This window comes from Alosa pseudoharengus, unplaced genomic scaffold (assembly GCF_046254945.1).
Source record: "Alosa pseudoharengus isolate Yale_2024_CS ecotype anadromous, Long Island Sound unplaced genomic scaffold, YU_APseudo_1.1 YU_APseudo_1.1_scf_3, whole genome shotgun sequence".
Classification (NCBI taxonomy): Eukaryota; Metazoa; Chordata; class Actinopteri; order Clupeiformes; family Clupeidae; genus Alosa; species Alosa pseudoharengus.
In genome coordinates, this window is record NW_027468718.1 from 8,695,775 (window position 1) to 8,767,863 (window position 72,089).

The 72,089-nt window shown below is 40.7% G+C and overlaps 4 protein-coding genes and 2 long non-coding RNA genes across 9 annotated transcripts in view; 3 read left to right on the forward strand and 3 right to left on the reverse strand.

Moving 5' to 3' along the window:
• The window catches only part of LOC143100138 (uncharacterized), a 5,354-nt gene extending 4,715 nt beyond the window's left edge, over window positions 1-639 (forward strand). For both annotated transcript variants that reach the window (XM_076263085.1, XM_076263086.1), the window contains exon 4: window positions 1-639. This exon is cut by the window's left edge and continues 1,046 nt beyond it. The gene's annotated coding sequence lies outside the window, so the exon portion shown is untranslated.
• A 320-nt stretch (window positions 640-959) lies between these two features.
• On the reverse strand, window positions 960-3,533 carry LOC143100140 (cell surface glycoprotein CD200 receptor 1-like). 3 transcript variants are annotated; one of them, XM_076263089.1, is made up of 4 exons: window positions 3,250-3,533; window positions 2,083-2,226; window positions 1,337-1,624; window positions 960-1,098 (listed from the first exon to the last, which is right to left on the reverse strand). In XM_076263089.1, the coding sequence occupies exons 1-4, from the start codon at window positions 3,314-3,316 to the stop codon at window positions 983-985; spliced, it is 615 nt and encodes a 204-aa protein (XP_076119204.1). In that variant the 5' UTR covers window positions 3,317-3,533; the 3' UTR covers window positions 960-982. The 3 variants fall into 3 exon arrangements, with proteins under 3 accessions (XP_076119204.1, XP_076119203.1, XP_076119202.1); XM_076263088.1 differs by having other exon boundaries at window positions 960-1,095; window positions 2,083-2,415; XM_076263087.1 differs by having other exon boundaries at window positions 2,083-2,415.
• A 12,962-nt stretch (window positions 3,534-16,495) lies between these two features.
• Window positions 16,496-17,197, forward strand: LOC143100137 (uncharacterized). Its single transcript, XR_012981848.1, has 2 exons — window positions 16,496-17,027; window positions 17,115-17,197. It is a non-coding gene; the product is annotated as an uncharacterized LOC143100137 (long non-coding RNA).
• A 6,337-nt stretch (window positions 17,198-23,534) lies between these two features.
• On the reverse strand, window positions 23,535-24,981 carry LOC143099594 (uncharacterized). The gene is made up of 3 exons (XR_012981683.1): window positions 24,758-24,981; window positions 24,546-24,578; window positions 23,535-24,380 (listed from the first exon to the last, which is right to left on the reverse strand). It is a non-coding gene; the product is annotated as an uncharacterized LOC143099594 (long non-coding RNA).
• Window positions 24,982-33,691: 8,710 nt separating this feature from the next.
• On the reverse strand, window positions 33,692-48,339 carry LOC143100141 (cell surface glycoprotein CD200 receptor 4-like). The gene is made up of 6 exons (XM_076263090.1): window positions 47,766-48,339; window positions 45,055-45,087; window positions 39,499-39,810; window positions 36,054-36,447; window positions 35,829-35,892; window positions 33,692-35,583 (listed from the first exon to the last, which is right to left on the reverse strand). Exons 1-6 carry the CDS (start codon window positions 47,839-47,841, stop codon window positions 35,497-35,499), a joined length of 966 nt encoding a protein of 321 aa, XP_076119205.1. The 5' UTR covers window positions 47,842-48,339; the 3' UTR covers window positions 33,692-35,496.
• A 21,385-nt stretch (window positions 48,340-69,724) lies between these two features.
• cfap91 (cilia and flagella associated protein 91) overlaps window positions 69,725-72,089 on the forward strand; it is a 64,704-nt gene continuing 62,339 nt past the window's right edge. The window contains exons 1-4 of the mRNA XM_076263093.1: window positions 69,725-69,864; window positions 70,631-70,707; window positions 71,249-71,406; window positions 71,899-71,982. Coding sequence (XP_076119208.1) covers window positions 69,777-69,864; window positions 70,631-70,707; window positions 71,249-71,406; window positions 71,899-71,982 — 407 coding nt within the window. The 5' untranslated portion in view covers window positions 69,725-69,776. The remainder of the gene's footprint in view (window positions 69,865-70,630; window positions 70,708-71,248; window positions 71,407-71,898; window positions 71,983-72,089) is intronic.

The window sequence follows — 72,089 nt, forward strand, 5'->3', positions numbered from 1 at the left end:
ATGTAGGGTCTGGGGACTCACCGTTGGCAGTGCTCAGTCCGAGGGGTGGGATAAACAGTTGTCTTTCAAATTCCCTCTGCACGCAATAGGACAGCGCTACAACTCATTTGTCCCATGTGTTTTCCCACCAGCGGAGCTAGTTGGCTAGTTCAAACTTTTGCCAACTTAAAAAAAAGCTTAACTCGTGTCACGCTGTTCGCCAACAGCAACATCCATCTTCTTTGTTTTCAAGTAGGAGGGAATTCAAGCCGAACCGTTGCAACTCTGCCATCAATCATTATGTTAAGGCTGATTACGACTCTATACGCGATAGGCTGGAGCGTACGTGCAGCTATCACGTCTGGTGTAGCCAGTTCCATTGATGATAATTGAAGCGAATTGTTGCAACACAACGCGAACGGAACGCTTCAGTTACATGCCCGGTGTAGCCTCCTTGTTGATGAAGCTAATAAAAAAGCTGCATGGCCACATTCTCCATGTAAATCAAAACCATAGTGCTTTTTGATTACAAGGTTTACCATTTGATTCTGAGTTCATTTAGTCAGACTTATCACCAATTCTCATTCCTGAAATACCCCTAGTATAATATTCAAAGTTTATGGTAGTTAATTATTCAAATAAATAAACAGCGGATATATCACTTGTGATCTTTTTTTCCAACTTGAAATGACACGAAAAGACACACGCGCACACACACACACACATACTAATGATTAAAAAAATATGTCTCTTTAGTGCAAGTTCATAGTACACTGGGTTGTATGGATTAGGGGGTTGTATGGATTGTGTGTGTGTGTGTGTGTGTGTGTGTGTGTGTGTGTGTGTAGGTATATGATGAGCCCTTTTGTTTCTGTCCTGTTGTAAGGATTCTATAACATGGCGCTGAATGCATATCTTGTTCTGTTCTATACTACTATCTTGAGGAAAAAATAAACAATAAGAAAAACAATGTACACCTGTTGTTTGTTTACTTGTTTTATTATTAATTGTGTCTCTCAAGGCACATGTATATGCTGAGAAAAGTTACAATGACCAAACTAAGTACAAAAAAAAATGATATCATGATGACCTGCCATAATTCACCTGCCAATGAACCTGCTGAAGAAAACACATACCAATAAATACAGCATGTCCCTGTCTGTAATGTTACCTTTACATAATTAGTGTTATCTTTGAGATTATCAAGTATAATTTCCTTTGGTCATTTGCATGGTTCACTAAATCATTCATTGACAGTCATTTTCATATTACTCTGTAACATTAACCCACCCTATCATCATTCCTTCAATCAATCAATCAATCAATCAATCACAATAATCATTGGAAGTGCTCTCACCATCACGTATCTCTGTGAGATCCACGGCGGCAGTGCTTGCTCCTCGCGTCCAGAAGAGGTAACTGGCCACACAGGTGAGTTTATCCTTTGTTCCGTCATCAGGCACGCGCAGCCAGCTCTCCACGGTCACTGTTCCGTCAGCATTCTGAGTTGACCTCTCCGTGACCTCAGAGGATCCCCACATCTCCTCCCAGGACAATTTGGCCGCTGGTTTTCCCCCAGCAGCAGAACAGACAGCAAACCTCTGTCCACTGTCCTGCTCCAGTCTGGTGGAGAGGACAGGGGTGACTGTGGAGGCACAGGAAGGGAGAACTGTGATGAACCGCTCTTTGGGCTTATAGTTACGGATGGCAAATGGACTTAAAGTACTATAATGACCATAATATGCATAACCTGGACCTGGATATGTGTAACCCGGACCTGGATATGTGTAACCGCATCACCTTGAGTTAACAAGTCCAGGCTGATATCTCTCTAGCACAACTCTTAGGTGTCAGGAGGGAAGTTCACACAGTGTACATACAGCGCAGCTACAGACCAGCTGGCTACCGTTACATATGCAGGGTCCAATCAGCTTTTTAGGAGACATTAGAATATCAGTATAACTTGCAAGAGCACTCATTCTCACACATACATGTAACCTACAAGTCTGCTCCAAAAAATATTGAACATGTATGCCTATATACTGTATTTGAATGTTTGATGCATACCATGTTTTTCTGTTCACCAGAAGCTTCATTTCTCACCTGCTGCCCGCACTGTAATGTTGACTGTTTCAGCTCCACCTCTGAACACCCCTTCACAATTATATGTCCCTTCATCTTGGACTCCAAAGTGAGGAATGTGCAGGTAGGACTCCCCATTGGTGGTGTTGCGGAGCGTTTTCCCTCCTGTGCAGTTGTTGTGCGGAGGATTTTTGGTAGATTCACTTATCAGACAATAGACTCCACTGATGTTTATTTTCCAGATAAAATGGAGAGCATCAGACCATGTCCTATTGCTGCAACTTATGTTAGCGTCTTTGCCCTCTGCAAAATATTCAGTGCGTAGGGCTGGGGCCTGTGAATCATTTAGTTGTCCTAATGGAGTTACAGGAATATGAGACAAATTTAATCACTTACTATAAATACAAATACTATAGACAATAAAAACACATTGATGGTATGACATAACCTTTGGACATAATACATAAAACATAAAAGGCCTTTAGCCCCTTCCCTTCATTGTATTTCTTGTAAATTACGCTTTTAATCCATATGTTTTAAAATAACAATTCATCTGGGCATGATTAGTGGGCTTTTCCAAGTGCACCAGTGAGGCTACTGGATCAACATGCTACCACTACCTGTTGAACAATTAAATACAGCCATATAGCTGTAAATCTTATTATGGCAAACCAGTGGAGATTGTCTGATTGTTTTCTAGTAGATAGGCTGCTTGAGCAATGAGTAAATTAAGCTAGCCAGCCAACCATTATACTGCAAGTAAGTTAGTTACTTACCAATATGTAAATGAGGTATTATTATCTGTGGTTCAATTAACTTACCACATTAATACTAATCTACAAGGTCTCATGTGCATCAGTGCACTCAGGATGTTTACATGTATGCAACAGTTCACGTGTCTCAAATTACCTTAAAAAAGTCAATGAAGTAGGAAAATACACAGAGTAGCATTGTAACTAATTCCCAGCTCATGTAAGCATTTAAAGACTGTTGCCAATCTGTCTGTGAAAGTGGCAAATATGACACGAGTAAGAGTGGAGTTGGTAAAGGACCAACGTCTGTGATACAGCCGTTGGCACAAGGGTGGAGGCCAAGTGAAAGAGGTAACCGCAGCTGTGGGTATGTCCCTTACCAAATATTCCATAACACACAAAATTAGCACACAGAAAAAATCTTGTAATGTCAAACCTGCAGAGGAGCTCGACGAAGGACACAGCAAAGCCAAGAAAGGTAGTATAATCCTCCCCACCTCCATGTGTCAAATACTTCATACACGTTTACTGTGGTAGGTTTTTTTCTGTGGTACAGCCAGACGACCACTAGTGCAGTCACCCCTCTATTGCATGTTTACTGTGGCCTAACCTGAAGGTGGTCAAGACAAATCTGTCTACGTCTCTTGAATACACTTTAAAATATATAATATCCATCAGTTGAAAGACTACCTGAACTTGCTTAGCCGCAGTTTTCACCTAGACTTCCTGTGTGTGCTGGAAATTTGCTGTCAACAGGAACTTGTCGCCCCTACATTCAGCCAATGACATTTTGATAGCAGTCACGCTGGATGTGTGAAAAACACAAAATCAAAGACTCTTTCCTCCTACTGCAACACACAGACAATGAGTTGTGCAAGTGTGGCACTTTTAAGAACCAGTATAGTGTGGCAACATAGATTTATGTGACTGTAATACAGTTGTATAGTATATGTTTTTTTATACAGATGTAGCCTATACATTAACATATGTATTGTTGTATCTACACATTGTTTTTTTTTGCCGTTGTTGTTTTTGGAATAGTTTTATTAATTTCTGTGGGTCATCATGATTAGGTACCAGGAAGTACATCAAACAAGGGAGAAACAACAGTAATGAAAAAGAATCAGAGTTTCATCAGAATTTCATTTCTACTTTTACATATGTTTCCCTCAATACTTATTAATAGTTATTATTGATTACACCGACCCACCCCTACCAACCCACCTCTCTCTTCCCCCAACCCACCCTACCATCCACCCACCTCTCCCACCCCCACCCCTATTTTACCCACCCACCCCACACATTGCTGGTCCTCATTCAAGACAGGACCCATACACACACACACACACACACACACACACACACCCACACAACAAAAAAAGTATCTACACATTGTTAAGAATATACACTATGGCTAGAAGGTAGGGAAGCACCAAGGGTGGGGGAGGGGGAGGGGGGAGCATTTTTAATTGAGACATAGTAAGATTACTTTGACAATGTAAAGCACTATACATATTGCACATGAAAAAGGTTGTCATGTATGGATTCCCAAGAGTCCAATCTCTCAAATGGTGTATAATATTGCTATGCTATCGTGCATACAATTGATTTAGAATGTTGGGGGGAGGTTGGGGAAGGGGGTAGGTTTTTGAAATTTACGAAAATGGCTTAGCAAGAGTATGCTTTTATTCACTATTACTCTTTGCTTTTGTTTATGTAAAAAGCACATTAAATGACCTCTGTATGAAATGCGCTATATAAATAAACTTCACTTGAAAGTAGTATATCCTGTGGGGGGAGTTCCTCTCATGTCCAGTTCACTGCGATGTTTTGACTGAAACACTACATTTTAGTCAATCCTATTACCTTACCGAAAGAGATACACATGCCAGTTATGTATCCAACTGCTGTCTGCAGCTTATCTCCAAAACTCCAAAGCTGCTGTCAGATCATCTTATCAACTTACCTATTGTGTATCAACATTAGAACCCTGATCAACAACAATGTGATGTATTAATCACTTCTTCTCTATTGACAACAGTTAGTTCAGGAGTAGGCTATTCTAGCCCACTTGCTTGCGAGACTCAGTGGCTGCGCAGTGTGCACCAGCTTCCTTATTTGGGTTTTGGGTTGCCAGGTTTTATGACAAAAGGGTTAAAATGGAAAGTAAGTGATTGTGTAGCAGCCTGTGAAGGGTGTATTTCATACACAATCTAGCAATCTGGGAAATGTCAGACTAAGAGAAAAAAATGAATGGATCCGTGATTTTAATGGTCATGCAAATTACGAGAGTTTTCCAGGAAAAAAACAAAACAAAACGGGAGGGCGCCGGAAGATGACCTTGAAATAAAGAAACACGGGGAAAACGGGAGTGTTTCGACGCAATTGGATAACACTACGACCAATGTTTACTGACCTCCAACGTTGCAGCGCTGTCGTCATCAGTTTAGCTCGCCTCTGGCCCGCCTATAGATATGCCGATTTCATTGGTTCCCCGGGATGCAAGGGGTAAAAGTAACATGCATCATTGCTCATTGCCAGAGTGTCTCGCAAAGACAATTCCATTGTGCTATCGCGAGAACTCTGGATTTCCAGGATAATGAACTATACAGTACTGAAACATTATGTGAAATGACCGCTACCAGAGACACTAGGGAAATATCTATTGGCTTGTCATGCTGTTGGTAGCACCACACATAGGCTATACAGGGCTTAATGCAAGGACATTTTCTGTGCCTGAAGTATCAGACATCTTTGAAGATCTAATATTATATAGGCTAATTGCCTACTTTCAAATCCTGCCTCACGCCTGAATTCAGGCACAGTGTTTTAAACAGTTAGCCTTGATATCTAGCTTAGCTTGGATAGCTTTGATTTAAGCTTTAAGGCAGTTGGGCAAAAAAGTCTATAGTATTTTGCCACCGGCCATAAATCAAATTGTAAAGACAATGTCATTTTTAAAGGGACATTAAACCGTTCTTCTATAACGTTCTAACCGGTCACCATTTAGAGGAGAGGCCTTGGAACACTGGTACAATAATGTTTTTGCTCAGAACAAACCAAAATGAAAATCATTTTGTTTTCAGTCCCTGCTACAAGATATTGACAGTGCAATAACTTGTAATGAACAGAACACATTAAGGCATTCATAAAATATGATTATTGCATGATTAATATTCATGATACAGTTTATACTGTTGCGGGGCTACGTAAACAATTAATTTTGCAAATGCACCCTTCGCTGATCTGTATGTGTGTTCAGGCAATACGAGTAGAAATACAGGAATTGTGTTCCCTACTAGACCCAACATTGTAATATTACAATATTTACCTAAAAACTAACTAAAACAAAAAAATGTAAAAACTGCTTAATTTCTGCATCTGAACAATATCTGAAAGGTGAAGAAGGGTTTGCTCAATTTGTGGGTCTTACAGGGATAAAAACAAATCAGAGCACAAGAGAATGAGGGTGAAAAATTGTAGAATGTTTATTTGGGATAAATATAGAATACATTATATAAATGAGAGGCTCTAAACTAATCTAAACTATCTAAACACTGTGAGCAAAATAATATAAAAAGAGAGAAATCAAAGAAAAACGTTAGATTAATGTCACACGGCTCAAGCTTGAGAGGTGTCCATCTTCTCCTGGACCCAGTGGATTTGTGTGGTTGCTCTTGCAGAGGTGCATTGGCTGTGATGGCTCCATGGACGGCACTTGCAGGTGAGGGGAGTGTGATGATGAGACAAAACCAAAAATAAAATATCGAAAGGACACGGAAACTCATCGGCATGTCAGAGGGAGTGAGAGACAAGAAAAAGTCCCAGGTTATGGAATAATCTGTGGTTTTGATGCAGATTAACTCCTCTTACAAATTACTAGCTACTTAAAAACATCCTACGACACCTCCTAGCCTGCATGACAAGATACCTCCCTCTCATTACAGAGACAAGCTTCTTTACACAAAGATGAATACAGATGGTCTTACATCTTAAGAAAAACAAATATTGGATTCAATACACATAAGTATCATGTGTATCATGTATTCGGGTCTCAATCTTGTCATGCTGCCAGATCTGCAACCAATACCCTCATCCCTCCACCTAAATTTGCTGAGGTGCTTAGAGGCTGCTTTGGAAAGATGGTGCAACAAATTATCAAGTGTCTTTAACAATGCTTGTATATGCCAACTACAATCACAATTATCACAGTTAAGACAAAAAGTGGATAATTACTCAGTATGTTACCATACCAGACGCTGGTAGATCATGATGAAAAAGGTCATGATGCATAACTGCATCGGGCTACATTGGAATAGATTACAGCTAACACCAAGATGAACAAGATGGTGCAACAAATGAATGCCCTGATGATCAATGGAGATCAATGGAGGTCAAGCCAGTACCTTTCCGGAAATGTTGCTGCTGCAGCTGGCGTCTTTAGGGGAAAGTCCGTAGGAGTCGATTGCCGAGTGTGGAGTAACACGCTCAGGAAATGCACAATTTCGTTGCCGTTTAAAAAAAAAAAAAAAAAAAACATAGTCCAGTCCATACAACTTCATTTCAATTTCGAAAGAAATACTGGACTATGTTTTTTTTTTTTTAAAAACGGCGACGAAATTGTGAATTTCCAGAGCGTGTTACTCCACACTCGGCAATCGACTCCTACGGACTTTCCCCTAAAGACGCAACATTTCCGGAAAGGTACTGGCTTGATGAAATTCATTCTGGACTCTCTATCCGACCACATAAAGACCTCGGGATACTTCGGTTTGGCTTTAGGGACCCTCTACTCACTACCACGTAAGTGTAATGTTGTTTGGAACTGTAGAAGAGGTATAAAAATAGCGTTTTGTAGAGGCGAAATGACTTGCCCTGGTCATTTCCAGGCTAACGAGTTTTGACTAAAAACGGTAAAATCGAACTTTCTCAAAACACATCCGAATGACATGATTTTGATGTCAACTCAACGTATGTACTCCCAATCATCCGTAAATTGATCTAAAGTGCATTTTACTCCGGATAATTCCTTTAATCTATGAAGTGAATAGAGCTCAGTGTACAGTAGCTCATACATAATTAATGACCAAATATATACTGTTTGTGTCAAAAGGGACTTATTTGCACAAAACAGAAAGTGCTTCAATTTAAATGCATGATTTGAGTGTTACAAGATTTGCTATGTCTATTGCAGTGTACTGTATGTTTCTCAACCCTCTGGTTTTCCCTGAACTTCATAAACTTATTCTCTCACCTGCTGCCTGCACAATAATGATGACCTGTTCAAATCCACCTCTGAACGCCCTTTCACATTTATATGTCCCTTCATCTTGGACTCCAAAGTGAGGAATGTGCAGGTAGGACTCCCCATTGGTGGTGTTGCGGAGCGTTTTCCCTCCTGTGCAGTTGTTGTGCGGAGGATTTTTGGTAGATTCACTTATCAGACAATAGACTCCACTGATGTTTATTTTCCAGATAAAATGGAGAGCATCAGACCATGTCCTATTGTTGCAACTTATGTTAGCGTCTTTGCCCTCTGCAAAATATGCAGTCTGAGTTTGTATCACTGGGAAAAGAAAAATAAAGAAGGCTAAGAAGAAGAAAAAATTGTGCCCTTGTAAATCCCTGGAATTGCTCTTGCTTCTTTTAAAAAATAATAATAATAATAATAATTGCGACAATTTCCCTCACGGGATCAAAAGACTGCCCCTGAGCAAGTAGCTCCAACGGGACTTTCCCTGCAAAATATATTGATGATAATGATACTAGTAATTACACTACTACTACTACTACTATTAATAATAAAATTAAACAATAATATTATTGTGTCTTTGTAGTGCTGTTTGTTACTTGTTGAATGACCATTATAATAATGTGCTACATAAATACATGTACATTTGCTACTATTATTATTATTAGTAGTAGTAATATAGTGATGATTATATATAATATGAATACTAACTAGATGTACCGCAGAGCGGTACAAAATATAACCGCCGCCCAGTCCAGCACATTTTTTTCACAAAAATAAATCACGCTGAAAGGCATATATGATTCTAAATGTCTCACTAAATTGCATTATGCACACTCAATTCTCACTGGTATCTGCTAGACAACAAGTACCAAAACATGATTAGTTCATAGATTTCACATGTAAAATTCATTTTCTACAACCCCACCCCCATCTTGCCTGTTCATAATTCTGAGAAATTCTTGAATTGTGTGCATGTGTGCGTGTACATGTTTATGTTTATGTGTGTGGGTGTGTGTGTGGGTGTGTCTGCGTGCTTGTGTGTGTGCCTGCATATGTGCCAATGTTTGTGCATGTGCATGCATGTGTACATATGTCTACTGTGTGAGTATGTGTCATACGTATGATTACTGTGAATGTATGTGTGTGCGTGTGTATCTGTTTATGCACATGTGTGCATATGGAATGGGTTAACATGACCCCTGGAGGCAAACATACGCAAAAAATTGGTCATCCTAGGCCCTACGGTTCTCAAGATATTCACAGAAAACTCTGTTGGTGTACAGTCACTAAATGTACACATAAATTAATTTATTGTAAGGCCCCCCATGAACGAAAGTTCACGAAACTTGGCATGCATTCGGAGGGTGTCATAATGATCCTACACTTTCAATTTCGTGCAGTTTTGACCATGTCAGCCAGAGATATTGTGATGAAAACACCAAATGTTTTGCTTTTTAATTTTTAACTAGGTGGCGCTATACATGAAATAAGTGGTAATGGGATGGGTTGACATGGCCCATTAAGACCAACATACAAAAAAAAGGTGGTCCTCCTAGGCCCTACGGTTCTCGAGATATTCACAGAAAACTGTCTCCGGCCACCTATAGGCTAGTTGGTGTATAGTAACATAAATTAATTTATTGTGTGGCCCCCCATGAACGGAATTCCACGAAACTTGGCGTGCATTCAGAGGGTGTCATAATGATCCTACACTTCCAATTTCATGCAGTTTTGAGTATGTTAGGTCACAGATATTTGTGATTACAACACCTCATTTTTACTTTTTTGTGTTTAACTAGGTGGCGCTATACATGAAATGAGTGGTTATAGAATGGGTTGACATGGCCCCTTGAGATCAACATACAAAAAAAATGGTCCTCCTAAACCCTACGGTACTCGAGATATTCACAGAAAACTGTGGGGGGTCCAGTCCAGCGGGGGGGCTACAGATCAAAATGAAAAACGATGGTTCCATGCTATCCATATGGGGTTACATGCCCACCATGTTTCGTGTACTCCGGTCTTTCAGTGTCCCGGGAATCCTTGACGGAAATTTGGACATGCGAAAAAGAAAAAAAAAGAAGAAAAAAAAAATCTGACTAAACCTATATGACCGCCGCTTCGCTGCGCGGCGGTCATAATTAATGTGACAATCACATTATTAAAAATAGACTTGGAGCAATGATTTACTGAGGAACTATTTTTTTGTGGAGGATGCTTCAGGTAGTTCGCTGCCCCACCTGCCCATATGGACCGCACGCGCCTGTCCAGTATTTGCTTGTAACTTCAGCTTCAGCAAACGTTGGAACACACCCTCTAGGTCCCGCAGGTAGAATTTGGGAAGTAGACAACCACATCATCCAAAGAAATAAGCAAATATTTGTTGATCTCTGCCCCCAGACACAGTTGTGTTAACCGCTGGAAAGTAGCAAAGGCATTGCATAACCCAAAGGGCATCAGGTCAAACTCATACCCCAAAAGACTGTTAAAAGCAGTTTTCTCTGTGTTTCTTTGCTATCTTTTGTCTTTACCAAAGGCAATGGAGCTGTCTCCACTCTCCAAAATGTTTTGTGGCAAGCTGTGGAGCTCAGGGTGCAGGCTGAGTGGCACAGAGCCATTTTCAGGTGGGAGGTGCTGAGCCTAATGTCGAATGACCTCTGTCCGCCCAAAGTCTTCCTCATGCCTGGCAAACACTGTTCTCCATTGGTCCATCAGGGCTGTTGTTCTCTTTTGCTGGTCCGCAGTCAGTTCCTTACCTTGTATGGAGAAAATTGGAGACGGGTCAATTTGGGTAGTACAGGCACTCTCACTCGTGCTATATTGCTTAAGTATAGGCTACTAGGGACAAAGCCCATGTTCTGCATCAAAAACTTAGTAGGTTTTCCTAGCCTTGACGTTCACCTGCTTAATGTCATGAAGATATCATGAAGGATTGGATTCAACATTTTAAGAAAAGGCCCTTAGAACACAGAAGCCTGATAGCTGAAGAATATTTTTGTGAAGAAACCTATAAGTTAGTCATTCTCTAGTACTGCTGACACTATATTAACCTGGAGATGTCCCTCATCGCTGTTTACCATGATGAAAACTATGGCATTCATCAATGCAATGCAAGAGAAGGCAAGTTTAGTTTATAGTGCATTTCATATAAAGGGGTAATTAACCCTTAGAACCCGATTGACGCAAAGTGCGTCAAAAAACACACCCTTTCTTCTCTGTTACATTGCTCCGGAACGGTTCATCGCAGCAAGATGAAACCTTTATTGCACGACAGAGCAGAAGTGGGGCTTTCCAACGAGACTACACACTTGTCTGTACGATCAAGTATGAAAATTTAAAAAAATCATGAAATTAAATCAAATTGCATCATATTTACAGTCTATACTTCTCTGCATTCACCTGCACACACATTACTCTAGTTTGAATTACTCGCGAACCCGTGATCGCATCGATATGGCAAGCATATCAGATGAAAGAGGGGGCACAGGGCTATCCATTGGTACCATGTTTATCGATCCTTCTGGCTTATAAAATCAGACGAAGTGACTGCAAAATAATAACGTCATGTACACAAACCAACGCTGCACACTCATTACTCTCGTTTGAATTACTCGCGGACCCGTGATCGCATAGATATGCCACGCATGTCAGATGAAAGAGGAGACTCAGAGCTATCATTTGATACCAAGTACATCCTTCTGGGTTATAAAACAGACGAAGTGACAGCAAAATAATAACTTCATATAGCTGGACTTACCCCACGTTTTTGTCTGTTCTTGTGGCAAAGCATGTTTATAATCCAATGCTATCATGTGTTTCTCTATGGCAAAGCATGTTCATATTCCGGTTTTGAGATCCTAGCAAATTCCTGCATGGCATCCAATTCAAGGCTCACATTGCATCCCAATTTGTTCAACAAATAAACACCTTTTTTGCCTTTACTTTGTTCATGGCAATGCAGTAAAGAGTTGAGAATTATTATGACTGCATACACACAGGCACGCAGGCTAACACGCAACCTCGGGTCAAGTCAGGTCAGATCAGTTCGTGTCACAGATATGGAGCGCAGAAAGGTCATTTTTCATCACTAAATAAAAAATGCCATTTATTTCCGTAAATCACACAGCAAATATTTCTGTAAATTGCTCAGCCCCAGAGTATACCTCCAACATGGCAATTATATTGCCCGATTCAGGACAGTCTGCCCTACACACACATGAAATGCATGTAGAGCTGTGAGCTTGCAGTGGTGAGATACATGTCGAAATATAAGAATTTTTATAATACACTTTTTATATTTTAATTCTTTAAAAATCAAAATAAAATCAATGCTAGTATTAATACATGAAATGATGGCAGATCTGAATAGCCTAAACTCACCTGAAAAAAACAATATATAATATATGTGTGTGGCACTTACAATGACCAGAATAAATCCTTATGAATAAAGGTAGTGAAAATGCCCTAAAAACAGCTTAGGGTTCTAAGGGTTAATGTGCTTTACATAAACAAAAACCCAACAAATAATAGTAAATAAAAACATACATTGACAATAGTTAAAAAGTAAAGTACATATTTATTTTTTAGATTTTGTTTAAGTTGAAAGTTGAATAATTAAAACAGGAAGTGCATTTGCTCATAGAAAGCATCTGAGAACAATTTGGTCTTAAAGATGAACTGAACTGGAATTTGAAGTAAAGGTGATATAACAGATGTATTTTATTTCTTCTCATTGGTACAATGATTAAAATGGCTGAATTTATTAAAAGGGATAAAATTGTACGTTGAAAGTGGTGTTGTTGTTACACGGGCGCCGCCATGTTGGATTTCAACAATCGGCTACGTCACTGGCATGGTAAGCTACTCTGCACTAGCACTAGCAGCCATAGCAGATAATGAGTCTGAGGCTAGCTGACATGGCTGAGGAAACTAACATTAGGCCTAGCTGAGTTACATATTGGCCATAAGCCATTTATCATAGGCTAGCCTACATCACAAAATCTCATACAAAATGAAACCAAACTAGTGAAACAAAGGCGAACACTTTAACAGGGGAAATTAATTTGGCATGAATCATACTGAACGCTATTTTGTCAATGAGCAGAAACACACACGACATTCAAACTATTGATAAGATGTGCACTATGGAAACTGGTCTGTAACTTTGGACGAATAAATGCCATTGACTTGCCATATCCTGACTTAAAAAACCCTTTTCTTGCTTACTTTATCGCAAACTCGGTGGAACAGCTTGTAGTCTTTTTCAATTCATAGAAAGGCGAGCCCACAGTCTATGTGCCATGGAGCCTAAGTTTCAACTTCGGCTTCGTTCATTCAATGCAGTCACTGGTCGCAATTACAAAGTCTGGGAAGGTTCGTTCAATCGTTTAAAGTTTTAAGTGCAGTAGCCTATCTGTCTCCTTTGGAATAATATCTCAAAGTAGCCTCAGGTGAGGTCCAGTGTTAGATAGGCTACCATACGATCCAACCTAGGAAAGGGCTACCCAGCTAACACACAACTAAACAGCCACGTTGCCTATAAGTTGCCAGTTGGTCACGGCCAACTAACATTCTGGCAACCTTCCTGCAACGTGGCCACAACGTTGCCACTATGAAGTGGCCATTTGGTGACTTGAGCAACGTTGCCACAACGTGGCGCTAAGGTCATTTGGTAATGTTGCCGTTTGGTGGTGTAAATAACGTGGCCATAACGTGGCCCTATGGTCATTTGGTAACGTTGCCATTTGGTGACTTGAGCAACGTGGCCATAACGTGGCCCTATGGTAATTTGGTAACGTTGCCATTTGGTGGTGTAAATAACGTGGCCGCAACGTGGCGCTTTGGTCATTTGGTAACGTTGCCATTTGGTGACTTGAGCAATGTGGCCATAACGTGGCCCTACGGTCATTTGGTAACGTTGCCATTTGGTGGTGTAAATAACGTGGCCGCAAGGTGGCGCTATGGTCATTTGGTAACGTTGCCATTTGGTGACTTGAGCAACGTGGCCATAACGTGGCCCTATGGTCATTTGGCAACGTTGCCATTTAGTGGTCTAAATAACGTGGCCGCAACGTGGCGCTATGGTCATTTGGTAACGTTGCCATTTGGTGACTTGAGCAACGTGGCCATAACGTGGCCCTATGGTCATTTAGCAATGTTGCCGTTTCCCAACACCAATTGTTAGCTGAGGTTATATCAAATGCAATAATAATCAGAGATATTATTTATTTATTTATTTTTTAAGTCAAACTATCTTCAAGCCAGAAAAATTGACCACTGGTTTGTACTGTTTATTTACTACCTGATGACTCATCCCCACAAAAATAATGCTAAACTGAGATTAATGTTTACCATCCAGAACTACAATTTTCTAATTTCCACAAACTGAAAAATAGCAATCAAATATATTCAGATACTGAATTGATGAATCGTTTATTTTAAATGCATGTAGGGAACACATTAATAAATCACACTGACAATTCTTTCTATTAACATTTGAAGTAAAATTCATGTGTTTCATGAATTCAAGTGATGTGTACAAACAAACCACGTTGCAGGGTAGGCATTGGTCAACCAGGAGAGAGCATAAAGACCTTGGAGAGGCTGAGGTGGAGAGTAGCTAAACCACTGACTGCTAATCAGAATCCAATCCAAACTATGCTTTATATTAAGTTATAAGAAAATAACAGCAGTGCACATGACCCACAGGATAAGACTGATAACTGACAATCAACCTAAGTTTAATTTTAGTATTCAGTTACCAAGGCTGAAAAGAGGTTAAGCAATTTGAAATTGTGTGAGTAGGAGTGTTGGGTAATGATATAATCACAGGTGTTTTGTTTGGCTGTAACCTCGAGGTTCTGAGGCCGAGTGGCGAAGGTAACAACCCTGCGATCACAAATGCTGTGTTGATTCAATACATTAATTCTGCCGCCGACTAATTAACCTTAAAACACCAGATTATTCTATTGACCTGGGATATTCCCACTTTTGGGAATAGCTGTCTCCTGTCCAATAAGAAAACAAATAATTCCATAGAACCCAAATGTTGTATGAAATCATAGCATGAGAAAATAATTCTACATTACAACACCAGCTTAATTATAATTCAATTATTATTGTATTCACCAAATTATTTGATCAGCAAGTAGGCTAAGTGGTGCCAATCCAACATCAGTTCATATGTCAATTAAGTGTTGCAAGTTTTCTATCAAGCTGAAGTTGTCCTTAAGCCGTAGAGATGCTGGTTCTGCTGTCGCAACTGAGTCAGGGTTATCAATGTTGCCTCCGGTTGTCTCCAAAATGGTGGATCGATCCCTCTTCAGTTCGGTCCCTGGAAAAGAAAAAAAAGGTAAGAATGTCTTAATACTTTCTGTTCACACACTCACAGTTTAATAAAATATCAAGCGAAATGAAAAAGTGTGCATAGACAGCTATACAAGAACAATTGTGTCTAGCTAGCTGAGTTTGACTGCTCCAAAGTCCTTTTAGGCAAGTCCCTCCACTCGGCAGTCATATTGCAACGCTTTTTGGGTACTCATCGGGCATCCTATTCGGCAGAAATACGCATGCACAAGGCTTCACGACACCAGTGTGCTCCAGTGGCGAGTTCACAACACATGATTGGCATGATGTCTGCACAACACAGCACATAATTGGCTCAATGTAGTCACATCACACCACATGATTGGCTCAATGTATACACATGTCGACATTTTGGCGAAGAAGGGGTGGGATATGTGTAGACAACGCCATTGGCGTTACAAACTAACCCCATGCATTTCTATGGAGGATTTTTTGAGTGCTGTCTCCTCATTTGAAAGTCTCTGACTGATCTTGTTTTTATGCCTGTAACTCTACTCTACACCAGATGTGAGGAGTACCACCATGCTGCCCTCTGCAGCCTGTGCATTGGCAATGAGGAGACCAAACATTGTTAATACGAGCTTGCCTTTTAGATGTAACATTAGGTTGAGTCAATTGTCTATGCTTACCTAAATCTTATTTTGCTTTGACATTTTTATGTGCATGCACAAACAAAGTCGATGGAGAAGGGGTGAAGGTGTAACCCACCTAAGCATTGGTTACTAAACCCAAAATTAGTTGCCAATGTTAAATAAATAGGTACATAAATTGAATAAATAACAAAATAATTAACAATCCAGAAGGACATACGATTTTCTAGTCAACGGGAAATGCTTTTATTTTGACAAGCGTGTTGCTTGGATACCAGAATTCGTTTATTTTACGTTCTACTCGATAACGTTACACTTGAATAGACTTTGAATCAAAACCTTTTACTCCTTGACACCTTTCTATCGTGAATCATTTTTAATACCTCTTAAGTCGTTTTACTATTTCTACTTTGTCCTTAATCTTCCCTCGTTGTTTTCACGTCTTTATCCACTTCTTCTGAACGCCGGTGAGTAATTTATCTGCTAGCAAAGATTGTTAAGGCTAGCGAGTGATTAGCATCGCGTAGCAGCAATTGCATTAGAATGGGGCTAGCATGTAGCATGCTAGGATAACTTTGAGCTAATTGAATGATATAAAAAACCAATCGGAGATTTACGTTTACTGTACTGCTTTGTTACTGTACTTTACTGTACTGTAATGTTAGTGTTTTAATATTAATATGATATGTGAATGTTATTGAATATGACAAGTGTAATTAGTAGATGGTGTGCTATGATTTTATATGAAATATATGCAGTAACGGACTCCCCAGAGAAGACGTTAGTTTGGCATGTTTTAAGACACGAGCTAGTAGCCTGTGTGTGTGAGATGAAAGTGGAACCCTTTCTCTCATGGTTGGTGACCGAAAACGTTGGCTATGTTGTGCCTCTCTTAATTGAAATGTTGTTTTCTGTAGCCCACACTACTAAATTTGGAGGCAGCAACCTGAAGGGGAAGGAGAAGCTGCCACTGCTCGGAACCCGGAGTATGCAGCACAATAAAACGTAAGTAAAACTTCGGGACAGTCTGCACAAATTCAAAAAAAGTGCAGCTCTTACCTGAAAGCTAAAGGTTTTCTTCTTTGCTTGCAGGCCCGGCAGCAGCAGTAGGAGGAGGAGGAGGAGCAGCAGCAGCAGCAGCACATCAAGTCATCGGCAGGAACTCCCAAATTAAATGAATTTAAATAAATGGTGTAATCAAATGTGAAATGTCGCTCTGTTCTTCCTAAACCAAGTGAGTGGGCAAATGAGGACTGCATCTGCAGATCCGCCCAGAGCTGTTTTTTTTAACATCCTGACAACATTCTGGCGACCTCCAACATGGGTTTCAATGTTGCTATAAAGTTGCGGTTACGTGGCCATTAAGTTGCAGGAAGGTTGCCTGCATGTCGCCTATATGTCGCGGTAATGTTGTCAAATAACGTGGCGGCAACATCAAGGCGTCTTTCACTTTTCCGGTTGCCGCCACGTTGGAAATTAACGTGGCGGCAACGTAAACATTGGTTGGAAAATCACGTTGCGGCCACGTGATGGCCACGTTAGTGTGTTTGCTGGGTAGCAGCTAACACCTTGGAAACACTCTTATGTCAAACTCCACAAGCTAGCACTCCGACCATAGAGAGTAAACCATGACTCCGACGATATCACAGATCGATAATAATGCTTTTACTAGCTGGTAACTAAACCACAGCGGGTCTGTAAACAGAATCCAATGTCCCTTTCTACTCACCCTGAAGCCAGTTGTTCACCGTCTCAGGACAGATTGTTGATGCGAGGGAGTTTAACTCGCAGTACTGCTATCCAAGAGACTCGTGCAATATCAACATCCACAAGGTAAAAATCTGCAAACTCTCCACTAACGTTAGCCTAAAATAAACGGCAAACTCGTGTATCCTCCGTGTATCTGGGGTCAACTTGGGGTAACGAAGTTTTTAACAGTTTCAAGGGAGGGAGAGAGAGAGCCCGTGTGAGTTGCTGTTACTAGTGCCAGTAGTCCATACTGCGTTAGCCTACATTGACGTGACAATGCGTGTTATATAGCTTATTTGTATATGCACGTAGCCTTCGCATAGGCCTAATGTAGTGGTGGTGAGTGAGTATGCAGTTGTGTGGAGGATGTACAGTAGGCAATGTATGTGTGTGAGGGATGGAGGGAGACAGAGAGACAGCGTGCGTGTTGCTGTCTCAAGCGCCCCTCGTCCAGTTTTCTACATGACCTAGGCTAGGTCTACAGTAGCCTATGTTGTGCCGCACAAAATGTATCTATGTTGTACATTGCACAAAATGTATACCCCCCGAAATAAACACATACATAAATAAACACATTTTTCCCGTCACTTTGGCTTCCTTGAACATTTTCCCTACGTTTCGCCACTGCTTTGCAACAGATAGATTCCAGTGTCCATGCTCCGGCAGCGCCCACACAGTCATTTTCACCCAAATGATCCTACTGAAGGTTGAGCTGGAGCCTGAAACCCATCTAGTGGTAGTCAAGACACTACAGGCCTGTCCCTCACAGGCTCAAATTTGTAACCCATGCCATTAAAATTACAAATTTTCGTGTATACATAATATGCTGCAGCTGTTGCCTATAGAACTTCTCAGGTCCTACCATGCCAGTGACGTCATTGAACCTGGCAGCGTTCTAATACTAACAAACGCAATTTTGGTGTTGCTTAAAAAAGGCTACGTATTGATTTTTTTAAATTATTTTTTTAGTGTCATTTATTTTTAATTGTCATAATCAACACATTATCAATGTTGATTCTTTCAGTTCAGTTCATCTTTAAGTCTAGACTAAATTTTAAACTGGCTGGCTGCAGTTGGGCTTTTTTATGTCATCCGGAAGTTGGTTCGCTAAAAACTGCTTCACCATGTTTACAGTTTTTTTCAACTGCTTACACACTAAATCTTTGCTTGTCACACAATTTTCTAAACATGTCCTCTAAACATCATAACCCGACACCAAATCTGCAAAACCATACACTAATTCTCAGTGTTTGACTTAGTTTTCAATTGACTAAAACACATTTTGCAAAACACCACACACAATTTTCTACCTAACACACAAAAATCTAACAGGAAGTAACTTGATTTCGTTCTTCAAACACAACCCATCAAAATGCCACACTAAATCACCAGTGCTTCACTCTTTCTCTTCACATGTGCAAACACTCTTTACTTTACTGAACACCATCCAATCATTGCCTTAGTATAGGTCTATGAATAGATATACTCTCTATATAGGTATAGACCCTTTCAATCTGCTCCTAGAGGATTTCCGGTTGAAATATTCAGAACCAATGCAGATACTTTAAAAATAGAGAAAATACAGTAATCTGACTTTAGCTTACAGTAATGTTCTACAAAAAGTTGACTTTATGTAAAATTTGTCTTTTTACTCTATTTTTGTTTGTCCCCATGTTACAGTACCATTAGCTCAATACATTTTTCTGTGCCTCCAGAAATGAAAGACCGGGGTACACGAAACTTGGTGGGCATGTAACCCCACATGGATAGCATGGAACCATCGTTTTTCGTTTTGATCTGTAGCCCCCCCCGCTGGACTGGACCCCCCGAAAGCAGGGTAGGGCAGACACAGTTTTCTGTGAATATCTCGAGAACCGTAGGGTTTAGGAGGACCATCTTTTTTTTGTATGTTGACCTCAAGGAACCATGTCAACCCATTCCATAACCACTCATTTCATGTATAGCGCCACCTAGTTAAACACAAAAAAGTAAAAATGAGGTATTGTAATCGCATGTATCTGTGACCTAACATAGTCAAAACTGCACGAAATTGGAAGTGTAGGATCATTATGACACCCTCTGTATGCACGCCAAGTTTCGTGGAATTCCGTTCATGGGGGGCCACACAATAAATTAATTTATGTTACTATACACCAACTGGCCTGTAGGTGGCCGAAGACAGTTTTCTGTGAATATCTTGAGAACCGTAGGGCCTAGGAGGTCCACCTTTTTTATGTATGTTGGTCTTAACCCTCTAACCGCCCATGTCGCAATATTGCGACAAGCGTCATTACTGAATAAAACAGACGATAGACGCGAGTACAGTGTAAAATCTCATTTGTACTCTTGACCACTAGTTGGCAGACACCCAGAGCTTCGATTCAAGCTCAACCTTTTTTTTCAAAGTTTTCAGGAAGTTCGCGAAAACACGCAAGAAAGACACGAAGAAGACGTGCATTTCCCCCATAACGCGGAAGCGATGCGGGCCTTAGTTTTGCACAAATTGAAGCAGAAATACACCAAATGTTGAAAAAAAAATTCATGTGTGATGAAGTCTTGGGTCTGTTATTCATCCATTCTGATTCTGAAGGAGAATATCTGCCTTTTGGAGAATATGATCGATCGTCTATTGACTGATAGTCACGGTGCGTCTGTGAATGGAGGTATGTCTTTGCGACAGTGTCCACTAAGCATACCATGCTTATTTCGACCCTTTGCCCAACATAGCTGGAGGTGCCAGTGGCAATAGTGATGATAGTGTCCGTAATCGACGTGGTATAGACAGCAGGGGTTGTAAAAATAGGGCTCTGAAGAACTACAAAGTCACCCGCAATATGGAACTGATTTGACCAGGCTACTTTATTGTATAGTAGCATAGGGTTTGTGATTATAGTAATAGTTTACTATTGTTGGTTTACATGTGACTGTATTCCTGTTCATTTGTTATGTCGGTGAAATGAAAAAAAAAGAAAGTAAAACTGCTCAAATATGTTCAACATCTAGTATTTACTGAAATGTACATAATTCACGGTGGTTACCATCCAGTGACGTCATAATATGCAAATTAGATGAGTAAATTTACCCCCTTCATAAACTTCTGTTCATACTAAATGATTTTCACATTTACAGTAGGACTTTATCTCTGACCACTTGCAAGCCATGGCCTTTTGAAATTTTGATGTACAAATCCAATTTATTCTTTTTAAACCCTGGCGGCTAAAGGGTTAAGGGGCCATGTCAACCCATCCCATTACCACTTATTTCATGTATAGCGCCACCTAGTTAAAAATTAAAAAGCAAAAAATTAGGTGTTTTCATCACAATATCTCTGGCTGACAAGGTCAAAACTGCACGAAATTGAAAGTGTAGGATCATTATGACACCCTCCGAATGCATGCCAAGTTTCGTGTACTTTCGTTCATGGGGGGCCTTACAATAAAATAATTAATGTGTACATTTAGTGACGTACACCAACAAGGATTCCTGGGACACTGAAAGACCGGGATACACAAAACTTGGTGGGCATATACCCCCACATGGATAGCATGGAACCGTCGTTTTTCGTTTTGATCTGTAGCACCCCCGCTGGACTGGACCCCCCGAAATGAGGGTAGGGCAGACACAGTTCTCTGTGAATATCTTGAGAACCGTAGGGCCTAGGATGACCATTTTTTCCCGTATGTTTGCCTCCAGGGGTCATGTTAACCCATTTCATGTGCACACATGTGCACAAACAGATACACACACACACACACATACATTCACAGTAATCATACGTATGACACATACTCACACAGTAGACATATGTACGCTTGCATGCACAGGCACATACGCAGGCACGCACACACACACACACACACACCCACACACACACACACACACTCACACACACACACCCACACACATAACATGAACATAAAATTAATTTTACATGTGAAATCTATGAACTAATCATGTTTTGGTACTTGTTGTCTAGCAGATACCAAGAATTGAGTGTTGATAATGCAATTTAGTGAGACAGTTAGAATCATATAGGCCTTTCAGCGTGATTTCTTTTTGTGGAAAAAATGTGCTGGACTGGGCGGCGGTCATATTTTGTACCGCTCTGCGGTACATCTAGTTTTCTTCTCTCTCCAGGGCCTAAGTTTCACTGCAGGATTGCGGGTATTGCACATAATTTGTTCAAGTCCCGCAACTCTAGCCATCATTATGCGAGAAATTCCTCACACTTGTCTGATGACGTTAATCTAATCATGAAGTAGCGTGAATGCAGGGCTATTGACCAGATGGATCAACTACCAAGTTGAATTGAACATAGCCTCACGCAGACGCAGACACACACACACACACACACACAGAGATAGAGAGAACCACTTTGCGCTTATGCAAATAGGCTACGCAACCATGACAAACTTTTTATTATGCACTATGCGCAACTTTTATTCAACCATGAGACTTAAGGCTAATTACTCTCACATATTTCTTAAAGTGACAGGCACTCAATTACACCTACACATCACCAATATGAACTCTAGACCTACACACCACATTAAAGATATGCCCAAGTGTAATAGTTTAAAGATCAATATGAACTATTCAAATTAATATGTTTAGCTACTAGTATTTATGCAGATTAATACTACACATTATTAACTAAATACACTTTATATGAATTTAAAAATATATTAATGAATAGAAACATATGACACAAGCCATCATTTTCTGTGCGTGTTTGTGTGTGTGTGTGTGTGTGGAGAGAGTTAAGCAGAATAGGATGGCCACTGGTGTGAATGATCACACTACAGTATATTCAATATCACTGATGACGCCCCCCCCCCCCTCCCCCCCCCCCAAATTGTGTAAATCCCCCCTACATGAAAAACCTAAGGAGGGAATTCCCCCCATATTGAAAAATGAATGTTAAGCCCTGCTCTCTCTTCTAATTTTCTTGTTGAAAAAATGTGAAATGTATTTTGAATACTTTTTGCCAGCAAAGATGTATCAAACAATGTCAATAAAAATATCGGTATCGGCCAAAGTGACATTTTAAATATCGGTATCGGCCTAGAATTTCAATATCGGTGCATCACTAAAAATGGGGCATAACATTTATGCTCTCCCACACAGTTTGTCACTAGTTGTCAAATCAGTGTTACTGTAACTTCAACATGAGCTCTCCATCACCCTTCAACACTTTGCGACCTCACTTTGCTCAACGGAGACAAAAAATATTATTGCTTTATATTTACTGTATATTAATATGACTGGCTGGTAGGGCATTATTAATTCTTTATACACCTTTGACTATGAAGTAGATCTGGTAAAAAAGTTAAATCACTGATTCATTTCAATGCTCTGGAGACCTTTGGAAAACATAGTGTGTTGCCCTCTAATGTTTACCTCCGGTGGGGTAGATTGAGAAATATATATTTTTTCCTAACTCATGACTATTGCATGATTTCTATTCATGGTACAGTATGTTGCGGGGCTACATAAATAATATATTTTGCGAATGAACCCTTCGCTGATCTGAATGTGTTCAGATGATACGAGTAGAAATACAGGAATTGTGCTCCCTATCACACCCAACGTTGCAGTATTACAACGTTTACCTACTGTACAAACTAACTAAATTATTAAAAACTGCTTGATTTCTGCATCAGAGGCCTCCAATAACCTTTTCTGAAAGGTGAAGAATTATTTTGTTCATGTTATTTCTGGGATTACAGGGGTAAGCGCAAATCAGACCACATGAGAATAAGGTTGAGAACATTTAGAATGTTTACTTGGAATAAATATAAATTACATTATATAAATGCAAGACACCCTAAACTAATCTAAACTATCAAAAAGAAAAAAAATATTGGAAAAAGAGAGAAATGAAAGATAGGCCCTATCGACTCAATCTTGTGAGGTGCCTCGGCCCATCTTCTCCCGGACCCAGTGGTTTCGCATTGTTGTTCTTACGTCGCCACATTGGCTGTGACGGCTCCATGGACGGCACTTGCAGGTGGTCAGGCGAGTGTGAGGATGAGACAAAGAAGAGAAGAGAGAAGAGAAAGCCCTGACTTACGGAAGAAACTGCTGTTTTGATGCAGAAGAACTCCTTTTACAAGTCATTGGCTACTTAAAAACACAGGTCACACAACATCACCCATAACCTGCATAAAATGGTGCCTCCCACTCAGAATTGCAGAGGCAAACCTCTTTACAGAATGATGAATGCAATACAATAAAATAAAGGAACATCTTGAGAAAAACAGATCCTCATCCCTCAGATCCTGACCTCTTTACCCCCACACGCCCACATTACGCTTTATACCGAAAATAGTAAGAGATAAGTGGAGTGGATTGAATATTAAATAATATTATATATTTTTTTGTATTATTATCATTATTTGTTTAACTTACTTTACTTTCCAGATTGACATCACAATGCAGATGCAATTTCATAACCCTGAAAATGTTAGCCTGCAATGCGGAATATCTTTTATTTTATTTTTTTTTATTTAAAATAACTATTGTATATGGCAACTACAATCGCAGTTGTCAGAGTGAAAAGAAAAAAAATCCCAAAACAAATGCCAGTCACTTCACCACCAGTTAGACCTGTCAAGGAGAATACAATGTCAACAATATATACTGCACGTCACCAAAAGTCATGTTTTACTATGTACAGTTAAATGTATGCATTTTCTGCAGCTTGTTACTGTTATTGACGATAAAACAATACACATAAATATCAATAGGCATGGAGACATGAAGATGGTTTACCTGGCACATTAGCTGAACCATTGTTGTGTTGTCCTGGTGGTATGCAATAAACCGGAAATAAAAAATATTGTGAAGGGCATAGATGTTGTGGTTATTATCATAACCAAACTGCGTTGTTGTGATATCAAGTACAAGTCATCTAAAAGAGAGTCTGTCACCAAGTTGCTATAATGTTTCACTGATCTTGTGTTGAAAATATTGTAATATCAAACCTGCAGTGGTCCAGGTAAGGGATATGAAGGTCAGGAGTGTCAGGGCTCCTAGGATGCCTTTCTCCATGGTTATAATATTCCTGGTGAGGAATTCCTTCCTCTTCAGTATGACCTTGATGAAGTTACTCAGTCACTCACTTCTGCAGTAGGCCTATCTGTATACTGTATGCCTGAATGTGGAATGTGTTAAAGCGAAATGGTTGACTTCTTTTGAACACCGTCAATGTGTGATCCGAGGCACGATTTTCACACCCCCTTCAACTTCCTTTATGAGAATGCTGTCAGCTGACTGAATCTACTGACCATATGCTACTTATAAGCCACACTGTTTCAGAAAACCAGTAGATCAGCTGTTAGTTCACACATGACGCATCAAAACAATAAAGAGTATGTTTCTGTTTCTGTTCATGATCTTGGCACACACTTTTGTCTTACAATGATAATGACAACAATAAACAGTTTAAAGTGGTCATTAAGAGGGGGAATTGAGTAGAACCAGTTCCACATTGTTCAATCCATTGAATTGTATGCCAATGTAATGCCTCCAGCTTTATAAATTCCTCATGTTTTTCAGACCATGTTAAATGGCTCTTTCTGAGAGTGAACAGAAAGTGACATTTAAACACAGTGCCACTCTATGCGGTTTACCTCATTCTAAGCAGCTGCAGCTGTGATATAAATGTGTTTTCTGAAGCAGTAATAAAGGTTTTATGTACTTTATGTTGCAGTTAGGCTATATACAGTACGTGCTCAACTTAACACAACATCAAAAATGTAACAAGTATGTATTTTTAAAAGAAAAATTTTTACCAATCATTTTTGTAATATTTTCCCCCAAGTTGCCGCTTTCAAAAATTTTTTAAAATGTTATAAAATGTTTAAAGAATTGGACCAATAAGCAGAATAGACAGTGGCAATAAGCAGAATAGACAGTGGCATTAATATTGATTAAATCCCAATCAATAGTAGTCATATAGCCAATAATAAACAAAATATGTAATATTAGCAATAGACCAAAAGGGATCATGGAAAAAAAAGAGTCTTGTCTGTGACCTCTTGTTGATGGAAGGCCGACATAGCAGACGCTCATCAGAGGACCGCTGTGGGTGAGAGAGGACAAAGAGTTGGATCATGGAATTATAATAGCAAGGAGATCACTAGTGTCCTAGTGAATTTAATTCTGGCTGCAATAGCAACCTGATTAAAGACCAGACCTGCTGTAATCGTCTCACTGCAGAAGCAGGTAGGCCAGCTAGTTCAGTTCAGAAAGAACCATCGCCTGCCCCGCACAGAACGTTGGATAAGGTGTGATTACTTTGTGACTGAAGCTAGAAGCATAGATAAATGTAGTCAGTCATTAATTGTGAGTGACATTCAAGTTAAGTGTCGTTTTAGCTGGGGTCAGAAAGCCAGATGAGCCAGGCTAGACGCAGATCTGTAGCCTGGCCTCTGCCTGCCTACGTACTTCCGCTCGATTTCTTTTCCCTACAGTACTCCGTCTGGAATAGGTTGATTGCCCTCGTTTACTTCGGAGGTTGGGCAGCCGAACCAACCAGCGAACAGAGTGCATCCCTGAGAGCGATTACGTTACCCAGGCATGGTGTTTCAATTACTACGTCCCCGCCCCGAAGCAGACCGCTTGGAATATATCAACGTAGGGAGCGAAAAGGGCTTATACTTATGAAATCTTTGAGCAAATGTGAATAAAAGGCGCAAATAAGGTTGGTGTGAGTTATTTTAGCTCTTTCTAGTTTAGCCTTTAGTCAAACTTTAGTTTAGTAGGCTACATGGTCGTATCAAAATCACTATTTTTCAAACACTATTAACATGAAACGTTGATCGAAGCATCATCAGTGTCTCTACATATGAACTCGAGCATTGAGAACATTGTTCGTGTACACATAGTTTACTAAAAAAAAAGATTTTGGACAACTCACTCCTTGATGGCAAGATGGCAGCGAGCAGAAAAAACAAGTGAGTTGTTCAAAACCTTTCTTTTAAACTCTGTGTACACCAACAATGTTCTCAATGCTCGAGTTTATGTGTAGAGACACTAATGATACTTCGATCAAAGTTTCATGTTGTGTCGAGCCTTCGTAATGTTTGAAAAATAGCGATTTTGACGTGATTGTATCAAAAGGTCATTTCACCCGAAAATGACAACACATACAAGCTTAAAAGTGGTGCTTTGGACGTACTTATGCATTTATATGAAAGTTTGACTTGGGTACATTCACAAAACACTATATGATGCATTTTTGCAAGAGTTTCGCAGATGAAACGTGTGACTGTTTGCTGATAAGATGCACGCTTGCTTGTTATGGACGTGATGCAGAGAAACTTCTCTGTATGACGAAACGCCGGTTGTTAGTGATTGGTTCAAAGCGGTTCAAAGGAACTCCAATGATTTTAAACCTCAAACTGTGCCCTCCCACCCGGAAATAAACGTACGCCTATGGATCCAGGCCAGACAACAGTGTTGGGAAAAAGCTATATTAGCTGGGAATACCAGAAACTATGTTTTGGAGAGATTGAGCTAAAGTTGTCGATCTTTCAACCAGATTGAAATATCTTTGATGCATGTAGAAATCCGAGAAGAAACTGTAGAGTCATCAGGTAGGAAAGACACGTGGTAAAGTTGAGGATCATCTGCATAACAGTGATACGTGAAGCAGGATGGACTGCTTTGGCACCAGGTTGGTGGTGAGTAGCTCTCTCTTATTGCCCTGCCCCTCTCTCTAGCTTAATCTTAAAGTATTATCTGAGACCTGGTTGAACAAGTCTGTTTTGGATTCCTCTATTCAGATTAATGGCTACAACATTTTCCGTAGTGATCGTCCAAGTATGGGTGGTGGTGTTGCAATTTATGTTAAAACCAGGTTTAGCTGCAGAGTAACAAAATCATTCTCCCTTCCTAAACTCTGAGTTTTTGTTAATTGAGATTTCCTTGTCTTCCACATGTGACTGTCATAGGTTACAAGACTCCATCTGCTTAAAAAAAACAGTGAACACACTGGCTGATGTGCTAGCCAAGTTCCATGAACGTGAAGTTGTGCTTCTAGGGGATTTAAACTGGTATTGGCTCTGACTCCTTGAAGTGCATGTGTATTGAATTAAATCTTACACAGCTGGTTCTTTCCCTACCCGTCCTAATAGTAAACACCCAGAAAAGTCCACTCTAATTGACCTAATGCTCACCAATACACCACAGAAATAGCCAGTGTTTTCTCAAATGACATCAGTGACCATTGCACAATAGCTTCTGCCAGGGACACCAGACTTCCTAAAAAAAGAGAGAAACTTCAAAAGGTTTGTAGAACAGGCCTTTCTACACGATTTAAACCACTGTGAATTCTCTAGAATTAGTCTTATTCCAGACATTAACACTGCCTAGAACTACTTTCACTCAATATTTCTTTCTGTCACTAATAAACATGTCCCCCTTAGATGCTACAGAATTAAGGGGTGGGTCAACCTATGGCTTTCCCCTAAAGTGGCTTCTCTGATTCATGAGAGAAATGTCACATGGGCCTTAGCAAGGAATTCCAACTCTCAGTCTGACTGGACTCACTTCAGGTCCCTCTGAAACAAATGTACTCATCTCAAAAGAAAATGTAAATCTGACTTCTTCCTCCAATAAACTAGTAATCTGAATAATCCCTCCAAATTCGGGAAAATAATTAAATATCTAACACATCCTGTCAGGGACGGACTGGGACTAAAAAAAAGGCCCTAGCTTCTTCCAAATAGGCCCACTACCATACGCAGTACAAACGCACACACACCCTTGTCCCTTGCTGTCTCACATACTTTGCCATTCAAAAATAGGTGGTTACAGTTTACAAAAATGCTAATTATGTGTTGCTGGAGAATTTGGGCCCCATAACATGAAATACTTTTGGGCCTACCAAATGCTAGGGGGGTTCAGTTCTTCCGTTATGAAAATTTTGATGATGACTTCTGGTGAATTGTGTGGAAACTAATTGATAAATTAACTTAAAATATATTACTGTACATGCATAGAAAGCATATATGGCCTATATTCAACTCATTTGAAGTCTACTGGAAGTTTGATCTCATCACATACTACTCATCACATACTTATCTGATAGCCTAAACAAAGCAACAATGTCATGCCTATGTATTACCTCTAGTCTGTAGGAAAGGCAGGGTTAGCTCACTGCAAATAACCCCTTATAACATGTAAATTATCTGGTTACATGTTGGGCTATATTCTTTATGGGGACTTTTCATTTGAAAAAGGGCTACTGTGAGACTGTATAGGCCTAGTGTATGTCTACTAATGCTTGATAGCAGAATCCAGAAAGGCTACAGCTCTTGTAAAGAAAGTTTGTATGTGCAACGTTTATTTACTTTAAGCAGTTAAGGACCCGTATTGAGGCCCACACTCTTACATTTGTGTTTTGCCAATGTGTTATGAATACATAGCCTACCACGTTGTTGAATAGAAGAAAATAAACGGTAATGCCTAGATGTGCAGCACGCCTATTCGTAGCTCATTTTTCATATTCTAGCATCATGTGTAAAACTGGATAAGGGGTAAGGTTTAAGTCACACCAAATGCAAGACAGGCTACGATACATTATTTGAGAGGTAAAGTTTGTCCGTGGCCTAAATATAGCCTACCTTTGGGGGGAAACTGGTTAAATGTTGCTGTACTCCCACTCAGTTTTCTGTTGCCTTGTTTTTCGTCTTTAACACACACACTATAACATAAACACACACACTCACGCACATGCACACACACAGACACGCACACACACACACATACACACACACACACACCATTACCCCCCCACACACACACACTCATTACCCCCCCCCCCCCCCCCCCCCACACACACACACAGAAGTATAAATATACACAAAAACACTATACACACACTCATTTACATACACAAAAGTAGGGGATGGAGTAGGAGATGGAGACACATTGGCAAGCGTGATTTATTTTTGCAGAGATAATGTGCAGGACTTAGTGGCGGTCATATTTTGTACCGCTCGGCGGTACATCTAGTTTAAGATACCGGTAACACTTTACTTGGCGGGTGAGTTCATAACACATTTATAGCAGCTGTCATAAACTGCACATAAAGCATGACTGTTTCATGAGACATGACTCAACATTCATACCAAACCTTTCATGAATGTGGAAGACAGAACGACAACAACTTGTCAAAATAAAAGTCCAACATCGTATTTGTTTAACCTGGATACCATTAATTTAATCTCTCCAGCCTTTGTAAATATTTCATGAATATCTTATGAAGTCTACATCGAATGTCACTTTACTATACAAGTTGTGAAGTATTCGTAATCACTGAGTTTAACACTGGGAGGTAAACTAGCCTACATTCAGCTGACATGTATAACCTGGAACGGTTGGACATTCCCAGTAGCAAAAGATGAAAAATCATCTGCAAAGGTTACATCATTAAACAAATACATTTGTATGAAGCAAAAATTATTTGCTTGACCATGTTCTGTCTTTTTGGCACTGGAGTAGCCCATTGACTCAGATGTGACATGATGACATTAGGTTTGGACCAAAAACTGCAATGTTGCTTTGCGACTTTGGACTTTAATTTTGACAAGTTCTCGTCGTTCTGTCTTCCACATTGATGAAAGGTTTGGTATGAATGTTGAGTCATGTCTCATGAAACAGTCATGAATGCTTTATGTGCAGTTTATGACAGCTGCTATGAATGTGTTATGAACTCACAAGTCAAGTAAAGTGTTACCAAGATACCTTTCTCAGCGCACTTCCGCACTTTTATCCCGTTCAAACTTTAGAACGTTATCTAGCTTGACAGGTCACCCCAGTCAGCTAACGGGGTTTGACAGGTCACCCCAGTCAGCTGATAACTGACAATCAGCTGATCTCGCCCGCCCCAACATAAACAAAGTCACAATGATCAATGATAAAATGACAGTTGCACATACAGCGCTACAGTACAGAGATCAAGTTAATGAGATGGAGATAAATATTGTCCTTTCACACTGATAATCAGTACAGAATTATTCATACATAAAAATAAAAGAAATCATAAAACATATGTGGTGGTGCCACAATTGTACGTAGTCATTGTCAGTGTTTGTTGAACTCATGTGAGTGTGCCATGTTTCTAGTGTCTGTATTTTCATTCAAGTGTGAAATCTTGTCTGTCAAGTTTGTGTCCATGCACACTGGTTTTTGGATTATACCTCTCACACAGATTTTTGCCAGCCATTTGTCATTTTATATGGATTTGGGTATTGTGTAAAATTACTTGTATTGAGTCTAAACAGGTTTGTAAGCTTCTGACCTCAACCTGTTTCTTGTCTTCTGTTTTGCTTGCTTATATGTTGCTGTTTGGAGTGTCAATATTCTTAACTCTCTCAGCCTAGCTGTCCTTATTAAGAGTCTCATTAAAACACATCTTTGGTTGTCTACTACTGTCTCTGAGTCTGCAGTTGGGTCCAATTTGCATCTCTGGGCAATGAGCCGTGTCAGCATTAAGTAATAGTTTACAATTTGGGGGGAATTCTACTCTTAGCCTATTGATTAAGTGGTGAAACATAATATGATGATAAAGAAAACATCTAACCTTTTTGATTGCCTGATTTCATATTGATAAGAGTGTATTACTCTGGTGCCTCAGTAGGGGGCAGCATATGAACACATTAGAGGGCCAACAGGCCACTTCACTTCCACTCAGCAGAATTGGGTCTTACTCACAATGTTTTTTCTGATTATTTCACACTAATGATCCATCTGCACATATGTAGCTTAAAGTATGTTTAAAAATTGTACGCGTGAAGCAACATCAGATTAATGTGTAAATAACACATGCATGACATAGCAAAGTAAGCTCTTAGAATTATTGAAGAAACTGGCAGACTGTGACTCAAAGACCTAACCCACTTCAGCCAGTCACATTTTAATGCCATTTGATGGTAGCCATATTTCTCCAACATGGTTGGAAATGGAGTGGTATTCATTTGATTAGTCCCTTTTCTTTGGTCTTCAGAGAGGAGTGAAACTGGAAAGACTGACAGTTCGACTGAACTTGGACTGAGCTGAGGACAATAATACCTACACAGGTGGGGTGGGGGTACATTTAATAAGTGACTCTTACTGTTAATGAATTTAATTAACAGTAATAAAGTTACTTAATTTCTGTAATCCCTTAATTGGTTGTGAAACCCATGTTTGCCTTCTGTGTATCACTGCAACATATATTGACCTAAAAACATTGCCAATTATAGCCAGCGAGAGACAGAACTAGAGTGACAGGGAGTATTGGCCACTAGAGGGCAATGGTGGCAAACTTTGCTAGAAAGTGAAAGACAATATCAGTAATATTCTCAGGAAAGTGTTGTCACAATACCAAAACTATGACTTTGATACAACACCAGGCCTAAGTATCTTGATAACAATACTGAAATGATAACATGGCAAAACCCTTATCAACAATAGAGGTAATAGGATAGGTCTACATGACAGAACATGGAACTTCTTTTGGAACTTTTATTGGTAATCGGTCCTAATAAAATGGGGCACGTTTAATTCCAGGGTATTGCAGTACCCCTCTAGCACCTGTGGACTGTGAACTGATACAGGCAGTGAATGAGCAAATTGCTGATAGCTCAGACACTGAATGAGCAAATAGGAACACTGTGACACCAGCATGGCCAAGTGACAGACTGGTGCAGTCAGCGATTATGTCAACTTTGTTTATGTTTATATTTCAAATTATTAGCAAACGCTGTTGTCAAAAAACACGTACATTATACGTTAACCAAGGATCAAATGAAACACACCAGAGAGGTAGTTCACCTCTCCCTTTAGTATACTCCACACAGGGTTTCATGGGGGACCGGCTGCCCCCACTTGTTTGTTTCCAGTTTTCGGAGCCTGCACTGCCTAAAGAGATCTTTCTTTTTTTACAGTGTACTGAGTAGCTAGCGGATCATGTGGAGATGATTACTGAATGTGACAAAAGGTGTTACGGGCTTGAAATCGTAATGCTGACTGCACCTTTAAGACAAGGATGACTAACGGACTACGTAATCAGGTTTTAAATAAAAGCTGTCAGTTAAAAAAAACAAGAAGCAGTTTCTGTAAAGCTGATCAAGAGTGCCCAGAGGCAACACCATTCTTAAAGTATCGTTTGTAATAAAAAGGGGTATAATTTAACATTTTTAATTTCAGGGTATTGCAGTACTTATCTAGTACTGCTTGTGCACCGATACCTCAGAGGGCATAAATTAATGAGCAAATTTCTGATACCTCAGACACTGAATGAGCAAATAGAAACACTGTGACACCAGCATGGCCAAGTGACATTGATTGAGTTCTTAAACATGCCCCACGGATGGCCAACTGACTATGGAACCCCTCTGGGCACTCTTTATGAGACTTACAGAAACTACTCTCTTGCTTTCGCGCTTCAGGAGCCATTTTAGCTGATGTAGAGCTGTTTATGAAAAAAAGGGTCCCATACAGCGAAAAGGAAGTGGGCACTATGTGAAATACCCTTTCAAACATTTCTTGCAGCTTTTGTGTTTTCAAGAGTAATGCCAGCCACTGATTAGCATGTGAGTGAGGAGCAGTGGCAAGGAGTGGGTGGAGGTTATGTCCACCCACAGAACCTGAGGCTGAATTTTGACTCTGAAATGATTTTTGCCGCGTTGGTGTTTGGTTTGATGTGTTTGGCTGCAATACATGCCAGTGTTCATGTGGTGTGTGAGTAATCTGATGACTAAAGATGAGGAAAATGTGCTATTTTAGTCCAAAGGGGCATAGTTGAAGACACACACACACACACACACACACACACACACACAGTAGACATGTACAAACTAATGCACATAAATTTACACACACACAAAAACAAGTTACAGTTATAGAACTTTCAATAACTTTATAATTGTTAGGTATTTATTACAGTACAGCATATACACAATGTGTTGCAAAAAAACAGTACCCTTTACGACACTGTAGTCACTGTATAGACAATAGTAGTTTCACTGAAATGCCTGCAGATTGCACTTCTGTCCCATGGTACCATAAACAAAACTCAAAACTGAACTGAGAATTGAGTAGTAGAGAAATTATAATCCATATTCTACATTTTTTTCATCAATAAATATCAATATTAAAACCATCTGAGTTTTGTGCTGCTTGTATTCAGTATTAGAGTATGTTTACCAAATGTTTAGAAAAGAGAACTTGTGACTCATTTTGAACATAAGGAATTGTATGGGGATATGTGTATGACAAATACATCATATACCAGTAAGGTACATGGATGTGGCAGGAATACTGTGCTCGAGGGCCATTTCTGCTATGCACCTCTCTGCTCCTCCATAGCAGTCAAGTTTGTTTGCCAGTTTTCAGAGAGCTTTTTCTGTTTCTGTAACGTCTCTCTCTCGCTCTTTCTCTGTCTCTCTCTCTTTCTCTGTCTCTCTCTTTCTGTCTCTCTCTTTCTCTGTCTCTCTCTTTCTCTGTCTCTCTCTTTCTCTGTCTCTCTCTTTCTCTGTCTCTCTCTTTCTTTGTCTCTCTCTTTCTCTGTCTCTCTCTTTCTGTCTCTCTCTTTCTCTGTCTCTCTCTTTCTCTGTCTCTCTCTTTCTCTGTCTCTCTCTTTCTCTGTCTCTCTCTCTTTCTCTGTCTCTCTTTCTCTGTCTCTCTCTCTTTCTTTTGTTCACTATCTCCCGTGTTTTCTCTCTCCCGCTGGCTCTCATGACCCTCTCATGTGGAACTCCTCCTGCTATGAGTCACAGCGTGACTTGATGGTTGGGACCGGGACTGGTTCCCAGCCCGCTCAGGTCTCCTGTGAGCCAATCAGACGGCTGCCCTCCCACTTAACGACACATACAGCATGTTATCTTCATCACCCTGTATGACTGTTCAGTTTCCGACTCTATGCTATTCTGTTTTCCAACTCTGTACAGAGGCGTAGTTTTCAGGCCTCCGCAATGGTGTGTGTGTGTGTGAGTGTGTGAGAGAGAGAGAGAGAGAGAGTGTGTGTGTGTGTGTAAGTGAGTGGTGTGATCTCGATTTGAATAGACAACTTGCACTCTTAACAAGTACACCACATAACTGCTACAATACAGACATGTAATAAAAGGCCTTGATCATTGTCTCCTGACTGTCCAACAGCAATCAAAACGTGGCAATTTACTCAGTGGTTCATGGCCATCGTTATTGTCTTCTGGCGATTTAAATCCCATTACCTTCATATGTACACACAGTGTTGCCTGTTTTGGTCTTTTGTTCATACTCCTGATTTGACTCAGTGTCCATTCACTGGATAAGATGAGAAGGCTTTTGCTACCTCAACTATGTCCATATCTATACTATTTCTAAACACACTTTTTTTTCATCCAGATGCCTGAAGACAGTACATGTTGCAGGAACAAGTCCCATGTCTAGAGGACCTTAAGCCATCTAAGACATTCGTCATCTTGCGGTGGCCCGTCATGTGCTGCTCAAATTCGTCTTACGATTTTAAAGCGCATTTTGGTTTGTGAGTGTTTCACTACAGTGGCTTGTACACCTCAAAAGTGAGTTATCTCCTCACCATCATTTCCCAAAAGCTGCTTGCTGCACGTACGCACGCTTACACACACATGAACAAACACACACACACACACACACACACACACACACACACACACAGACACACACACACACATCTTCCAGCAGACAAGTGCTGCTGTGCCTGTGTTGTATATCAGACACCGAAGAGGTCAGCAGAAGAGTTGTAGATGGAGTTGACGCGCTGCACATAGCTCTCATAAGGCTCAACCTCCTCCACTTCCTGTGAACGTTAATGAGACACAGAAACAAATGTCACAGGGATATCAAAAGTACTTTAGCACACTCAGCGGAAGCAAGTTGGTACGTTTCACATCAAATGTGCACAACATGCAAACTTATGTTTGCAACGGTTATGCAAAGAGAATTTGTTACCATCCCAGTGTGAAATGTGCTTTTTTAAAGTCTCAAAATCGTCTTCTTGTTTAATTTATTAGACTATCTTTAGCCAAAAGGGGAAAAACACACCTGTGCCTGTTTCGACTCAGTGGATGAGGGCCCGTCAGACTTGCAGCACAGGTCAATGAATGAACTGTGAAAAAAATAAAACATTGATGAATGCAAACCAGAATATTTACAGGATATTTACTCAATATGTCACTATAGCAGACGCTGACATGGTAGATTATGATGAATCAGTAACAAATAACTAGGCCAGCCTAGGCATGACCTGCCTTCACAGTAAGATCTTACCTAAATTTTCTGAGGTGCTTACGGGCAGCATAGGAAAGGATGACCACTGACAGCACGACGAGCAGGATACTGCAACCAATTATTACTGGGGCGATCCATTGAGGGCTTTGTGGGCTCCAATCATGCAGCTTCAAGATTTTGGAGCTTTCGTTAGTCCAGGAGGGGTGACTGGCCACGCAGATCAGCTCGTCTGTCGTGTCATTGTTTGGCAAATGCAGCCAACTCTCCATGGTGACTGTTCCGTCAGCGTTCTGGGTTGACCTCTCCGTGACCTCAGAGGATCCCCACATCTCCTCCCAGGACACTGTGGCCGCTGGTTTTCCCTTAGCAGCAGAACAGACAGCAAACCTCTGACCACCTTCCTCCACTTGTCTGGTAGAAAGGACAGGAGGGACTGCAGATACAGGAAGGAGATAAAGTGAGTAATTACTGACACATGCTGACACAGAGCCTCATCTGAAGCTTCTCACCCTTTTCTATTTAAACATTGTGGCGTACACAATAAAGCTGACTAAAACAAGCTGTAATATTATTTTAAATAAAAGTTAAATAACATACTAAAGTCAAGAACATTTCCATTTATTAATTATTCCAAAATGATTGTTAATATACACATTTACGGTAATCAGCTGACACAACATAAGGGCTACTTTATAAATGCCTGTAAATTATAGGATCATGAAAAAGATTCAAGCAAAGAACATACTTTTTTCCATTTTGGATGAGTCTATGAAATTAATATAGCTCATACATACTGTAATTAATGACCAAATAAATATGTGTCTGTGTCAAAAAGAGACTTATTTGCATAAAACAGAAAGTGCTTGTACAGTTCAATGCATGATTTTCCATGTCACTAGCATTGCTATGTCTAGTGCTACAGATGTCTCTCAACCCTCTGCTTTTCCCCAAGATAACTTTAGATATACACAGGAGAGATGTCAAGTTCTTAGTGCTATAGGTAGCGGATTTCCCACAGCGGTAAATCAATGACCAAGCCTATTTGTCAAAAGGCATCAACAGTGGTATCTGAAGTCCCAGATCTACCCTCCTCCACAATCCTGATAGGTTCTCTACCAACAAATACTGACAAATGTTTAGGACATTCCTCTTCTTTGCTGTGGCTGTTTATGATCTGATCAGCAACATAACCAGCAGGGGCGGAGCCAGAGGAGTGGCTCCGGGTGGCACAGGCCACCCTTGAGATTCGTTTGGCCACCCCAGGTGCCACCCCCAAATCTTAGTCTAAACCAAATCTTTTTGTAGGCCTAACAGAGGTAGCCTAGATATCGTGCCTATGGCAATGTCAACATTCATTTCACTTGTCTCGCAGGATTGAACGCAGAACGTGGGCTGTTGCGCAAATACTGTAGATGAAAGATGAATGAGGGAGGGAGATTCCGTTAACAAAAAATTTTGCCAGACATTTTCTCCATTATTATCGTAAAATATGTCTCCATGCAGGGCAGGGCTGGTTCTAACCTAGGCTAGTACTACTATATTTGGGTGGGCTGGTAGAAATTTTGGGTGGGCATCAGAGCAAAGCTGTCAAATTGGATCAAAACTAACATAAACACAAAACAATCAGTACTACGTAGCTTGAGTTGCTGCAGCCAACAGCCAGGGATATACATGTCTGATACATGTATTTAAAATACAAATTTGTATTTTATTTAGTTGGAAAAAAAATAGCATCATATTTTGTATCAAAATACTTTATAGGTGTGTAGTTTAAAAATACTGCCAAATACTTTTGGTAAAACCAATAACCTACTTTAGGTGATGTGATTATAAAAGTGCAAAACAATGAATGGTGCTGACAGGCATAAGTAACATGTAGGTTGCTCACACACACAATACACTCCCTCATACCAACATCAAGTTTCCTGAGAACTTAAGTCATCCAATTCGAACACATGGAACCGGTTATGTGGTTGCCCTGCAATAAGTTGCCCCATGTGCAACGTGAACAATGTTTGCTCACATACACAATACACTCCTTCATACCAACCTCAAGTTTCTTGAGAACTTTAAAGAACTTTAAAGTTCTCAAGAAACTGATCATTAATCATCCACTCGGAAGACATGGAACCCGTTATGTGGTTGCCCTGCAACAAGTTACCCCACGTGAAAATTGTATTAATAATTTGCCCACACCTGTTGTGATCATAATATTGAGATTTAGGAAGATGAAATTGCTCACATACACAATACACTCCTTCATACCACCCTGAAGTGTTTTGAGAACTTTAAAGAAAATAAACAAATAGACAAAAAAGCAGGTCAAATTATTTTAACAGCTACAAAAATAGATGCACATAGATATAAGTTATTGTGGGGGAAAAGGTCTTGGATGAGTATATTTGTATATCTTCATTTAATAGAATAGAATAAAATGGATTATATTTTAATGTCCCCATGATGGAATTTGTTTTAGCACAGCATAGCCCAGAAACAGACAACTTAGATAATTAACTTTAATATGTTTGTATTATTTTATTCAAATACAAAGACATTTTATGTGAGAGTAAAGTATTTGTGTTTTTTTTTTTCTTTCAATTTATGAGTATGGTGTGTGCGTCTGGTTTCCCTAATGTATTTGTGCTAATTTCACATCTTGAGCCTGTTTCTGTTTATCTGGATGTTTTGCCTTGAATTAATCAGTGCCTCACCAGTGCCACCCTTGTTAAAAATGTCTAGAGTCGCCACTGATAACCAGACAAAACGCAACCCCTTGATGCTGTCACCCACAAAGAACAACAAATTCCTCAGTCAGTCCTCTTAAGTAAATATATAAGTAAAAGGGTAATTCCACGAAAAATTGACTTTTTGTCACATCCATAACGCCAGTGAAATGCCTTGGCATTTGTATGATGTCAATGATAACATTCATTTTTTGTGCATTTCTTCTCATTTACATTCTTCAGCCAAAAATAGCAAATGCTCAAATTTCATGTAATCATTAACATCATACCATACCATCAGATTTTATTGGCGTTATGGATGTTACAAAAAATTAAATTTTCCATGGAATTGCCCATAAGTATATATACTCTTTTGATCCCATAAGGGAAATTTGGTCTCTGCATTTATCCCAATCCGTGAATTAGTGAAACACACACAGCACACAGTGAACACACAGTAAGGTGAAGCACACACTAATAACGACACAGTCAGCTGCCTGCTACAGCGGCGTGTGGGGAGCAGCGAGGGGTTAGGTGCCTTGCTCAAGGGCACTTCAACCATTCCTACTGGTCGGGGTTCGAACCGGCAACCCTCCGCTTACAAGTCCGAAGCCCTAACCAGTAGGTCATGGCTGCCTTCTTCATTGCTGTATCCATTTATGATCTGATCAGCAACATTTCCAAACAAAATGCAAGCCCTTGATGTTAGCACCCATAAATACTTACCAGCACGTACCAATTTCATAAGCTTAATTTCTCACCTGCTGCCCGCACTGTAATGATGACCTGTTCAGCTCCACCTCTGAACACCCCTTCACATGTATATGTCCCTTCATCTTGGACTCCAAAGTGAGGAATGTGCAGGTAGGACTCCCCATTGGTGGTGTTGCGGAGCGTTTTCCCTCCGGTGCAGTTGTTGTGCGGAGGATTTTTGGTAGATTCACTTATCAGACAATAGACTCCATTTATTTTTATTTTCCAGATAAAATGGAGAGTATCAGACCATGTCCTATTGCTGCAACTTATGTTAGCGTCTTTGCCCTCTGCAAAATATGCAGTCTGAGTTTGTATCACTGGGAAAAGAAAAAGGAGAACAAGAAGAATAAATTAAACTAGATTTGCGGTTCCGAGGAACTGCAAGAGTGGGTTTGATCAGGAGCATGGAACTCGGCCTCATCCAAGGATTCCAACGGTACCTCATTTATGAAAATCGGGCACACGGATCAAAAGTTATCTGCATTAACGCAACATCCAATAAGCTAAAACGCATAAATATCGTGGTTGCTATGCTGGTTGCTAGGGCAATCATGCTGGTTGCTATGGTGGTCACTAGGTTAGAAGGCCAGCGCCTCCTCCATATATTAAACATCAGGCGTCTTGTTTACACATTTAAACCATATTTGCACTTCGAATTTCGACTCCAAATTGTAGTAACTACATCTATGAAGTCTAAGGAAGATAACCAGGTAGTCTTTTCAAAGATTACGTCGATTTTATGAGAACGTCAGCCCTCAGAAAAGCAGTAACTATTCATTCATTCACTTCCTTTTTTCTAGCTCGCAAAATCGCGGTTGTTCTGTTTACACATTAAAACCATATTTACACTTCGAATTTCGCCTCCAAATTGTAGTAACTACATCTACGAAGTCTAAGGAAGATAACCAGTCTGTTCAGTCTGTTCAAAGATAAGACACATTTTGACAGAACTACCGACCTCGTGAAAGTAGTACCTAAAATGACTCCATTCACTTAATTGCAAAACCGCGGTTGGTCTGTTTACACATTAAAACCATACTAACAATTTACATTTCGACTCCACATCGTTGTAACACCATACCAAGGGTCTTAAGAAGTGAGTCAATTTGGCTGATTACGTTTTTAACGCATTTCCAGGGCTTGTCAGCTCTAAAAAAGCAGTGGCTATTGCTAAATTTGATTTTCAATGCTTAGCATGTTAGCTAACATTAATAGGTTTGTATATGTGCTAACGCTTACTTGAACGTTCCCTATTGTGGCTTGTGGGGTAGAATCTAACTTGTTGACACGTTTAACATTACTGTTGTTTACTACTTTATGTAAATCACATGACTATAATAAACTGTAACTTACTGAGAGCTAAGGTAATTCTGATTCAGACTGCCAAGTAACATCCAAACAGTGTGATGAATGGCCATCACGTAAAGCATATGACAACAGCAAATAGCTAACGTTTACGTTAGCCTAACTTACTTATCGTTGACCCGACACGTTCATAAGTCATAGCTGTCAACCCTCCCGTTTTTTCCGGGTTTCTCACGTATTTTAACTTTTTTCCCGCTGTCTTCCCGTTTTAATATTTTCCCGTAAATATCCCGTATTTTAACAATCTCATAACATTAGCTCTACCATCGGACTTGTCAGTCTCTTTACTATTGTCCTGTTGCTACACCCTTGCCCTTCCAACGAAACAGATGTATTCAAAGCATCGTTTTTCTTGCTTGAAGGCGACAGTGAGATTATTTAATGGCAGCCTTACATTGTACGATTTTGGTCTGTTTTCACAGTCGGCGACTAAATTTCCAAAGTCGGACAGAAATCATGGGAGTTGTACTGGAATCGCGGCGCGCTCCCGCCAACTAGATCGTTAAGTGTAAGGTGCCAATCTTAGCGGTTTTAAGTCAGTCTGAGTCAGTCTTAAGATGCACGAGAGCACGATTCAGTGGCACCTGCATAGTGTAGGCTACGGCCGAACGCTGTGTGTATCGGCCTACCACTCAGCTACGAGTAGAGAAAGAATTCCCCTGTTTGTATATTCACTCCAAGTTGGCCTACCATAACTTCCCAACTCTGCACTAAAGCCCATAAACTGCATGACAGGCTATTTATATTTTCTCTCTAAAGTCTCTAAAATAACCAAATGCATTTGTTCAACTTTATGAAGAAGAATTACGCACTATAGGCTACTTGGAACGCACACATTTTGTTTGCGCAGGAGAGAGAATGACAGCGCACAGGGCCATCGATTAGGCTACAGAACTTTAGCCTTGCTAGGGCTGTATAAAGTTGACCAAATTAATATAGGCTGTTGTTAGGCGTAAATAAAGTAGGCTACTTTGTTGTATTGTTTAGCTGACCAATGCACGAGCTTGCAATTATGAAACGGACTAATACTGTACCCTTCCAACGTTGGGGGACGAATGTTGACATTTTCCAGTATTCTGCGTGAGAAACCCGGGAAATCTCCCTTATTTTCAAAGCTCAATGTTGACAGCTATGTCATAAGTTAGACCATAGACTAATAAGGACGTCCATCAAACTAAAAGGGTTCGTTCTTCGATGTCTTCAAATTCGTTCGAATTCCGTGTGTATCAGAGAATGTCTAATAAGCAGAGAACCTTCACTCTCGGAACGCTTCCGGTGTGGTACTGCATCTAGGGGCGCTCGCGGGCGAGTCCAGAATGAATGGAGGTCTATGGAGCTGTACCCCTCAAAATCCACTTTTCTCGGGATATAATTTTTTTTCAAGTAATTTGAGTATTGTATTGGAAAGGGGAGGCAAAGACAATACACTTGGTTGAGTATTATATTTTTTAAAGTCACTTAATTGTTCTAAAAAGCCTTTCAAACGTGTCAATGACGTCATTCATTAGCATGATCATAGCATAGCATAGCATCAATGCTAGCGTGTTATGGGCAACAACGACCCAACCTGTAAGAAAACGAAAGGACATGACTCCCGGATTATTTCACTTTTGATTGATAATCCATATCCATTTTGCGGAAAAAAAAAAAACTGAGGGTTTCAGTTGTTAAATAGGTGAAAACAATAAATGTAGCCATGTAGCTCCATAGGACCCCATGTATTTTGGACTCACCCGCGATCGCCATCTAGGTGAACTCTGTTGAACTGCAGCCAAATTCGGTTTGTATGGGATTAATAGAGAGTGGGGAGACTCTCCGTAGACGGGCTCTGGTGTGTATCCTGTGTATCTTTCGTGTGTATCCTGTTGCCTCTTCCCTGCTGTTCCCGGCAACAAGGTTTCACGCGAGATTTTCGCCACATCCCAGAGAGTTCTGTTTTCCCAAGATGGCGCCCGTCTGTATATGTGAACGAGACGTGAACGGTACCGTTTTTCTTTTTAATAAACTGCCTGTAGACTTACACAGTTCTCAATGCTTCGGTTTACATGTAGATACCCTCATTATGTTACGGTGTAAGTGTGTTGCTATTTGGAGCCTTGGTAGCGATTTATTTTTACTCTACGTTTAGTTCAAGCATCGTTGTTTGGTGGGTCAGGTGACGAGCCGTCGAATCACAGCACAGCACCCAGAATGCATTGCAACACACCGTCATTAAGGGACTCATCGGCTTTAAATAGCATACAGAACCTATAGAAATGTAATGTTGTCTGTAAGCTCCACAGATCGTGGCAAGACAATTGAATTGATTGTGGACTTCTTGCCGGGCAATGATGAGTAACTTAACTTGAATAGTAGTGTTGCGTGGATGTGCATAATATCTGTATGAATGTGTCTTACTCAATGTTATAATCTATACAACTGTATACATGACTAAGTTTGAATCAAGCTAGCTGGGCATTGAACTGGGCTGAATGGACTGGGAAAAAGTTTTTTTATTTTTTAAATGACCTGTATGAACATGGATTCACTTTAAAAAAAGATGGCAGAGCGCTTTTTTTTACATGACCTTTACATTTGGTGCTGGCAAGGCATTGAACTGGGCTTCATTCAAGGATTCCAACGGTACCTCATTTTTGAAAATCGGACATACAGGTCAAAAGTTACATGCACACACCTTCATATACACAGACAGCCCAGCCCAGCCCATTAGACATTGCCTGATGGCTTAGAACTCTGCCAGGTGCAAGCTTAAGCAATTAGAGCTGTGATGTCACAATCGGAATTAGAATCCTGAACATTCCGCCATTCATTTCAATGGGGCCAAAAAACACCGAAAAACGGGAATACCGCGAAAACGACAAGGACCAGCGACACGAAAGTAACAAGCTGCCTACACCGGTTTGGGCCTGAATTTTTGTTCAAACCGTGTCGATAGCTCAAACGGTCTAGGAGCAGTAGTTAGTACAAAAAGTGGGTGAACGGGAATAATAAATAAAGAAATAAAGAAAACTTAAGAAGAACAATTGTGGTCTTGCTAGATCAAACCCACTAATTATGTCTGTGTGCTCTTGCTGCTTGTTTTTTATACTGTTTATATACTGTATAACTGTATACTATCATATAACTGTATAATCACAACTGCAACTAACCCTATTGCTTGAATATAATGTATTTAACAGTATATTAGTGCTTGAATAAATATCAGCTGTAGTTTTGCACCATGGTCTAGTGCAGTGGTTCTTAAACTACGGGTCGTCAAACATTTTCAGGGGTCGCAAAATGATTTGCATGACATTTGACATTTTTCTAAAGGTTTTTAGTCAAAGGCTGCCATTGACATAATGCCTTTGGTGTTGACATAGCCTAACTATGAGAGAAGACATTTTCTGCCTCTGCTTCCAATGCCCATCTAGCATCATTTCGAAACCAAATTCTGCTGGTTAGAGAGAAGGGGGTCGCGAGACTTGGCCCATGTTTTTTTGGGGGTCAACAGACAAGGAACTAGGCTCGCTAGCAGTAGCCAGAAAGGGATTATCCCTGTGACTCTGTAAATTGCTTTGGATTAAAGTGGCAGCTAAATACATGATGATAATAATTCTAATAATAATACAGTATAATAATGATATTAATACTACTACTACCACTACTACTAGTAGGCTGCTACTACTACTACTACTACTACTACTACTAATAATAATAATAATAATAATAATAGGCCTAATAATAATAATAATGATAACCAGTACCAATGAATAATAAATACCAGTAATAAAGAGTTCCTCTATCATTTGTGCATATGGAGATTTCCATACAGAATTGAAGTGTAGATTCCTTCATTTGTCTCTATACTGGTTGTCACTAATGTGTTGTGGTCCTATCTTGTCATGCCAGACACCAGTGATGACTGGCAACCCAGGCAGAGCCCACTCCGGGGCAAAACAGGAAATGAGGCGCATTTCCCTTATCCCAGCTCAGAAAAATACTCAGTTAACAACAAATATGAGAGTAGCAAAAAGACTTGACTGACTAAGGCAAGAATGTTGATGTTGCTTAACTGGATTCTGAAGAAAATGGGGTTGATTTCAATTGAATACCAGTCTTTGATGCAGTGTAGGTTACATTTAGTAAACAATAAACACGTCCAATAAACACATTAGTATCAAGCATAAAAGCATGAAGATATAAAGATGGTTTACCTGTAGCAGGCTCTGAATCATTGTGAGTTTGTCCTGATGAGGTTAGATGAATGTTAGTGAGGGTTAGCAGACAAACAAGCGTTAATAAACAAACAGTTGACAGTTACATTTCAGATTGGATGCAATTGATTTACATGCAGACTCTATAAACATATGGGTTTTCTATACATACACTCAAAGTGTTGGGATGCCTGTCATTACACCCACAGCAACTTCAATGATATCCCATTCTAAACCCATAGGCAATGGCATTAATAAAGAATTGGTCTCCCCTTTGTGCAACTACAGTATAACAGCTTCCACTCATCTACGTATAAAAGTCTTTCCACAAGACTGTGGAGGGTCTGTGGGAACTTTTGCCCATTCATCCAGAAGAGCACTTATGAGGCCAGGCACTAATATTAGACGAGAAAATCTGGCTTGCAATATCTATTCTAGATCATCCCAAAGGTGTTAGAACCCTGTTCTCTACGAGCCAGTCAAGTTCTACCATACCCATGGATTAAGAATGGGGTTGTCACTGAAGTTCCCCTGGGGGAAATGGCAGGCATCTATACTTCTCAAGGAACATGAGAAACACATGAAACCAGTCAAATTAACATAGGCACTTAGAAGAAATCAGGGGAAATCTATGTATGTGTTAATTGAAAGGTTGTTAGTATGATGTATTAGTCTTTAAATGGACAACATACAGTAAATAATGTTGGTGAATGTACAAAAATTACATTCGGTTTTTAACATCAAACACACTGTGATGTTGACAGTTTTAAAATGTCAAGTCAGACTGTTACTGTCTTGTTCCCCCCACTGTGGTCTGCATTGACTCTCTCTCTCTCTCCATGTTTGTGTCTAAGATGGTAATCTCACACATGACTTTCGTTATTGTGGTCGTCTCACAAAACCTCAGTCCCCTCACTCAGCACCAGAGAATCCCCCGTGAGTGGAGTGGAAAGGAGAGCCGCGTCACGGCAGCTCACACACCACACTGCAGCAGCAGCACATGTGTTTTGAGCACAGAGCAGACAACCACCAACTGTACATTGGGCTGGCTGCCAGGTGTACCCTCTAACTGTATGGTGCATGGTGAACAGCCAATAACACCTTTCTTAACTGTAAACAATGTGAGGTGTAAATGTTATGTGTGACTTTTAAGTCACACATCTAACTGTATTCTTAAGCGATCGGAAAGAATCAAACTGTATGTGGTGTTTAATGGAAAGATATAACAGTTTATATGGTGTTTACCAGAGTGCCCAAAACAAACACTATGTAGTTAAAGAATAATGGTGTCAGACTCATGTTGGTGGTAGGTAGAATGCCATCTATGTCATTACCACTACGTGCCCATACCGACTGGCATTGTGCACTGTGTAGAAACATGGCCCTTTTTGTCACATGTTAATGTGCTGGATACCCTTTAAAACTCTTTAAAACCTGACAAAGTGGCAATTCTTGTATCGTCTTGCTTTAATTTCCATCTTGGCATTTCCTGCAACACAATACTGACACCAGTATCCAGACATCTTATACTGGGTGCAGTTCTACATTTTCCTTTCCGTTGGGAAGAATTGGCAGGCAAACCTATATGTGACTCATTTAAATACATTACAGTTTCCAATTAGCATTAGCAAGCCACATGGCAATAAAATAACTCACATGACACTTTCTATATAGGCCTAACATAGACATAGACATGGATATACAAATGTTTTCATTTTATTTAAAGATAACAATACTTTCTTTGTTTTATAAATCTGAACTCTACGATGGTGCTCTTTTCGTTCAGATATCTAATGTAACCCTGTCATTGGTTGTATGGAGGGTATTTTTGAGCGGTTGCATGCTGTATTCACATTTTTGAGCCATGATGAATGCCATAGTTTTCATCACTACATATAGCGAAGAGGGACACCTTTGGCTTAATATAGTGTCTTATGTTTCTTTCCAAAGATAGTTTTCAGCTATCAGGCCTATTGTATGTGCATCTCAGGCAGCTCTGTCCGATATGAAATTTTGAAATGAGAAAGCATTCTGAGGGCCTATTCTTAAGATGTTTAATCAAGTCCATCATGATATTACAGACAATAAGGTGGTGAACGCCAAGGCTAGGAAAACCTGCTAACGTTTCAGCGCTGAACATGGGCTTTGTCCCCGGTATACAAGCGTTCAGGGTATAAAGATGCTGTTTCACCATGTTGATTGAATAACGTAGCATTCTCAATGCCCTTGGAGGATAAAGGGCATCAGGACAATTGTGGTAAGCTTATTATTGTAGCACATTGTATTAATATGTACATGCTGTGAGCCAGAGTGACATTGGACATAGCAGAACTCAGTAATCACTGTCAGTACCAGTCTACATAGCATATCTGTACATTAAAATGTCTATTCTTGAGATCAATACCAAATATTGGCTGAACTACAGTATACTAAAACAATCCCATGAAAACTAAATACATGCCTGTGTTATAGTACTGAAGAGAATTGCAACCATCAGTGGTGATTGTAATCTTATACACCTGATTAATTGATGTCAGTATGAACAATCATGCAATTTCCTTATATGTGGCATCTGTTTAGATTGTCATTATACCTCATAGCAAGAAAGAAAGAGGGAGAGAGAGAAAGAGAGTATATAATAACCAAAATAAGAATAGCTGAGGAGGTGAGTGCATAGCATATGGAATGTCTCATTGGCACAAACGTCTTACCTGCCACACCGTTACATGTAACAGCAGCCGAGACAACCAGGAGGTAAACAGCGCTCAGAATCCTGGAGTGTTCCATGTCTCCCCTTCTTCAGAGGTCCGGTGGGGACACCTCCGTATGTCCTTCTCCCTTCACCGTTGTGCTTAAAATCACAGATGAATTCCACTTCTCACTTTCCTCTTTTTTGAATGTTGGCCCTTTTCTTGAATGCTTGGCCCTGTCCACAGACTTAGTGACAAAAGTTGAACTCTCCTCTCCTCTGAAGTAGGTATGACGGTAGATGTTTTGTTTAGTTGTCAAGTCAAATACAGCATCTTAACACTGGCATTCCATTGCTCACTGCTTCAGTTCTTTCTACAGAGATCTTTCAGTTTAATTTGTCACTGTCATCGTATAATTACTGTATATCTAAACATAGAGGCCTGCCAATGAAACCATTGAATTCTGTCTGTTAACTGGCTATAACATTATTCACCAACTAACTAAAATGTCCCTTTACCTCCCTATTGTCTGAGTCAAGATTTTGATCCCTCCCCCCATTTCCTCTGTTGTCGTGATGAGGCCTGTCTACTCTTCTTGATGTTCTCAGAGAGAGCGAGAGAGAGAGCGAGCGAGAGGGAGAGAGGGAGTCACAGATGTTGACTTCCCTTCGTCATAACCACTGACGCCTCATGACCAGTTTCCTCACAGTGGTAGCAAGCCTCCACTTCACACAAAAAACAACTTATAAATAAATGCCTGAGAACTCCAGAAATAAATATGAGTGTGCCAAGAGTTCTCTTTTCCTCCTTCTCCCCATCCCTTCCCTTTGTCCGCTGAACTACATAGGGCTATACAGATCGCAAGGGCATTGAAACTGATGTTTCACACAACTCACAAGTCATTTCCATATCTGACTGGGTATGCTTTTCGTCTCACCAACTATAACTTTCAGGCCTTTTTGAAGCCTGTCAACTTCAAACATTTCACTTCAAACAGGCCATGGGTGGGGAATGTGTTGTTGTTTTGCCAGCAACGGTATCTGATTCAGAAGAGTTGGTTTACTGCACCAAGTTATTTTAGTGACTAGTGGAATACCATGACAATGGGAAATAAATCCAATCTTTTTTAAATACATTTTTTTCCCTTTCATTGTTTGTAAAAGTTTAGTGCACTGCAGATACATTACAGTACAGATACCTCACTAGTGCCAAACTAGGGCCATGGCCAATTCCTTTTGTGGTGTTTATACTGTATATTCTCCTGGTCCACTACTCCACTATTATTGCTAAACATTTAAGTATGACCTAAAATCACTGTATCAAAGTACACCTTGAACCATCATCATACCACACAAGCTGTCCTCAAGACCGATTACTCAATGATACAGTGGTGACTAGATCGCATGCGGGAATCAATGCTGGTCCAGCAGTTTTTCAGCCCATCCCATAATCCAGTCTGATTCACTGTAAGGGCTTTTCATATGAGAAGCGACACCCGCTAGCATTCAATTCATTTTCAATGTGAAGTGGGCGGCCACAGCAGGCAAGCGGACAATTTGAGCGGTGGTATGGCGGGCGGGTGCAGTCCTGACATTCTTGCCACCTGTGTGCACGAATCAAGAACACGCCCACCCACCTGCAAGATCTTTTTTTTTTTTTCAACTTTTGAGTTGGCGGTGCGGCCACTTCAGTTTTGAGTTGTCTTTCAGATGACAGGCGGGTCTGGAGCGTGCAGGGCAGAGAACGAGGGCTGCTTTCCATCTGAAAAGCACCTTAACCCTCCTGTTGTGTTTGTGGTCTTTTGTCCGACTGACAATTCTTTTTTCTCAAAAAAGTTGTTAATTTATTCTGGCTATCATGAGGCTCCATGGCTTTGTTTGGGTGTTTTTTTTAACTTCAGAACACCCATTGTGTTCCCGGTCAAAAATGACCGGCCATTAGAAATGAATGGGTGTGTATAAAATTGAGTCCAGGAACATACCTGTTGATCAGATGGACTGTATCTGTGCTTCTGTACATTCACACATTCACACCACCCCCCTTCACTCCCCCTCTTTGCTTCTATGCCAGCCCCCACAGGAACCTTTCCCCAAAAGAATCTTCCCCTTTCTGACTTGCATGAGCTCAGGTCAATGAGTTGATACAAATGTTTATTATACGGCTCTACACAATGCAAGTAGTACGCTCCACTGATTTGAATGGGATTTCCCAAAGTTCTAGCGGTCAATATTTTCGTCTAAGGACGCTGTCAATGGCAATGGATTTTTATTCAAAAGTGAAGGCAGACGGTTGATCAGCTGTGTTCTAAAGAACGTTTGATTTAAGTTCAGCGTGTGTTGCGAATTATTTGGTTCTCAGCAAAAGCCACAACGAATCGGTAACAAATAAATGTAAAGATACATATCGTGGAGTTTATTTTTTTGTTTTGGCAAGTAGCCGTATAAGCGGGATGTATAGAACGCCGGTCATTATTGGGAAAATAAGTCCGGTTCGCCCTGTCGGGACCCAATAATGACTGGCGTTCTATATATTATCCCTTACCTATCACAACATTAGATGATAATATATGTGTTACTATGGATTTATAACAAGTCATAATGCAGCGGCCATTTTTGACCGGGAACACAAAACTAGTGAACATAAAACGAACATAACAGGAGGGTTAAGAAGATGTTGGTCGTAAAAGGCTAGCCTTGGAGAGGAAACTGTAGTGCAACTAGCTGCATCAGGACCACATTTTGGTCCATCTGCCCATGGGTGCCTGGGTTTGAGTCTGACCCCGGCCATTTCTCGATACCACCCCAACACTCTCTCCCACTTGCTTCCTGCCACTCTCTTCTCTCCACAAGGCCACTCCTGTCACACTCTCCACAAGGCCAAGAAAAACAAACAAACAAACACACAAACAAACAAACACACAAACAAATCAATAAAAGGCATATGGATGGCGCTACTCTATAAGTCACATCCACTTTGTGGTGCTTTAATGTTAGCAAAAAAATGCAATGCACACTGTAAATAAACTGCATGAGGAGACTAGCTATTCTGTGAATGAGTACTCAGTTGTTGAATGCAATCATGGTTCCAATTTGTCAACTCTAACCTTGCGGTTGTAAACAGTTTTGGATCAGGCCAAGATAGAAATCAACTGGCCCCATAGAACATTTATATTTTAGTGCGAGAATAATTAGCTCAGGAAAAGTTGTACAAATCACTGACAGAAAGGCACTGTATGATTCAAAGTGGCACAGAACATGACATCTGATTTCACTTTTGACTGGATTAATGTTAGGGATGATGACCGACTATGTGATGGGAATGGGATCTGGGAAAACCCATCACATGGTGAACTCAAAAATCCTTGATTACTGCTTCGTTTCAACCCTCTCTGGTGAAATGTCACCAACTTAAGATTCTGATACCATCCTAGCAACATCCTGGATACCGTCCCCCAGCAACATCCTAGATATAATCCTAGCTACATCCATGGTATCAGACTTTTAAATTGATGGAATTTCACCATGTGATGGGTTATTCCTAAATCCCATCACATAGAGTATACATGAACATATGAAGGTGTCACTGCACGTGCCCTAGTAAATAAGTTAAGGTTTTTAGGTAACACTTTACTTGACAGTATCAACATAAGAATGATATGTCACTGTGATGAACAAATGACACTGTCATAACATATGAACACTAAGCCTAATCCTAATCCTAACTTGTTATGACAAAAACAGAATGTCCCTTAATAACAAAAGCGTTATGTCATACAGGGCCGTAGTCACCATAAACATTGAGGGGGACGTGTCCCCCCCAATATTTAAATATGACCAAAATGTCCCCACCAATATAAGGACATAGAAAAATAAAGACAGAAAAAAGCGTTATACTAGGCCTACAGGAAACCAACACGCACCACCATCTGAAATGTAATAAAACGTAAATAATGCAAAAATTAGTGACCTAGTGATGGTTCCAGAGTAGCCTACACCCCTGAGTGGTTTGTCCTGGGGGTTTTCCGTTTTTCGTTTGTGACGTGCGCTATCAAAAGCTATTTATACCATTTACTGCACCCTACTGCGGTGAGGTAGGGCTGTCAACAATATCGCAGCTACCGGTACAATTTTCACAAAACTTGTTGGAAAGGTGTAGCACAGGCTAAGGAAATCCCATACATTTTTTGGGGCCGATCAGACTCAAAGGGAACTTTGAAACATTTTCCATATTGTAGCCTATTTTCGCAATGATAGCGAAAGTGAAACATTTTATTTTAAATGATGAATTTGTGCAAGCCTGAGTCATTCATTTCTTTCACATGTCTTTCAACATAAATAATGCATTCATATGCTACAGTAGTAGTAATGCCAGAAATTGCCGTTTATAGGCCTCTTAGAAATGGTTGTTGCATCTTGCATATGTAGCGGGTAGAGTATGGTGTTGAGTAGGAAGTGCCAGGTGGGAGGTAGGAAGTGCCAGGTGGGAGGTTGTGTTTGTTGTGCGGGCCGTGAAGTCGGAAGGTTGTGCGTTGGTAGTGCGAAACGTGAGGGTAAGTTCATTTCTTCTAAGCGCTCATCTTTCCCCTGTTGTAATTTCACATGGTTGATTTCACGTCTGTTTGTTTTGTAGTGATTTGGGGCTTATCGATCACTAAACCGCATGCAACGTGCCTACATTGTCTTTTGGGAGTTTGCTTGGTGAACTCTGAGTAACTGGGGAAGTGTCTGGATCGCAGTTGATGTAAGTTGTGACTTATCTCTCGCCATGGCTAACCATCGGATGTTTGTATCGTTGACCCTTACCGCTGCCCTTGTTTGTTGGCAGATACTGCACTGAGCCGCCGACGCTCGCATTTAATCCTTCCTACAGAAGCACGGGCGCTCACGTTAAACCCTTCTGCGCTGCATTGTTACAACTTCGTTGGACTCGGAGCAGTTTTATCCCAGGAGCAAGAAGGGGGGTTTCGGCGACCTATTGCATATGCGAGTAGGGGGCTCAGGCCACCGGAACGTAATATGTCCAACTACTCTGCGATGAAACTCGAGCTCTTGGCCTTAAAATGGGCGGTAACAGAGAAGTACAGAGATTACCTCATTGGGGCTAAATTTACCATCCTGACTGAAAACAACCCTCTCTGTTATCTCCAAACAGCCAAATTGGGTGCTGTTGAGCAGCGGTGGGCTGCGCAGCTAGCCCTTTTCGACTTCAAAATCGAGTACCGTCCAGGGGCGAGCAATAGGAACGCCGATGCCTTGTCTCGCTTACCTCCACCTCCGGTTCTGGATCAGGAGTCAGTGGTAGCTCCAGGGATCACCGTTCCAGCTGAGGTTAGGGCCATCACTTCAGACATCTGGCCTGTAAGTTTGGCCAATCTTCACGCCATCGATGCTTCTCCAGTACGCACTAGGACAGATCTTGAGGTCCTTCAGTCCAGTGACCCGGTACTTGGGCCTTTTCTGAGGTATTGGAGGCGGGGGAAGCCCCCTACTGCAGAAGAGAGGGCCAATAATTCACCTGTGGTCACTGAAATTGTACGTCAGTGGTCCAATGTACAAGAGCAAGAGGGTGTTCTCTATCGGAAGAGTCATGTGCCAGGTAGTACGGAAGTGATCTTGCAGGTGTTGTTGCCTCAGCAGCTCCAAACAGAGGTGTTGACTGCCCTACACGACAACCATGGCCACCAGGGGGTGGAACGCACAACAGCACTAGTCCGCCAGCGCTGTTACTGGCCATTCATGCGTAAGGACATTGAGCGGTGGTGCCATGAATGCCAACGTTGTTTGGCTGCGAAGGCTGTGCAACCCAAGCTCCGGACATTTATGGGTAGTCTGTTGGCATCTAGGCCCCTTGAAATCCTTGCCATTGACTTTACCCTGCTGGAAAAGTCCAGTGATGGAAAGGAAAATCTTCTAGTCATAACAGACGTGTTTTCTAAATTCTCGCAGGCGTACCCCACAGTGGACCAAAAAGCATCCACTGTGGCTAAAGTCTTGACAGAACAATGGTTTTACATCTATGGCGTCCCACAACGCATTCACACTGACCAAGGTCGAAACTTCGAAGGAGAACTGTTCCATCGTCTATGCCAACTTTATGGTATACAGAAGTCTCGCACAAGCCCATATCATCCAGAGGGGAATGGGCAGTGCGAGAGGTTTAATCGAACATTACACAATCTGCTTCGCACTCTGCCTCCTGAGAAGAAGAGAAGGTGGCCGGTTCATCTGCCCCAAGTGTTGTTCGCCTACAACACCACAGTACATCAGTCCACAGGGCTTTCACCATACGAACTGATGTTCGGTCGCAAGCCCACCCTTCCCGTGGACTTCAGGGTTCCTACGCAGTATGGAAAACCTGGAAAAGTATGGAATTTGACTTTAGTAATTTCCAGGTCTGGATAAGTATGGAAAAAAGAAACAAGGGTATGGAGAAATATTTGTGTTTCCAGACTATTGCATCTACAGTACTAATCACTTCACTCAGGTCATAACGAACCATTCCTATTGAGTAGGAACTAAGTATTGTGTAGCTTAACTGTCAGTCCACATCAAGATACAATTGAATAGGGGTCCTCAGAAAAAAATCTCTCCCACAAGGGGACTCTGGTATTAAAACCAAATCGAAAACCCCTGTTCTATGCACATGCCCTATACCATTGTGCACTGGTATGTTTGCGTAGCTTTGCTATTTTCGGCTAAAAAACTGGTATACTTTTTTGATTTTGTAAAAGTTACCAAGACATGGATACTGCATTATCTGATAAACTGTTATTGCAAACAAATAATACTGTTTACGGTGAGGCCTCTGCCAGCAGTGTGCTAGTCTCCAACATATGTAGGCTATGCTGTATCTACAAAGAACTAAAAATGTGAGTGCACCTTCCAACACAGCTCTTCCCCAACGAAAAGTATCCAACAATGGGCAAGTGTTTTCTGAGGGCTAACAAGTTAATAATAAACATTATTATACAGCTCTTCAAATGCTAATAGAACGCTCCATTGACAATGTCTAGAATATGGTCAGAAAAATCTACTGAGAAGTTTGAAAATTTGAGTATGGAAAAAGTATGGAATTTTGAAATGGAAAATGTGTAGGAACCCTGGGACTTACTTCTGGGTAACATAGACCCATCGCATGAGCTGACGACTGAGCAATGGGTTGCTGAACATCGTGAACACCTTTCCGAAGTCTATCGCCAGGCACGGGCTCGCCTTGAGGCATCGGCAGCAGATAGAGCCAGACACAGGACAACTCCCTTGTCCCTCTTGCCACCAGGTACATTAGTGTATCGACGCTCACACTTGCCTGGGCGTCATAAGATCCAAGACCATTGGGACAGTACACTCTATGAGGTGGTACGGTGCTTAGACGAGGTTGGCACGTTGTATAAGATCAGGCCGAGGGGTCAACAGGGGCCAGAACGGAACATACACCGCCAGGAGCTGCGCCCTCTTCCGCTTGAACCATCTTCAAAGCCTGCTATAGCAGGGGACTCACCCTCTACATCTGGGGTGCGTGACCTCAGAGTAGAGGATCCACAGGCCACTGATTTACAGGGCAGTGTGGAGGAGGAAGGTGACTTTGTACAGCTAGTTGCAGTTGATCCGCCCCAGGTAGACACGCCGCCTGTACCCGCTTTGTCTCTTGCTGCTGAGCCCCAGTCTCCTGCTTCAGGACAACCTGACGTGATTGATTCTGCCAGTCAGGAGGGCGCTGAAAGTGTTCAGGGGGACGATGAGGTCGCAACGGCGCTTGGCGATGTGCCAGCGCTGAGGAGGACAACTAGGACTACTGCAGGCCACCACCCTAATCCCCATAACCTCCCGTGTACTACCATCAGGCAGGTTGATCGCGATGAAGGGCCAGTGGCACACTCCATAGCAAGTACCATCACCGCTGTGTTCAGGCCATGGACATAGTGGGTTGCTTTGTCACCGGGACGGTGACAATTAAGGGGGGGGTGAATGTAGCGGGTAGAGTATGGTGTTGAGTAGGAGTAGGAGTAGTGCCACTTGGTGTCTGTCAACGCAAGCCAATCGCGTGCCGAGTGTAATTAGGTGGCACAGGTGGCATGTCATTTCAAATGGTGGCGGGAGCCTGCCAAAGATTGCTTTGTTGGTGGTGCAGTGGAGCTGGGAGGTTGTGTTTGTTGTGCGGGCCGTGAAGTCGGAAGGTTGTGCGTTGGTAGTGCGAAAACGTGAGGGTAAGTTCATTTCTTCTAAGCGCTCATCTTTCCCCTGTTGTAATTTCACATGGTTGATTTCACGTCTGTTTGTTTTGTAGTGATTTGGGGCTTATCGATCACTAAACCGCATGCAACGTGCCTACATTGTCTTTTGGGAGTTTGCTTGGTGAACTCTGAGTAACTGGGGAAGTGTCTGGATCGCAGTTGATGTAAGTTGTGACTTATCTCTCGCCATGGCTAACCATCGGATGTTTGTATCGTTGACCCTTACCGCTGCCCTTGTTTGTTGGCAGATACTGCACTGAGCCGCCGACGCTCGCATTTAATCCTTCCTACAGAAGCACGGGCGCTCACGTTAAACCCTTCTGCGCTGCATTGTTACAACTTCGTTGGAAAGTTTCACCAACTTTTAACTACACCGGTCTCAATGTAAGTTCCCTGACTCAGTCTTGTCCTTGGTGCCGCCTTATAATTTTGCTAGATGATTGCCTGACTTGGCTGGCTATTGTGTTTGCATTGTAGCCCAAGAACAAAGCGTCAGCCACTGACTGATGGGCGGCCGGTGAACGCGCGTTTCTCCAGTTCTGAGGAGGACCATTTTAGGAGTCACAGCCACTGTTTTTCTTTCGTTAATTTGTTTATGTTTTCTTTTTGAGTTTGGTGGGGCAAACTTTAACACTCAGCATTTTAATCGGATAGACTGTGCGCAGCTTTGGGCCTACAGACCATAGGTGAGCCACTACGTGGCCCAGCGCAGTAACTCCTGTTGTTTGTCTGTTTGCTGGCTCTGTGTGTGTGTGTGCGTGTGTGAGAGAGTGTGTTGGTTTGTGCGTCCATGTTTGTCTGTGTTTGTCTATTTAACCGCTTAGGGCTATGTGCAATATATTTGTCTGAGGACAGTCCTTGTTTGCAGTGCTGAATGTGTGCGGTGCAGAATCAAATAACTATCAGTGTGTACAAATATTTATCTAAACTTGTGTGCAGTGAATATTGTGTGCAATACATGGTGTGAAATCTATTAGTAGCCTATTATTATTTCCTTTATGCGCATTTATTTTGGTTTGAAGTGATCACCTGTGAATATTGTACCATGCTTGTTTGATACTTATTTATTGACTGTCCAACTACAGATTGTTGCTTCATGCCTGAGCGGCTACTATTTATTGTATGTATTGCCTCAATGATTTGTTGTTAATAAATTTTCTACTCTTGATTACATCAGCCCCAATTGTTCCTTTACACGAACAGCCTGCATTAAGGCATTTAAGAGGTCAAAAGGTGTTTTGCGCTCAGTAGCGCCCCCTTCTGGTTACACATATTATTTAGATGTGCACTCAGTCGCGCATCCATGCAGGCAAAACGTAGGAATTAAATGTGGCAACGGCACACAAGTTGGAAAAAACTTTTACAATGCACTGGCGGTGATAGCCTACAGTTAATGTGAATCGCCAAAGAAAGGAATTTGCACCTCCATTCATCAATTAAAGGCTGTAGTAGGCCTAGTGTTTCTACATGTTGGCACAAAACATCATTTCTGTCAGAAGCCAGTCTATAATGCAGGGGGTAACATGAGGTGAGTCAGACAGAAGAGGGGCCTGTCTTAGTAGCCTATTCCTGAATCCTGTCCCTTTCAAATTACGTTAAAACTGTGTGATTAGCCGCCAGCATAATAAAATCTAAATTAAAAGACAAAATCTTATTAGGCTATAGGTCCAAACCTATGAGTCTAAGCCTTAGTTGTAAGTAATAGTGTAAGTAATAAGTCAAAGAACCACATTCTGTGTAATATAGAGTTTAAAAAAGATACTCTAGTTTGTAATTCCTTTTAAAGTATACATTTTGAAGACAAATGGAGTCATAATACAGGTCCAGGGATGGATTACTGAATGGGCTTACTGGGCCTTCTCCACCCTTCTCTTTTCACAAAACTTATACTAGAAGTCATCATTTAAAGGGTCATTTTTTTTTAAATAAAACAATCTTACGTGGGAGAATGCCTCAGGACCCGTCTATCTGGAGGAGGGGGTGGGGGGGGGGGCATCTGTGCCCAGGGGTTCATAATCCATCCATCCATGCCATGCCTATGTCTGTCAAAAGTTTGGAATACTCTAATTGACTGTTGATAATTGACTTGATTTTTAATAATATTTTTTGCATGGTAGGAAATGTATTGGTCTCTCAGACCCCACCACAGATTTGGTCCCCCCCAATGTTGACATCATGACTACGGCCTTGATGTCATAAATGTTTATGACTTGTTTATGACACATGTTTATGACACATGGTCTGGTGATGCCCCTGTAACCTGGACAACAGCTTGGTTATGTACAACAAATTGATTTTGCATTTATTTATTTATTTTTATTCTTTGTATAAGCCTTCTATCCATTTTGCGCCTTTTTCTATCTTGCTTGATGAATTTGCAGAATATCTGCATTTATGTAAAACATAATGTAATCATTTGTATACAAAGAATAGGTATAACTAGCTTAGGCTTGTAGTGAGGGCATTGATTATACTGCTCAAAAAAATTAAGGGAACACTTACAGTTTTCCCACAATTATTAAAACACATTTTTTGAAAACCTCCACCCTTTTCTTCATTCTCAAACTACTTTCCCAGAATGTCTGAGAGTTCTTGCAAAATAAAACACTCGCTTCAAAAGTTTTACTTGTGCTCAGAACCAAACAGTGTCAGAGTACCGATCCAGTGTATGATTGAAGTGTTCCCTTAATGTTTTTTGAGCAGTATATTATGGAGCAGTGTTCCTCACTGATTCCTTTCTCCTGTCTAAGGAGCACATATTTTGATCTATCAAATGCAGGAAGAATGAGAAGAGTGCAGCTAGTGCAGACACTGTGACGTTGTCATGTGTGAACTTTATCTATCTTCTATCTGGGAAATGATCTGTTTTAACACCTAAATAGCCACCGCTAGCAAGCGAGCCGTTTTGACATGATCACATTGCTTAGGCTACTCTACCCATTATGTTTCAGTGAATGGCATAATTATAAATGACCAATTCATGCAATTCATAAATGCACTTTTATAACACTGAGCCAGTGTGGTTACTGCTACATCAGATTATATGCAATCAAGCTTATTGACATGTAAAATGCCATTGTTTGTGAATGAATCAAGCATTTGCCTTAAGTTGTGTTAAATGGTCCACCAGGCAATCCAAAAACGTCCCCAAAGAAAAATAATTGTTGATCAGTTTTGCATACGATACCCAACTCATCCAGCCATTGTTAGCTGACAAATCATGAAGATGATGGTGTGCTAATCATCTCTAATTGATGTCTGTATAGAGTGTAACATCCTCTGTTGAAAGGCCATACTATCATACAGGGTGTGTGTGTGTGTGTGTGTCTGTGTGTACGTGCATCTGACTAAGTGCATGCATGTGTGTTGGTTGAGTAGGTGTTGGGTGGGTCATTCAGCTGTATATCTTGCAAAGCAATCATCATAATGCGCTGACTTGCCACTATGTAAATGAAACCACAGGGTCGTGCAGATGCCTGGCTTACTTATGCACTGGAGTTTTTTTTTCTTTAACAGCTACAAGTGCACTTTTTGCAGTTCTGTACAAAAACACAGTCCTTCTTTGCAGCTTGCTTTGCTCATGCCCTCAATTTGTAATTATGTGAGCACAATCAGTCACAGTCAGACATTGGGACTGAGAGCTTGCAAGCTTTATTTAGATTGATAATATATCCTCTTCATCAAAGTGATTATGTTTTCATATACACAGGTAAACAAAGTAATAAGATAATACAGCACCAAAGTAGTTATGGCTTCAAAGAATACTCAAGATGATATGAGTAGTACCTGACTATTCAATCCCAAGTTGGGCTAATAAATCATGTCAGTTAAACAAGGTTATATCTAAGCTCTTCTAACACCACCTAAAGTTGTTAGTATTTCCTCTCAAGCCCAGTTATTTATAGATTTCTGTGACATATGCTCGAGGCTGTTCAAGCACTTGAGAATGAGCTGGCCACCCTGGACAGAGGAAGTGAAAGACATAGAATGCAGGAGTATGGAGCAGAAGGGCCTTAGACTAGGAAGCTACTCTGTATGCATGGGGACACGTGATGGTGCGTGCGCTGGCTCTGTGAAGTGCTGGGTGTGCATTGCCGATGGTAATATACAATAATGTAATTTAATATAGTATATGACATGTAATATAATACAATTGAATTGAATAGAATCTAGATTGATATCTACTGCCAAAGATCCAGCGTTCGACTTCTTCTCACTGCCCAGATCTGGCTGAATGTTACAATACAAACATGCACTACATTCAACCAGATCTGCACAACACTGGAAGAAGTCAAATGCGCCAACTGATTTGATGCTACTGGAGTTGGTGCCTTCAACCTCTCTGTACACTTTCAACGTTTCCATTACTTCAGTGTGTCTGTAGGGCCCCTATCCATGCTATCTCCGTAAGGCTATGTTGAGCCTTGTCAGTGCTACACTATATGCAAAAGTCGAAAAAGAAGAAAATATCCAGGCATAAATCCATGCTAGTTGCTGGACAGACTATGCAAACTCTATAAAAACGTGTTCTCCTAACCCCATTTAGTTGCATTTGAAACACGTGATGTTTTGGACACTTTGGCCCAAAAAAACACTTAAACCATTGCCATTTCAATATAATAAATTGCTCTATTCTGTCTGTCCTCATTTAAACGGTTTGTGTTTGCCAGCTTTGAGTCATTAGCGAGACTACCAAATGCACTCTCTGCTCTAAGGTATGCTGGTTTTAGATTTGGGGTCTTGGTCTGTCTCAACCCACTGTGGTTTCACTATATGAAACTGAAACCTGGACTGTGTGGCTTAATTGGCCAAAGGTTAGGCCTATAGGCAGACCACAGAGAGTACCCAATGTGTGATGTAAGACCAGCTATTTTTATTGTAGCTTATTGTTACTTTTATTGTATTTTGATTTCAATAACCCACAGTAATACCTGTTTTTTTTATGTGCCACTGCTATTTTTAAGAATGAATACAGTTGTAGGCCTACAATGTTAAAATAGTCTCACTGAGGAGAACAAAATATTGTATCGTCTTTATTAATAGCCTGCAACTTTACACTGGCTGATATGTCATTAACATAAGTTTTATCTACATATTTTGATAGTGCCTACAACAACTATGAGGATAGGCCTACTTCATGATTAGTTTAGTATATTTCAATTAATCAAGAACAGAATACCATGATGTATTTTCTCCACAATTGCTAAATATGATTCATTATTTAAAATATTTGTCCTTAAGCTAATTTATTGTTCAACTATACTTTCCATTTATGTTTAAGAAATATAACATGAGCGGTCATGGGATTGGTAAAGGATATCCGACCCAATGCCTGAAATTCGGCCATACAAGGCTGAAGGCAATTACAGTCGTGGGGTTATCTTTTACCAACTCCACGACCACAATTGTCATATTGCTTTTACACAACCGTTCTACTAATTTAGTAAGATACAACATTTTGTTTTGTATTGTTTATTTCGATTTTTGTTCGTTCATCCTCCACCAACAAAAATAGTTCTAATCTTTAACCTTTCTGTTTACCGTTGCCAAGCAACGAGACACCACTCGAGAGACGTACATTGCTTGAAAGTGAACTCCAAAAAAATTATCCAACATGGCGAATCTAACTTTAGAACGACAATATTTATGTATTATCAAATACGTTCAGGGTTTTTGCCCTTATGTTTTGTAAAAGATAGCGAGAAACAAGCACTTTTAAATCAAAAATCTCAGGTTTTGTAACCAAAAAGTACGTCTGAGCTCATTTACAACCTATCTGCAAGCCACCTACTTTGCATTTTTCTCACTCCAAGATGACATTATGAAATCGCTGCTCTCTCGCTATGAATGAATGGAATGTTCGTATAGGATAATTCAATGCAATATGCGGAGTGATTACTAGCAGTAAAATGTCTTGAGTGGGGTTGTGCTGCATCCATATCTCATAATGACTCATGGAATGCCTTTTGTCCAATCAGAAATGAATAAATAGTTGCCTAAAGCTGCCTAAAGAGCATCCGTGGTCTATGGTTAGCACTTCGGACTTGTAACCGGAGGGTTGCCGGTTTGAACCCCGACTTGAGCAAGGCACCTAACCCCTATATATTTATATATATATTTTATGTGTTTAACAGTGTCTGATGTTTCAGAAGCATATCCTATACCTGGTATCAATTAGATGAATTTGTAGCTATATGAGAGCAAGACAGATTTTGCAAGTGCACAAAAGATTAGGCATCTGTTCTAAAGGAAGTGGAATGTTTGAGGGTGTTCAAATTCAACTCTTATAGCCGATTGCTGTGTCATTTCTGAGAATGGACCTGCCTTGGCAGTAACAGGAAATGCTGAAAAACTCTCTCTCTACCTTTGTCTTTCTCTCATTCTCTTTCTTTCTCATTCTCCCCCAACTCATTATCAGTAAATAACAGAAGGAAAATGTGGGTTAGCAGCCTGAGCCACCCACAATCCCACAAGCCTAGTGCTACTGTTAGTCACACACACACACACACACACACACACACACACACACTACACACATGCACACACACACACACACACACATACTATGCATAGACAAACACACATACACACACTGACAGAGAGTCTTCAACTTGCTCTATCTAAAAAGTTGCTAAAAAATAAACTATTATTCTATCTACCTTGAATCAAAGTAGAAAACAGATATCAGCAATTTTGCCACATTAAACTAATGTGGGCTATTAAAGGCACATTAGTTTTCTTCTTCTTCGCTGTAATGAAACCCAATGTGGAGGAGGACTTCTGGAGGCAGATTAGAGCTCCTCTTTGATCTGCGCCCCCAAGGCCTGTGGAAACTATAGAGGCATTAATCTCAGTATGGCTCCTCGACTCGCTCTACGCTGCTGCTATGAATGTCAGGGGAATCCCTTTTTGGGGTGGAATTGTTGTGAAAGAGGTCTAATAAGGATGCAGCATCGGAGAGCTTTTTTTAATGTGAATTTGTGGTGACACAGCAAATCTGTGTGTGTACGTGCAATTTTTTTTCATCAGTCATCATATCACTTCCACATCACATCATATCACTTCCAACTAAAAGGGCATTCAGAGCTTTACTTAGTCATTTTTTAGTGAACTAAATACATTTGGCATGTGGACAAAACATATTTACATTATCTCAGGATTTGCAACATTTTTTCACCATGTTCTGACAATTTATCAAACAACTAAATTATTGATTAATCAATATTATAACCATCTAAATCATTGTTTTGTTGCAGCCCTACAGTACTTCCTGATCATAAGTATAACATGTTGTGTCCATCACCTTGCAATCAGTTTGATATGGAAATGTTAAACTGTTTGTGAACTCCACCACACCTCCTCCATAGAACGCAACAGTGGTGACTAAGCCTAATCACTAAACACTAAACTAAGCCTAATCACTACAGTTGACCCGAGAGTCGGATCTGATCCAAAATGTTATGGGTTTGTCCTTCGACCATGCTACACTGTCCTTTCCACGAAGTTGTGTTGAAATCGGGTGTGTAGCTTTTGTGTAGGCTAATCTTTTACACCATCAGACAGACGAACAAACAAGCAGGTAAACAGCATTGAAACATACAGTACTTCAGGAGGTTATAATGCAGGGCAGACACAGGGAACAATGGCAAGGTTATTTGTAGGACCGTGTTGCCATTCATGTCCAACCCAAGAGTGCACCCAAGAGTCCGCTCTGAAGAGGTCAAAGCACACTCTGAACAGTGGAAACTTCCTGCAAACGTTTATTCTCTCTCTGTGATAGATAGCAACACCAAACAACAATCGTCTTCGTCATCACATAACTTTTACCTCGGGCTGAAATGCCATGAGGACGAGAGACCCAAGATGCAAAATATCCGTATTAAAGGAACCATATGTAAGAAATGTATTTCAATTAATCATAAAATGGCCCTGATATGTCACTAGACATTAAGAAATCATGTTCATTTCAAATACTTATATCACTGACAACAGTAGTCCGGCCAGGATATTGTCATTTAAAAAGTGAAGTTGCAGCCCTCAACTGATGTTGATGTTGTGTTTTGTCATGTTGTATTGTGTTTTGGCCTGATGCGCGATCCTCCACCTATCTACTAATCACAAAGTCAGTAGTGTTTCAGCATCCGGGTTGGCAACCTCGAGTCAGGGAGGAAGGGGAGGGGATACACCGCTCTACAGTAATTTGAAAGTGATTGCAGTACCAGTTTTGGCCACAATCTTACATATGGTTCCTTTAATGTGGACACAACGTCACATGTGGGCCTAATCACTTTGAAACTTAAAGGAACACGCCACCCAAAATCAGTAGTGATATATGTTCTTACCGTAACTTTCACGAGTTGAGTCGTACCTCTCCCGCGTCGGTAGGTGCACTCAAACGCTCTGTCGCGCGGCGCGAATGTGTTAGCATGTTGCTATGCTAGCGGGCTCTGCCGTGGCCGTAGAGAGAGGCACATAGCAGTATTCAAACACCTCCACGTTTTACCTACTTAAATACAGTTGCACGAGTAGTTGATGATAAATGTTAGGGCACACAACATGAAACGTGACGATTTTCCAAGCGAATAAACATGAGAACTACAATGTGTGCGCAATAGCACTTGGGAGTACTTCGACCTAGCGTGGTAATATTATTAACACCTAATTGTAGATCCTATCCACCACAGAGTTTAGAATCCATGCTGGATCGATCCTCAGCCTCTCCCTCCCCTCTGAGCGAGAGAGGCACACACACTAGAGATGCGCTGATAGGCTATTATTTCAACCATAACTGCATAGCAAAACTTATCATCCATCAGCCATCCATCAGCACCAAAGTTTGTTGACCAATTTTCAAAACTGCACCTGCCCACCATCCGCTGGTTGTTTTAATGTAGGCTATATGGGTGATGCAGCGCTGCTGACGTGAGGCTAGAAAGCCCTTGCCTGTTCTAGAAAGACTGATCTAATGCAGCAAATATATTAAAAGGCAAAAGTCGTACATTGGCTAGGCCTATCCCCAGAATATCAGCAGCAAACTCAGTCTCCAAATAAAACGCACATCGGCCTGTTGCCTATTCTGCCAGCTTGTGACAATATATCGTCCAAAATGCTTGATTGCATTGCATTCTCCACATTTTTAGCTACATTTTCATGTACCACATCAGCATTTTTGTTCAGTGAATCTTTTGTAAATTGCTTTACAATTACCGTCGGGCCTATAGGCCTATTGCCTGGCTTGCCTCAGCTTCGGTCACGTCCTTTTACAATTTTATCATTGTAATAAAAAACGCAATTTGCCACATAATTTCAGCATGCTCCTGGCCTACTAATTAATGCCTATTGTACTTTATTTTTTGCAAAAAGAAAGAAATCCTTGATAAAATAACAAGTCATTCACATTATAGGCTACTTTACACACTGTTATGTCAGGTTGACTGACAAGCCTGTTCTGAAGACTCCCATTCATTTTGACTGCACGAGCGCATCTTTTTCAGACAGACATCGCAATTCATTTTATAGCCTAGCAGGCCATCGGACAAATATGACGCCTCGATATTAAAGAAACTCCGACTCCATTCATTCTGAAAGTCCACCGCACAACAATGCAACGTGCATGTTCACATTTTTAGTAACAACCGCCAAACTTGCTTGCTTGCCTTACACATCTAAGTTTTCCGACTATTTTTCTTACCTTCTTTTTCCTCTGTGGATGTTAGTGAGTTTGTAGAAGTTTTAGCTCTTACGTTCTGAACATCTCGCACTGCCATCGCCCGATGTCATTTCTTAGTCATATCACTCTCTGTCTCTCTTTTAAATGCCTATTCCCTGAATGGTAGGCTACAATTATGTGTTTTATATACAGGCTAATATCTAAACAAAATAACCCAGGCAGTCTCATCTAGGATATAACACAGGTTGAAGTTGGTTCTATTTAGGGAGGTGAACATCTGTAGATGACTCAGAAATGACATCGGAAGACAAGGAGTGAATATGGCAAGAGGCAAGCCGAAGTCTGCTGACAAGGGCCCGACGGTAATTGTAAAGCAATTTAAAAAAAAAATTCACTGAACAAAAATGCTGATGTGGTACATGAAAATGTAGCTAAAAATGTGGAGAATGCAATGCAATCAAGCATTTTGGACGATATATTGTCACAAGCTGGCAGAATAGGCAACAGGCCAATGTGCGTTTTATTTGGAGACTGTTTTGCGCGACAGACTGAGTTTGCTGCTGATATTATGGGGATAGGCCTAGCCTATACGACTTTTGCCTTTTAATATTTTTGCTGCATTAGATCAGTCTTTCTAGAACAGGCAAGGGCTTTCTAGCCTCACGTCAGCAGCGCTGCATCACCCATATAGCCTACATTAAAACAACCAGCGGATGGTGGGCAGGTGCAGTTTTGAAAATTGGTCAACAAACTTTGGTGCTGATGGATGGCTGATGGATGATAAGTTTTGCTATGCAGTTATGGTTGAAATAATAGCCCATCAGCGCATCTCTAGTGTGTGTGCCTCTCGCTCAGAGGGGAGGGAGAGGCTGAGGGTCGATCCAGCATGGATTCTAAACTCTGTGGTGGATATAGGATCTACAATTAGGTGTTAATAATATTACCACGCTAGGTCGAAGTACTCCCAAGTGCTATTGCGCACACATTGTAGTTCTCATGTTTATTCGCTTGGAAAATCGTCACGTTTCATGTTGTGTGCCCTAAAATTTTTCATCAACTACTCGTGCAACTGTATTTAAGTAGGTAAAACGTGGAGGTGTTTGAATACTGCTATGTGCCTCTCTCTACGGCCACGGCAGAGCCCGCTAGCATAGCAACATGCTAACACATTCGCGCCGCGCGACAGATCGTTTGAGTGCACCTACCGACGCGGGAGAGGTACGACTCAACTCGTGAAAGTTACGGTAAGAACATATATCACTACTGATTTTGGGTGGCGTGTTCCTTTAATAACTTGTAGACTGGAATAGACTAATGTAAAAACCATGGCCACACATTTGCATAGGGGATGGGCGTAAAAGCCCCGTTATTTTCCGGCTGTGAGCAACCGGAATAAATGGCACAACACAGGAGGTTGAGCGTAATCAGGTTTAGAGTGTGTTTTCTAAACATGAATGAGTTAAGATAATGACACTATGACTGAAATCACAAATAAATGCTATACTAGGCTATAGGTGACTGAGAAAGAAAACTAAATTGCAGAATGACTAATGACTATGGTGATGTGTGCAACTGTATTCAGACACTTTGCAACAGTCTAAAAGAATTGAAGTGAAAATTGAGCTACTGCCTTCCTGTGCTGGGCAAAGGTGCCTATGTAACTGACAGTGTCTTCTCTGTTTGATTTATTCCATTGATTTTGCCATGGCGGCCCCCCACAGTAAAATTGCTGCCCCCACTCTATCAGAATTAGGGCAGACGCACAATGTAGTAGCAGTTGCCTTTTAAATGATCCTGCCGACGTATCCTCCCCTCTGGCTGCTGCTCACATTGCAATTTAGCGATATGTAGAACTAGTCAGAGGTTATAAGGGCCTGTCCAGTTTACTCCCCACATTGTTGTGTTGATTGGGGGGTGGGACTGAACTGCATTTGCTTGCTCCCAGCACAGTTGGAGATGTTACATTTTACATTTCACTACTGTTGTACTGTACCATCATGCATGTGACGAATAAACTTGACTTGAATTTTATGAGATGAAATTAGGCCTAGGCCTATTACATTGTCCATTTTGTAGAGGTAAAGTTGTAAAATCTACGACATCTAGGCCTAGAGAAAATATGACCACCGCCCAGTCCAGCACATTTTTTTCCACAAAAATAAGTCACGTTTGTCAAATTGTGTTCATTTCCTACTTTGTTCCTTTTTTGTGTTTGTAATTGAGTGTGTGGTTGTTTGTGTGTATATGTGTGCTTCTGTGTGTGTTTATTGAGTGTGTGCCTGCATGTAAGTTAGTTTTTTGTGTGTGTTTTTTATGTGTATGTTTGTGTGTGTGTGTGTGTGTGTGTGTGTGAGTTACAATAATGCATGGTTCCTTCCTTCAAAATTCTGTAGGGGATAACAACATATTACAGTTATAGCACTTTTCTTGACACTCAAAGTGCTTCACAGGAGAGGCAGAATCTCACTAAGCACCACCAATGTGTAGCACCCATCTGAGTGATGCACAACAGCTATTATGTGCCAGAATGTTCCACACACACTAGTTTCAGGTGGAGAGTGAAGGAGTGAATGAACCAATTGCACACTGGGAGGATGAGGCAAAATTGAATGAACCAGGTTGGGAATTTAGCCAGCACATCATGGAACCTACACTTTGCGATAAGTGCCATGGGATCTTTAACAACCATGGTGAGTCAGGACCTCAGTTTAACATTCATGCAAAGGAAAACAGTGTAGGATCATTATGACACCCTCTGAATGCACACAAGTTTTGTGCACCCTGGTCTTTCAGTGTCCCGGGAATCCTTGAAGGAAAATTACACATGCAGAAAAAAAAAAAACGGAAGAAAAAGCTTCGCTGTGCAGCGGTCATAATAAATGGTTTGAAAATGATTTTTTTGCTTTTCAGGGGAAAATAATGATCTTTTCTGCCATTAGGCTAATATCCCTCTGCCTACTGCATGTTCTCTGATTTTAAGAGATATCTGTAGGCTACAGCACGAACTGTTGGGCATTAGGTTAAAACAGCAGGATCAAAGATGGGATAAAAATGCTAACCTAAATTGAAACACATCTGTAAACTAAACCAATGGCAACTTGTGAATTAAAATGAGACCCAATGTGTGTGTCTCTTTCTTTCTCTCTCTCTCTCTCTGTGTGTCTATCTGTGTGTAGCTTATTTGTGTGTTTCATTCATTCAACCTTTATTTATTCTTGGAAGATCATTGAGGGTAGGCCTTGTCCTCTAATTTTAGTGATGCCGAGATAGCCTAGTCTACAATATTGTTGTTTAATAGGGCTATTAACAACCTACAACAACAAGGCCTAAACAACAACATAAATAGTTGCCTAGACTAGACAGTAGTTGTAGTGAAATGTAGCCTACAAATAAACCAAAACAAAATAAGCAATAAAAGAGGGGGGAGAGTTAATTTAGTGCCTAGACTCCAGGAAGAGGGGCATTATAACAAGTTTGCTAGTTGTGCTAGCCTCGACTAGACTACCCTAGCCTAGGCCTAGGCTACTCCTCTTTTGGATTGTATGTCAACCTCATGCCATGACAGCTGGCAGCTCTGGCTGGCAACTGAAAGCTGTCCACTCTGGATGTTAGCCTACATTCATGACCTATCTTCATGAAGTAGAATAGGCCATTGATTTGCTTGTAAAAAAAAAGACATTGTGGTGTGGTCATATTACCATGCCCTCCCCTTCCTCCTTTGCTATTTTCTAGTCTTTGAATCACAAACAGTTCTTGAAGGTGCAAGGAAACTGACCTGATCAAAAGTAGACTAGAAGCTATAGCTTTTATATGACTGGGATTGCGATTCAATATCCATCTGACCCAGAGTTAGTCTTTTCAACTGCTGCATCCATAGGCTGCATCTGACACTACGCCTCCGAGGAGAGCAACACTTTGCTGCCACCTGTCGGGAGCTATGTCGGAGTCGGTTGTTTTCTCCTGACTGTCGACAGTTTACTATCTCTATGGTAACGTAGGTCACAGAGCTGCAGCTGCTACGGATAAAAAGATTGCTCTTCGTGTCACGCATGACAAGCTATGCGTTAACTTTTAGTTAACGTTATCTAAATTGGTGACATATATTAAACTTGTGTTTCGTAGAAATAGAAAAATGAGTGTTTCTGTGACACAAACATTTTGCAAGAAAGATGGAGGAAAGAAGGGCTACAGACCACAGCGGGTACATGACTATCTCTACGGTGAGTTATTGTTGATAACTGTTCAAATCTACACACCTATGGCTACTGAAAAATGTAAGGTTCATTTAGCAAATGTTATTTTGAAGTGTTAAAAAAACATCGTTGTTTTAGAATTTCTGAACAAAAGTGGTGATAATTGGGGGGGTGTTACGATAGGTAGCTTCTACACATTCTCCCCTGTAGAATAGCTCTACATGAAAAGGTAATATAAGGCCCACTTGCCACTGTAAAGTGATAACATCACAGACAGCTAACGCAACATGCTATTATTTGCATATTAATTACATACCTCCGGTACGCTCAGGCCAATCAAAACTTTTCTCATCTGTTGTTCCTCGCTGGTGGAACACACTGCCAGTTCCTACAAGGGCAGGGACATCCCTCTCCATTTTCAAAAAACTCCTGAAGACCCAGCTCTTTAGAGAACATCTCCTCTCATAGCAACACTTACAACAAGTCTTGCTGATCCTAGCACTCACCAGCCGTCTTAAACTGACACGTAACTGTTAAAAACAGCACTCACTGATGCACTTATTCTTACTGTACTCTAATGTTTTTTTAAATTGTCCTAATATTGTTGAGAATTGCTCTAAACTTAAACTGTTTACCATGTTGTTAGTCGCTTTGGCTAAAAATGCGTCAGCCAAATGTAATGTAATGTAATGTAATGTAATATTATTTACATATTTTTAATAATAAAGTTGTTGCTCATGATGGCAGTAACGTTAACGTAGGCCTAAAGTTACACGTTTATTTATGTACATAGATCCCATGTACACGGTTTCCGGAGAGATGGATCATGCAAGGGTCTCCTTCAAGTCTCACGCGTCAGTGGATAGAGTGGTAAGTTGGCCGCAAATTATGAACAGCAATGAACAGTCACACACTCACACAAGCACCAATGAAGCAACAAGCTCACAAGCCTAGGCTACTTTAAGTTCCAGAGTTAGTTAGGCATCATATGGTTAAAAGTTTTGGCAGTAGGCCTATGCCTAGGTCACATCCCATAAGAAAGCAACACTGAAATCAAAGTCAGTGGTGTGTTCATAACTTCGTTTACCATTGACATTTAAATACACAGAAACTTCACAGTCCCCTTTTTATGCAGGCTATGGCTTTCTGGGTTATTGTCAGATAGGCATTTTTACAGATACTGCATGACATAGTCATTATTGGAGGCCTATGTATCCACCATTATAAGGCTAAAATGTTTGTGAATTGATGAAGTTGCTATAGCAAATTGGACCATATGACCTTTATATTGTGAATTTGTGAAATATATTGAAACTTTTTTTAAATTGTTAAACACTTTTAAAAGTGTTTTCTGAAACCGCTTTCTCTTGAAAGTGTCCAACTCACCCCACAACAACCCCACTCTCTGTAGCGGAAGGTGCCGGAATTCAAGTCCATGTTCAGTCACCTGCCGCACCATCCCCGTTACACCCTTCGTTTGGAGTCCACGGATCCCGTGCCGGAGTTCATCGATCGCAGGTGGCGTGGCCATGCCGACCAGCGCAGGCAAGCGCTACAGCAGCTGACTGGGTAAATAATTTCTCTGTCAGTTACCTAGATGCCTCTCAGTAGATGCAATAAGCAATACTAGGCTGCAATACAAGCAATGTGTAGGCTGACCGTAGGGGATCTATTGGAGATAGCAGTTGTAGAGATGATGAGGCCAGGTAAATGTCCTCCTACATAAAAGATTCACATTATATGTGGGCCATTTTGGCAGACATGACAAGACTGGGAAATGTTATGGATCGTTGCACCCTTTATACACACATGGCAATTCAGAATGGTTTACACAGCACAACATACAGTACAGTACAAAACAACCGTTTATGTTGATTCAGGTAAAGTAAGTTGAAAAATTGATAATTATTGATAATTATCAACAGACATATAGGAAGACTGCAGAAATAATGGTCGATGTATGGTCTTAGTTGTAACTTAATTGTTACCAATACGAGAGGAATAATAAAGGAATTTGTTGTAACTGGTGTAATTTTCTCTATGTGTGTGTTCTTGTGTCAGTGTCATCCCAGGAATCCAGACTGAAGCATCTGACCAGCAGGCTTGCAATGTGTCTGGTGCCGACCGCTGGAAGTTTTTCAAACGGTACAAAGCAAATGGCATCTTTTTTAGATACTGTCACATTCATGTAGTTACAATATACATCATATCATATAACACATGCATATATTCACACACACACACACACACAC

Excerpts from the sequence above, each read along its gene's own strand:
- LOC143100140 (XM_076263087.1), bottom strand. The coding sequence starts at position 3,316 with ATGGAGGTGGGGAGGATTATACTACCTTTCTTGGCTTTGCTGTGTCCT. Across the intron at positions 1,625-2,082 it reads CATTACAGTGCGGGCAGCAG|TCACCCCTGTCCTCTCCACC; the intron begins GTGAGAAATGAA and ends GTGCCTCCACAG. Across the intron at positions 1,099-1,336 it reads TCTCACAGAGATACGTGATG|CAGGTTCATTGGCAGGTGAA; the intron begins GTGAGAGCACTT and ends TGTTTTCTTCAG.
- LOC143100141 (XM_076263090.1), bottom strand. The coding sequence starts at position 47,841 with ATGGAACACTCCAGGATTCTGAGCGCTGTTTACCTCCTGGTTGTCTCG. Across the intron at positions 39,811-45,054 it reads TGATTCAGAGCCTGCTACAG|TGATACAAACTCAGACTGCA; the intron begins GTAAACCATCTT and ends TTCTTTTCCCAG. Across the intron at positions 35,893-36,053 it reads AAGCACCTCAGAAAATTTAG|TTCATTCATTGACCTGTGCT; the intron begins GTAAGATCTTAC and ends TTTTTTTCACAG.